Raw genomic sequence first — 71,906 nt, 5'->3', positions numbered from 1 at the left:
CTTTTGACAAATATTACTGCTATCTAAAACAAACCTTGGACTGTTAATCAATAGGCTACATATTAAAAGAACAGTCTGTCCATATGTACCACATTGATCTTTTTACTGTTTGATAACTTCTCATGTAAACATCACAGAACCATGGCTAATGCCTGACACTAAAAAAGATACTTAAACTAAATGTATAGGAATAAAAAGACATATTTTCTTGTATGAAAATACAAGACATTAAATACGCGATGTGTTTTTTTTTTTTTTTTTAAAGAATAATTGAAATTATTGTATTGCTTAGTTTTTTTGGCATATATATTAAGGGTGAAAACTGTTTTCTTGTCAGTATGATGGTAAACGATTTGCTGCTGATGAAAGTGAATGTTTAAATGGCCTTTGATCTATACATAATGCTCTTAATAATAATAGAAGGGAAGTAGGGAAGATGTTTTTCATTTATTTAAAAAAAAAAAACAATATCACCTCTAAACATCTTCTAAACATCTAATTTCACACATTTATAGCTTGAAGGTTGTTTTTAATTTTGAAAGCTGTGTCAACATTTGTCTTGAACACACACACACACACTATGCAGTACAGTGACGACACGGACACATTCATCAGTAGAATGATGGAGGGGACTGTGAGTCTTTCACCTGTCCAGCCTGTAATCAGAGCCATCACAGTGCAAAGACACGATCCTTATTTAAATCCTCAGCATTGCAGCAGAGGTTTGCTGCTTTATTCACGGTCCTATATCATGTTGCTGTTGTCAGATTTAAGCCATCACACCCCAGAGTGTTATGGCAGGCAGGCAGCCATCGTGTGTGTGTACGGAGTTATTCATGGTGTGTGTTGCTGTATCTGAAAAATAGTGGCACAAATGTTATTTGGTGAACATTGCCATATTTTTGTTAATATTCACTCGCTCAGTAGTTCATTTGAGGATGGAGAATTGATCATTTATTTACCTAAGTAATAGAGCAACAAAAACATGTAAAATACTTTGTCATACATTTTAATTTGACTAAAGTTGACATATCAAAAATATAGGTAGCGTACTTATTAAGCAGTGTGCATATAAGTTGAATATAATACATTTCACTTTGTAATGTCCATAATGTAAAAGTTTGAAGCCGCATTAAATACACCTAAAAATTTCAGGACACCACTCGTCACTTATCTTCAGGGCCCCCTAAACTGGTCGCAACACAATTTTTTTTTCATTGCATTGCTCTTCAAAATTAGCTTCATTTTTTCAGATTATTACTTTGAGTTATTAATACATTTTAACTTTACTCTTCAGACTTTACCTTGAACAGTAGAACTTTAGTTGCACTTAAAATGGCACTTACTGATAGATCTTTGTAGTTTGGCTTTCTTGAAGAAATTGTATTTTCTTGATTCCTGTTGTTCTGGGTTTTGTACCCTCATGGTTGAAATGCACTTATTGTAAGTCGCTTTGGATAAAAGCGTCAGCTAAATGAAATGTAATGTAATGAAATGTACTTTGGAGTTGTTGAAGGGTTTGTGTTTTTCTTTTGATGGAGATGGACCATTACTTTCCCCTGCCTGCCGTCTGTTAGCACAGAGACTGAAGGCAGGGGGAAAGCCAGGCTAAATGTGTCTTGGATAGTGTGTATGTATACAGTATGTGAACCCTTTCATAAGCATTTATGAATAAATGTAAAATGTAGTTATATGTTTGACTGAGTTACAATTATTAAAAAAAAATTAAACACATAACACACCAACTATTGCATCATTCTTGTGTATCATTCAAACATGCAGTGAAGGCTGGAAAACTTACGTGAACCGTGTCGAGGCTAAATAACAGATTTATCAGCACCTTTACAACCAGATTTTATGTGCTTTACACAAAGCAAACATCAAAATTGGAGAGACAAAATAATGAGATGTCACCTTCCTGAGGTGTCGTGGGCCGTCAAACACCGGTGAAGTGAGATACTGCACACTGTCACCGTTGCTGAGGCTTCGTTCTGTCTTCCTTTTGGTGGATGAGCACAGCATGCACAGTGTTGGCATAGTATCTGTGAACTAGTGCGGCGTTTGGAAAAGACAGAAAGTAATGAATCAGTTGAATCAATCATGGCACTGTGTGTACTGTAAAATAAATTAATAAATTAAAAAAACAGTGAAAATATATTTTTTTAATAGGTAGTTAAATAGAAAATAAGGATTTTGTGCATCTGAGCTGCACAGACAGATCCCACCAAAGTTCAGGTGCTACCAGCAAAACCCTGGTTGCCTCAAGACGCAGTAAGAGCCAGCAGGTTGCTGTCCGAGGACCGAACCGAAGTTTCATGGCGAGATGCTCAAAATGGCCGCCTCTTACGGACACACACATCGACGAAAACAAATTATTTTGATAACTTTTAATCCCAAACATGTTTTTCAAAATGGTGGACTTCCTGTCGAGTTGACGTAACGTTGCAATGTGACTTTTTTGTGCGTCTTGGTGTGATACACGTGATTTGGTGAATTTAGGTAAATGTGGCCTCCGGGGCATCTCTTTAGGGGGCGCTCTCGAGCCATTTGGCCACGCCCACTCGCGACTCCACTAGAATAAGACATTTTTCGCCGGGAGACAAATGTGTTTCCACTTTCATGAGTTTTTGAATATGATAAAGCCTCCAAAAAGAAAAATCACTTTACGTAAGAAGAAGAACGACGAACTACCAAGAACATTTTTACTAACTACAACAGAGCTTTCAACCGACGCTCGGTGCTCGGGCCATAAAAAGTGGGAAGTCGTGATCTCTTTTCTTGGTTTGAGCAGAAAGTCTGGCAGCGCGGTCCGACATCAGTGAGAAGATGAGCGGGGGTCAGCAGGTGGTGAAGCTTTAGCTCACAGAAAGACACAATTAGTGATATTTAACTGACTCGTATTTCAGCCTGTGGAGCAGTTATGTGACCAGTGTGCTGCGTTTGAACAACCTCCTCTCTGGCCCCTTCAAGGTGACCCTCCAGCCACCGCTGAACACCTGGCTCTTTTCCCATGATCCCCCTGTGCAGGGCCCTCCGATTAGCGCTTTAATCACGGACACATTTCCACTGTGATCGGATGTCGGACGGCCGACAGACCAGCCCGCTGCGACAGCTGATCCTGAGGTGACCACCGCATGTGATGACACGGCAACACCACAGTTAGCATGTCGGACGATACCCGCCGTTCATGTTCACGGTAATACTGCAAACTGTGAGTACAACTCAGTACTCTGGTGGAAGAAGTACTCAGAGCCTTTATTAAAGTAAAAGTACTGATGGAAATATGATGAGAAGACTTGCTGTGATAAATGGAACCATGAATTCTTCTGTCTACCAAAAAATCCTCAAGGAGAACGTCCGGCCGTCTGTTCATGACCTCAAGCTGAATATATATACATATATATATATATATATACTCATATTATACTCAGACATATATATATTTATTACTCACATATTCTCATCATGCAAATCCATTCCACTAATGTGAAATATCATGTGCAATACTCAATACACTTGTTTGACCTAGATGTAATGTTTTTTTCCTTTATTCAAAAACATATATGGTAACGTTTTCATAGTGTAGGTAAAATGTGTAATCTATGTATTAATAGCTTGTTTGTGTATTTATACATTCGTCATTATTTCTTTTTACATTTTCCAAACCTTTTTTAATTCTATTGTTTTGTTTGTATGTGCATTTGTATTTTTCCCTTGTAATTATTTTTCGTACCTGTATGCTTGAGCTGCTGTGACGACTTCATTTTAACATCGTCAACAGTAAAAGTACTGAAGTATTGGTCAATGGTAGAAGAAGCATTAGATTCTTTGTTTACGTTTAAAACATGGTAAATATATATACCTGATGCACGACATTTCAGAAACTCTTCGACAAGCACTTCTGACTCGTGTCGAAGGAAACCAGCAACTTCTCGATGATCCGAGGACAAAACAAACAGCACGGATTGGTTTTTCTCAATTTGTTTTATTGTGTTGGTCTGTTCATGTCTTTAAAGAGATTATATACACAAATTAGTACAACAAGAAGAGTTATCCAAAATATTACACTTTCAAAAAAAAAGACAGACAACCCTTGAGAAAAAGATTTTACCATAAGTGTGTGTTTTCCTGTGAGCTTTCTCTTGGAAATTTCATTCTTCTTTTTCTTTATTTTTTTTTTTTAAAGCTAAATAAGAGTCACACGTCCACACGCTTACTTTAAAATCATTTTCCAGTTAAGAAAACAGGTGCAGTGTATTAATAGCTACAGCAGACAAAATACAAAAAAACAACAAGTCTCCCTGGACTGGATGAGTGGTACAAAAGTTGCCCTTTCTCTTGAAATTTAACAACTGATCTGAAAGAAAGGTAAACAGTAAATTTACCCGTGTCTATTTCAATAAATGTCAATGCTATTTTTGCAGTTACTTTGATTAAAATAATTTACTATTAGATACTCAGCTGACTTTTTTTTTATTTTAGTAAGTTACTCTCTGAAAAGATTCCCAGAAGATCCCCGAACACAGAGTGGAAAAACACACGACGCTTCACCTTTTTATTTCTTTTACAATCGCTGAATATTTACCAAACAGCTTCACATTTCACTCCTCTCACTCACACAAAACTACCTGCAGTAAAAGGACAGAGAAAGGACAGTTGACTGAGGATTAAAAACACAATCTCACTGCACGCCAGTGACTTTAAGAGCAGTTGTGAGGCGACGAGGCGTCTTAAGGCTCACAGATCAGAGTTTCCACCACGAGCTGGCTCCCGAAGTGACGGATCTTGTGGCAGTTCAGAGCTTCACGCTTCTGCATACCTGTGAGACGGAGACACCTTCTTTTTAGATCTTACATTTTGTCTCTCATGTTGTTGTACGAATGCAGTAAAACTTGCCCTGCCTTTTACTAAGAGTGTAGCTCCTAATAGTGATCTGTGCTTCGTCTAACTGTTAAAGGATGAGGCTGGGAATATTCCAGTGGTCGTCAACAGATCCAATGCAAAGACCAAAAGCCACAATGATTCAGTCTGCAGAGAATATGTCAGGAAAGAGATCCTTTCACTCTGAATACAAACCCTTCCTGTTGTCACATCTGTTATCTGAAGAATAAAACTTGTCACACACAAGTAACGTTTCGTTTTTTTCTGTATCGTTGCTCCCTGTGGAACTTGAAGTGGATTTTTTTTAGCGATCAAAACAGCAAAAGCAAATGTTTCGTTATCTCCCCGGAGCTTGTTTGTCAATGCTATGCCGGTATAACTGCTTATAATAGTTGGGTCCAGGCCAAGCGGCGACTGACAGTGACGTAGTAAATAATGTTATGAAGCCTCGAGTTTGGATTTTGGCCGGTGCCATCTTGCTAGTTCGGAGCGGTTTGGAGCCGGAAGTGACGAGCTGGGGGCGAAGTGAGCGGGGAATCTGACTCGATCTGATCGGAATTTGCCGATACGACGTCCCGCCTACCGACAGCTGTAACCTGACTGCACAACAGGGCTGTCAATCAAACAGACGAAGTGACTTTAGATAACAACACCGAGATAACTTGTGAAAACTATTTAATGACATCAAATTTCATGAGAGAAGTTGAATAGGAGTCTACGGAGCTGGAGGATTTTTGGAGTCCACCTCTAGTGGCACTCGGTGGTATTGCAGCCTTAAAGGCACTTCTGCAACGGCCTAATTTTTCAGACCCGGAAGTTAAATCCACTTTTCCCTGCAGTCTATGATCTGTCCACACACCATGAAGGATTATTTCCGGTCATTGCATCCTAACGGGGTACATGTCAGGTTAATTTTAAAACTATTGGAGCAGCCTGTCACCAATCGGCATTGACAACGATGTTGAGCGTTGAAACTCTGCCGCCACCACCTTTGTTTAACCGATTCAACATCCTCACGCTGAGCCGGCCCCACTGGTCGCTGATTGGTCAGCCCTTGAACAGGGTTTCCAGACTGTAATCAGAGTGAAGGTTGAAGCTGTGAGCTGAGGTGATGCTGAGCTACGTTGCTGCTGCTCTTGTATCCGCCCCCGTGTGTCCATCATGTATTCGGTGTTAACAGCACTTCCGAATCGATCGTGTTCTTACCCAGAATCCTGTCTCTGCGCTGCAGCTTGAAGGTGTCTTTGCCGCGGCAGAGGTTGTAGATGAAGTGACCGAGCTGGTCGACTTGCTCCAGGCGCTCGGTCACTATCATCTCCTCGTGGATCAGGTAGGACTGAGGCAGGTAGGTGCCGGCCTGGGCGGCGGGAGGAACACAGCACAAACATGTTACAGCACAATGTCAAGACTGCTCGCTGTATGTGGTGTTTACTTGCAAAACTGTATTGTTTTTGGATCTTTGAATACTTCTGTACGTGTTCGTCTTCATTTTCTTTCACTAGTGGCAGATTCTGATAAATCCTCATCACCGCAGGAGGACGTTTACGTTAAACTGAGATCAACAGTTTTCAAAAGCAGTCCGAGACAAACCAGTTTAAACATCAGTCCAAAGCCGTTGTTGTTTTTTCTTAGTTTCATAAGAAGATTCATTAAATACGTCCAAACTAAGGTGTCAATCTTCTCATATAAGTCTGTGGAGGAAAGCAAGTAAGCATATTTAACAAAGTGTTGAACTATTCCTTTAAACTGCCCACAACAGAAGTTACGGTACAGATCAAATCTGGGTCTGTTACAGAGATCAACAGAGACTGTCGGAGATCTTTAAGGTTTACTTGTTTTTGTTTTCAGGTGAGGTCGGTCTCGTTTAAAGGTCAAACATCAGACTGACAGACAGGAAGCCGTCTGTTACCTTCACGTTGACAAGCAGCTCCAAAAGGTCTCTGGGAGGCATGACGATGGAGGTGTTGAGCGGGATGACGTAGCACTTGTTCAGACTCAGATCCAGGTAAGCGGTCAACCTCTGAGAATTAAAGAGAACATTTATAATACAGGTAAACAACAAGTCTTTAAGAAGCAGTCCTTTTATGATCTTTTCTAAAAGTATCAAACTGTTGATTAGCTAAAAACAGAAAACGTGGACGAAGAAAACGTGGTGAATTGATTGTATATGTATTCAATAAAGCATATCATTTATAAACAGCTAGAAATTGTATATTTGAAGGAGATCATGTTGACCAGATTATCCAAGGAAGGAAATGTTATCTTTCAAGGTTTAGAGAGGGAGAGCAGAGAGGGGCACACTAATGAATAAGAAGTCGGGGGGAGACCGTCCTGATCCAGACGAGCGACTCGCATAAATAGAAGTTTTCTTAGCTACCGTTATAGTGATGACTCAGCAATATTTTACAATTACACCAATCAGATGCACCTTTTGACCAATCAATAACATTGAATCCCTCTAGGAGGAACACGTAATCTGCTCTCATCTATAGTTTGCAAATTCATTTCCAACTGCTACTGATAAGTTATTTGTCACTGAGGTGAAGAGTGTGTGATGAACGCCTGGGGGCGGGGCTTCGTCATCCTGGCCTTTGAGCCGCCTCACCCTCTGGAAGTCGTGGACGATGTCCGCTGGGTCTCCGTCGTCGAACTCGGGCACGGGCACGTTGATGAGCTCCACCTGCTCCCTCTCCAGCACACGGATGTGCTCCTCCAGCTGACGCAGGTGGAACCCGTTCGGCAGCTCCACCTCCACCTACAAATCATCAGCCAGTCTGTCAGCGGTTCGGAGACTTACAGCCACCGATTACACGCTGAAGGAGCCGACTTCAGGAGGTCTGTACAAACAATATGTCTGATATGTCCATAGCTGACTGACGGACTCAGCGATGTGACGTTTCCTGAATCAATTGTTGTTATTCTAAGTAATGGAAATGAACTGGTGAACAAAATCAGTGTCTATGGAAAAATAGCACGCGCAACTTATAAATCTAGAACCATAACGTGCGAAAGGAGCCGAATACCGGCGCTCACAGATCAATAAGTAACAATTTATTGTGGGCAAAAGAAAACAACTTTTCAGCCATAACCTGCATATTATATATGAAGACGGCTCCATCGTGTCACCGGGAGCGTTTCTAAAGCCGAGCGTTCTGTCTGCCTGCTTCCTGATTTGATCATGTTTCCTGGATTTCTGTGCTTCTATCGTGGGTAAACGTTTTCAAACGGCTTCTATTTTGTCTGTTTTGTATTTTTAGTTGTCATTTCCTACTTTGTGCTGCAGCCTGCAGACAAAGTTAATACAACCTGATGTGTTTTAGTCATTAAAAACATGAATTCTCCCATTTATTGCTTTACTATTTCACATACCGTGTCTGTAGTGGGAGGAGAACACATGTCTTGTCCAAACTGATGTCGTAATTTATTGTTTTACGATCGGGATCTTACTTTAAAAAATGTACTGGATTTTCTCAGACTGACTTCCTGCCTGGCCGACCTGCTCTGTGCAGCTTGTCGCGGTGTCCGGGAAGGCTTCCGTCAAAAATGGACACGCTGCCTATCTCTCTCGCTTCTGGGACGCTGCCGACACGCACCGCGGCGCGACCGGTGTAATATGAAGTATTGACTTTAATGATGCCGCTTCACTCCGGCAGCCATGCCGCAGGCGGAACCGGTGGAAAATAGCCATGAGGCATCATCAGTGTTGCCGAGGCGTACGTTAATGACTACCTATAGGGACGACGATTGTAAAAAAAACAATTTCCCAACAAAAGTTCCTCATTAAGACCTTTGAGACTCCAGTTCAATGAATGGTCAACGAAAAAGTCAAATATATGTGGCAACACTTCGTCAGAAGGGATTCACACATTTAAATGCAGAGATTACACAGTTACACTGTCTCAGCTGATTTAACTGAGGTCAATTCGTCAATCAGTAACTGAGGTCATCAATCAATCAGTGGCTCGGTCTGTAATGATTAATTGAAAAACCACGTCACACCGAGTTCACGTCACATGTACTGATCACAAACATTTCAAGTGATAAGCAGCAGGAGGGGATGCTGATGGGTAATATTCAGAGTTTTATCTTACCTCCTCTTCCTCCCGGATCATGAAGTCCTCCTCGCGGTAGTTCACCCCGCACACGAACACCTGACCCTCCTGAGACAAGGTACGGAGGAAACAACAGGGAACGTGTGAAAGGAGACAAACAGAGATGTAACTTTACATCAAAACGACCAAAAAATGTCTCCTGAACCACATCGACTCCATGGAGAAATAAATCTGTCAGAAAGTTAACATCCTATGGTTTGTTGTTGAAGGTGTGGGAAACACCAGCAGCTCTTTGAAGTCAGTAAATATTTCACATTTTTTGTCTGCCTGAGAAACTATAAAGATCCCCCTGTCTTTGTCTGAACAAGTCGAGGACAATGTGGGGGTAGTAAACAAAATACCAACGAAGAAGTGACTTCAAATTGGTGAGGATATCACAAAATATGTCAATTCTACAATGTTTGTTTATTTCCGAGGTGGTCCAGGCTGCTCTCGACCTCGACACGTGATAACCAGGAGATATACTCAGTCAATAAATAAGTTGTTTATACTTATTTTCCTTTACAGCTGTGTATCTTTTTTAATCAAGTCATTTTATCCATCTGACTTCAAAGTCTCGTGACAGAGAGGTGAAATAGATTTTAGACAATTAAGGCCTCTTTGGAGCAAAGTATGATTAAACTTGGTGGATGTTACTTGTGTGAACATAACGTCTTCCTGATTCCTGAAACACCTCCATGTCCATGTTTACAGAAGTGATGTGACATAGTGAGAAAGGACAACTAGAGGATGTGCAGTATACCTCGAGGCCACATCGTTTTTATTATTTAAAAAAAAAAAAAGTATTAAATGCAACACAAAAAGATCCACTAAGGGAATAACACAAAGACAATAAGAAAATAAAATTAAGATAACAAGATAGATGGGATGAAGTTTGTGAGAAATGAATGAGAGATGACCAAATTCACTGAGGTTCTGTCTCTTAATCTTTGATGGAGGATGATCCATTTTCCCGAGGCCACATCACTTGTGACATTAACAGAAAAGCGAGCAGGGTGCTGCAGGTCTGAGCGTCTCTGGACTTTATTCCGCTTCAGTCGGTTCTTTCTTCGTCCTCGTGAAATGTGCTGCAGTTTTGACATTCTCCTTCTACACCTGCCCACGTTCTGGAAGTGGAGTTTAGCACCTGACGTAGAAAACAGCTCACAACGTTCACCTGCTCCTGCTATATTTAGATTTTTAATAATTGTAAAACTGTGTCTGAAGATATGGTTTTATTTTGTCACTGTTTTATATACCCAAAAATGTAGCTTTAAAAAGTATGAAATGCAATACGTAACAATCATGTGTGTCAGAACACTTTCTGAAGTGGCTGTATGTTGTCGACATGTTTCAGTGTTACTGATAACACACAACGGTCTGAGATGTGGCCACATTGATTCAGAAACTACAGTAGGTCTGATCCAAATCCTAACAAATAAATAAATGTTAAAGGTACCATATACAACCATAACAAAGTATGTAAAGTTATGAGAAGAGCCTTAACAAAAGACAAGTAAAGCTAATGTTAGCAGCTGATGCTACTTCTAACCATCCGCTACCTAATGAAGGCAAAACTGTCACTTCAGCCTGTTTTCTTTCCATCCACTAATTTCTGGGGTATTTCTGGCTCTGTGTTTTTAAATAAAATTAGATTATTGATTTGTTTTATTCAGACTGTTATTAATAACAAGAAAAACTACAATTTGTAGAGTATCATTACAAATGCCATTGTATTGTGTTGGTATTAGATCATGGACTGTGTATCAATACGTTTTGAAACACCTCAGTTGCTTTTTACAAATTTTTATCTAATAGATGTGAATTCTATAAGTGACTTCTTTGTATGCCTGGTTGTTTTGAGGCCTTTGATGTGGTGCCTCCGCAGGACTTAAAGTTTATTAATTGGCTTAGTCCTCCTGAGCTATCGACCTCTCGGGCCTGAAAAGAAACAACTGTTAAAGCTCCAAGACTTCCTGCCTCCATTTTAATATCTCTTTTCTGTTTCTACCCAGCTGCTGTCATACGTGATCGTTTTTGTTGATTTTGCCCGTCAGCTGCATGAAGTACTTTCCCAGGTTTGCCGCTCACCTCCACGATGTAGTAGCGGTACAGGTAGGCTCCTCCGACCACCACTCCGGACAGCATGAGGGCGAGACCCAGGCACATGCACCAGCACCAGGCCCGGGACTGGTGGTGCACCAGCAGAGCCGCCTCGGCATCCTGCAGGAGAGACGAGACGACGACGGCTGATTAGACGTGATCGCATTCAATTGTTTCCACCTCATTTACAGGCAGGGATCGGAGAGACGCGCCTTCAGCAGAAGATTACAATTAAATCCTCCAGCGATCAGCATCCGTCCGACTATCAGAATCACTTGAAGGGAATTTTCACTACTTCGCCTCCTGTCACTTGCTCATATATCTCTTCCTACTGAATGTATTTTCCTCAGATTTATCCCTTCACCTGAAGTATTTTAACCACTTTGACATTTAAAGTAGAGTCTCCTTCGAGGCAACATAAGATATGGGGAGAAGCCGCCTTAAGGACGAACTCAGGGAACTTGAAGAATTATCAAAGAATAAAAATAGAAATAATGAAGTAGAATACAAATACAAGAAATAAAAAATAATGTTAAGTGTTGTGCAAGAAGCAGCTGAGAGCAGCAATCTGGTGTGTTTGACTGTTGGTCATGAAGCCATAAAGTGCGGTATGCATTATTGCACGTAAAAGTGTATTGAGAAACTCTACTGTATCTCACTATTGCGTAAACTGTACATCGAACATAAATACTGAAGCTAGAATAAACAGTAAGTAGCGTAGGCGTTGGGAAGACAATGCAAAGGTGTCTGCCACAGTGGGCGCCATCAGAGCTCTGCAATATCGAAAATACTCAAATACAAGTAAAAGTTGTGCATTGAAAATGTTCACAGAATGTACTAAAATATGTTCACAAAATGTGAGTGCTATGCAACAGTATTGTGTTTTTCCCACTGATGGATTCATGCGGAGGCAGCATTTTACAGCTACAGCTGGTTAAGGCGGAGTTTATTTAACAATGAATTACACTCGCGGGGCAGAAGTGTGGTGGTGGTTGAAAATCCGATCGTCTCTAAAGTGCATGTCACTCAAGAGAGCCAATAAAAACAAATAAAATGGAAAAAGTTGCCAGATTGACAATTAGGGTGTATTGATTGATCTGTATCAACTTGAAGCCTCGTTTTGATCCGCCACCGTTCGCCCCGTTAAAGATACTGCATTACACGTTAATGCAAACGCAACACTTCCTGTATCCATTTCAAACTAAAAGCCCTTTAAGCGTTTCAGTAGACAGAAACCCTACGTTTCTTACCAAGGCGTGACTAAAATCAGGCAACCAAATTTAAGATGAGTAATCAAGAACTGTTGAAAATAGCAGGATTAGCAGCATTGTTGACTTTTTAAACACCACGTCTCCTAAATTCGGGTGACGCAACTATAAATCCTCAACTGTTGTATGTAAACTCGCCACCGCAGCGGTTACACACCCTCAGTGGTCACATGAATGCGTGTCACAAGTCTGCTTCAGTACTTCCAACAGACGCCACTACGCCGCTGCTCTTCGGCAAAGTAATCTGGAAGAGTGCATCCTGTCTTTGGTATGTCAAATCTTCATCTAAAATCAGTGTGACATCGTACACAACACACGTATAAAGTATAAAATAAGCCGAATTGGAACTTCCCAAGTGAAATATTAATAATAAGGTTGAAATTACAATTGAGAATGCGCCTTAAGTACGGCACTTAAAAAAATACATCACTGCAATATAAATATAATACAAGTTATAGAGTCGAGACAAAATATGGTACAAGAGGCAACAAAATTAAATTAAAAAACCCCAGCAGATTCTTTTTTTTAAACTAAAACGCAGTCTGCAAGTGGGACTCGGATCCAATAAACTGCCAATAAAATCGATCTCTATCCCGACTGTCAGCAGATCTCCTGATCTGAGAACAACATGAGGTCAAGACCAGTTCACAGTTCAGCAGCCAGACCTGCTGGCAGCCTGGAGACTCTCCAAAGCATGACAAGCAGGGAGCCAGAGGCCAGGGTGTGACGTGAAGCAGCAGAGTGTGTGTGTGTGTGTGTGTGTGTGTGTGTGTGTGTGTGTGTGTGTGTGTGTGTGTGTGTGTGCGTGCGTGCGTGCGTGCGTGCGTGTGTGTGCAAAATACAAAGGCTTTCTTTCGATCAGACGAAGGAGACTCCGCATCGTTTTTCGGACACACAGAGCGACAGTGTGACTCATCACGATGCAAATCACGGAGGGGAAAACGAAGACAAACTAAAGATGTGACAAGAAGAACAGGAAGGTGTGGCACTGGAAGGGCTCTGTTGGTATTTTACTTTACTCTGGAATTTAAAAACAAGAAAATGAAGTCAAATCGGACAGAAATCCGTTTGCTGGTGCGATGTTGATGTTTCAACACACAACAGACGTTTTACAGGTGACAGCTGGAAACTTTTCTTCAACAGATAGTAAAGTGTGAGATATGAACACATCTGTCAGGTGACACAACAGGTGAGACCTTTGTTGCCATGGTTGCTTTTTCTTCTTTTTTTTAACTTGTGTCATCTTTTTGTTATTTTATTTGAGTGAATTCTATCTTACTTAAAAGTTTTTCTTGAGTGTTTTCAACAAATACAGCTGCAACAATGACTTTACAAACTATGTTAATAACAACAGATAGTTTGAGTCATTTTTTTATAACAAAAAGGCCAGACATTTTAAAACTAAAGGAGCAAGTTGCTCTGTAATGTAACCCAACTTACTCCATCATTTGGAGCTGTTTGTGTTCACCTGATGAATCAAGGTCCAACAGTCGCTCTCTTACAGCTCAGTTTTTGGTCTCCACCGACTCCTGAAGGCTCTTTTCACTGCTTCGGACGCTCCGCCGTGATTACCGGCTAATCTGATGTTTTGCTGCTGAGGACGTAGCGTGGGCGCGATGCTTTTTAGTGCTTTTACTCTGAAAAACAAACTCACTGCTGCATCAGAAAAAGCAGCTACAAGAGCAGAGAGAACCAAAGTCCAGTCAGCTGGACAATGAACTGCAGATTCATTCATTCATTCCTCGGGAGGTTCATCTCTACCAGGCACCTTTTTAAAGTGTCTACCTCGTCTTCACATCATCATTTCATACACTCTCAACTGTAAAATACCGTTTGTGCTTTTGTGGCTTTGCAAATAACTTTAAGAGGAAGAAAAGGCATTTAGAAAGTTGGGAGAGCTGAAAGACACACAAACTGAAAGACACACAAACTTTTGTTGGTTAAGACTAAACGCAAACATAACGTTTGTTTGTTCACCATCAGCACTGTCATTGTGAGGATGTTAGCTTTGTTTCAATAAGGACTTGTATATATTTATATAAATATATTTGTATGTATATATATATATATATATATATATAATATGACATACTGCTGTGTTGTGTGTGTGTGTGTGTGTGTGTGTGTGTGTGTGTGTGTGTGTGTGTGTGTGTGTGTGTGTGTGTGTGCGTGCGCACCTGAACAATCTCTGGGAGAAATTTGAGATTGTGAGCGGAGCTGAGAGCAGAAAGGGGGATTATGGGTAAATATTCAACAGCTCAGAAGAACCGGGAGCTTATCAGCAGACAAAACCCAGCCAGTGGACTCTGGCCAGACGGATAAAGACCTGGCCTCTTTCGAAACAGGCCCCGACTCGTCTCCTGCTTTCATCTCCGACTGCTAAAATCCCAAACCCCCTTTCTCACACTGGAATCATTAACCTGAAGCTCTGCTGCTCTGTTGTTGGTTTCTGTTTGACAACCGTCACTTCTCTCTTAGTCTGAAAATAGATCCTGTGGTTTCAGTTACAGAAACACAGAAAAGCGTTTTCTCACTGTATTTTCAAAACAAACTTATAAACACTCCTGCAGGTTAAACTGGGCTAACAGACCAAAAACAGCTAAAAGGAATTGTCTGGCCAAACAACATGAAGTCCACAAACTATAGAGCCTGACCGTTATATCATCAGGCCCATGTTTTGGGTCGATCAGATATATTGGTATCAGTGTAGATTTTGGTTGATACCCAAAGTTTTTTCTACGGAACATGATGCAAAAAAAAAGAAGTTATTTACAATTATTCAATTCAAAGTGAAGTTCACAGATAGCAATGTAAATAAATAAAATGCAAAGTATTTTTTTTAAAGTGTCAAAAGTGTTTGAAAGAAAATGCGTTTATGTACAACGTATACTGTACCTAGCAATATAAGGAACATCGACCGATGGATCAATATTAGAATTTTTTTTGCGGAATAAAATCCTGTATTTCTCAGTTTTTACCACAAACTACTCATAATGCAACCGTCTCTGTTGAAGATTGTGTTCACTGGTACTTTCTGTCTCGTCAACAAGACAACACAAGCCTCTCGTGTTTCGGTATAAACTACAGTATATACTTCCAGGCCTGTTAGGTGTGTTGGTTGCTGATATTACACGGGTCCAGAATACCACAGAAAAACACCAGGGCACGAACACTTCCTCCTGTTGTTCCAGTGTAATCAAACAGGCGGAACAAAGCTGTAACTGCCACCACATCTGACAGGAAACTGCACAAACTGAAAATAACGTCTCTCGTTTTGTTATTATCAAAAAATATATATATTTTAAGGAATGAACAACAAATGTTCTTCATTTTGCAGTAACTGAATATAACACAAAGAATATAACAAAGACACGGTTAAAGTCATCACTAAACAATAACAGACTCCTGACATGCACAGAAAAGAATCTGCTCTCAGGACAGCTGACCTCCACTTTAACATTCAGAATTTTCCGTTTGGTCAGTAGTCCCAGTCGTATCTGACAAAATGCATTTCAGCATGTTTGCAGCCTTTCCAACTTGATAAATGTGGAGAGTGGAGGAGTCAGCACTCTCTGGTCAGAAAGAAGGAAAAACAAAAACAATAAAAAAAGAACATAAGGGGTCACGGGAGGAAACTGCAGTTGTTCTTCAGAACCAGCAACTTAAAAACAGGCAATCAGCCCTTTCTGACCTTCACCTCAATCAATATACAGAAAGCAAGACCAAAACTCCCCGAACATAAATGCTCTTCCTGGAAAGCAATAAGCTGAGCGCGAAGCGACGTTGAGAAAAGAGGAACCAAAGAACAGATGTTCGAGGCAGCACGAGAGCCAAATATGAGGACAAACAAAAGGAAGCCTTTATGAAGTGCAGAGAGCTGAGAGCAGCGAACACTCCCGGTGTTCGATGGGGTCAGTTTGACGGGCCCGCCGGCCCACAAGGACACTAAAAGGGAACATTTCCTGAGGCTTTTCTCTGTCAGCTGTAAAGCTCGGGTCACCATCATTCATGCGTCTTTGGACTCGGAGGGTAGAAAAAGAGGAACTGAAAGCAAAAAAGGGTCAAAAGCACAGGAAGATGAGTCTTCGGCAAAGAGATGAGAATATTAAACAGTTTTGTTCAGAGAATTTCTGGCTCTTAAACTGTGAAAAACAAGCCACTGAACAATTTTTATTTTCCTGCTGCCAATACAGGCTAACCACAGGTTTTTATCAAAGACAGGACAGTCCAGTGTCTGTGGTTAGTTCACTGTCTGTAATAACAGCAGGACAGTCCAGTGTCTGTGGTTAGTTCACTGTCTGTAATAACAGCAGGACAGTCCAGTGTCTGTGGTTAGTTCACTGTCTGTAATAACAGATGATATAAGAATAATAATAAACAAAGAAATGCTGAATCAGAGATTGTGCTGAGTTAAAGAAGATAGTTAAACTAAAGTGATGCAATGACTTGACACTATACAGTCCCTCAATGTTAGTAGTAGTTTGTTTATGCTCTTCAAACTTGATGAAATAAATAAATAAATAAACTACCAGTTCGAACTTTTCTGGAATCAACTCAAGTCATCTTCTGAATCCTAATGAAGTGATTTTCCTGTTTTACCACCGTCTCATAAAGCTTCACAGAAAACAAGACCCAACAGGCCTTCAGATGAACATTTCACAACTCCAACACACACACACACACACACACACACACACACACACACACACACACACACACACACACACCTTATTATCACACCCCCATGTTAACTAGGTGAAGACTGCCAGCGTCACACAGCACGAACATTATATAACATTCAGAAATGAACACACTCTGAACAAAAAGAGGAAATTTCTACATTATGTAATCAACTGAGGTGATTCGTTTTAATAAAGCTGCATCTACAGATGATTATCACTGCTCATAACTAAATAAAAAAAAAACAACAGAAAACAATATCTATACAATCGCTGTAGTTACAACCCAGTCATTTTATCCTATTGAAAAAGTTTCCCCTCGGGGATTAATAAAGTAACTACCTAACCTAACCTAACCTAACCTAACCTAACCTAACCTATTGGACATCGGTGTGAAATGTTGTGGTAGTTAAGTGTATGAATTCTGGAGGTCGGGCCAAACAGGTGTTCTGTGAGGTCACGGTGACCTTTGGCCACTAAAATCCAATCAGATCAAGTCCAGGTGAACGTTTGTGGCACATTTAAAGAAAACTTCCACGAGGCGTTCCTGAGTCTGGTGGAATCAAAAGCGTTATCTAACATTAGCTGCGATCAGCTCCCACCGGCACCTTACAGCAGCAGAGCCAGTCAACAGGCCTCAAATCTATCCTCTGCACTTGTTTTTATTAAAACAAACTGTCTGCACCTTCTGCTTTTTAGTAAACTTCCTCTTTTGTTCTCTTTGGTTCACTTCCGTCAGACTTTAATGAGAACTGCTGTCACTTTTGGTCTCATCTTGAAAGCTTTTTTTTTTTGGTTGTGGCTTGTCTCTGATTCACTCTCTGTTTGAGCGTGAAGTCACACAGACACACTACAACACGGATCAATAACCGTCTGACACCGTGTGTGGACCGCATTAAATCAACCACAACAAACAAACATTTTCCAGGCCATTAAGTTTGTGGGCTCTCGTGTGGTCAGAGGGCTGCTATTTATCTGCGTGTGAATTTAGCGTCTTTTGGGTCGAGGTCACTGAGGCCGGATAAAAGAATACATTTTATTATTTTTAGTGCTGCGCTCAATCTTTGCATTTGTGCCCTTGCTCAGTAAACATGTTTCACATCTGCGCTAAGTGTTACAGTCAGTGGCGACTTGATTGCTTGTCCACATAAGAGCCGGATGGGATCGCCATGTTGTTGTTGTTGTTTTTTTGTTTTTTAATACTGATGATGATGCTGCTGCAAGTAGTGCAATTATTGTTAAAACATTGTTTTGTCCATGTGGGCCAAAAAATACTGATGTGCCACACTGTAGTTTTTATTTTCCAGAACAAATTGAGGGAAGTGTATCTTGTGATGTTGGTATATCTTTCTAGTCTTGAATCAAAATCAAGAACTGAGTGGAATCAGGATAACAGGGTCGATATCGAGCCCCGAAGGAAAGAGACAAAAACAAACGATCAATTCATCATCAATTATCATTAAATTACAGCTGATTATCTTTCTTTCTGTCATGTAATGCATGATTTTGGTGCTTTTCTGATGGCATTTTTATTTATGAAATTCAATGAGCTGCTGCTTTACAAATTCATAATCATAATCAAACATTAAAAGCAGTTCATTGCTTAGAAAACCTGTTTGGTTCAGATGTGATTTTTGCACACAATATATCTTCCATATTGGGGAAAATTAAATCGTAGCTTTTATCATCAGTAATCAGTGGACAAATAAAATACTATTTCGGTTTCCCCTGATCTTGAACATGGCTCAGTCTACCAGTAAATGTCCTGAGCGATCAACCTTTGGTGTCCTGAGCGTCCATCCACACGAGAACGGATTGTGTTTCTGTTTCCGTGGAGACAGGTGAGTATCGGTGTCCAGGACAGGTTTCATTTCAGCCTCGCTGCTCTAACACATGAAACTCCATCCTCTGCTGTGAGCTGCATCCAACCTCCGTGAAGGCGACCAGCGGGTGAGGTGAGATTGAACGACACCCGAGGCTACGTGACAAAAGAGGGCAGCAAGCAGCTCATGTTGGGCATTTTTTGCTCTTTTTGCCGATTATCAATTTACTCCACTTCTGTTTTCCGATCATGTCCGGAGTAAAGAAATTAAAGTAAGGATGTGTTTAAGATGTCTTCCTCTAAGATAGTCACAAAGAACCAAAAAGTAGCTCTTTTTGATGCACTTACAGAAGGATTTGAGGTAAGGGCTAAAATCTATTTGCTACAAATCCTCTTAGGGGCTCCCTGAAGTGTATTAACATTTTGTTCAAGTGTATCACAGGTGGTTAAACCCTGAACCATGAACAGCACTCGGATTCAAAAAGTCAGGGAACACGCATGAAAGCCTCCAAAAGCCATAAAACACATTTATAAAGGAAGGGCCCGATTAATGCGATGATGTCACCGTGATGTTGAGAGGCAGCCGTAAGCGTGAGGTTATGAGGAGCAGCAGCTCTGCAGGTCTGTACTAGGTGAAGGGTGTCTGAGCTGCTGCTTGGTTGCTTAATCCTTCCTCTTCTTGAGTTTTAGTGGTCGGCGGCGCCCTGTGGGAGGCGGCTAAAGCTCTCAGTCTCCATCTCACTGATTACACCGTAATCCTTTCCAAGCAAGTCCGCACGCCCGAGACGGCACCGAGAGAACAACGCGGGCGGAGAGCAGGCGAGGAAAGGTTCGGTCTGTAATCCAAAATCTGTAATTAGGTATGTTGATGTACGTGAAGGCCGAAAGCTTTCTCTGCCGATCAGCGGAATGACAGCTTCTCCTCAAAACAGAGAAGAAACTTTTCATTTTATTTCTCTCTTCCTCAAAATGATCACGCTGATGCAGTTTGGTAGCATGTTGCTGCTGTGACGCTGTGGGATTTATAGGAAGTCACAGCCAGAAAAGCAAATATAGCAGTCTTCATTAACAACAACATAAATTACTAACATCACATTACTAAGTCTTTGCCTTCCAATATCCATACTGCCATACGATTTAATACGCCAGAAACAGATTTAGTACGTCCCAATACATAGTATGTTAAATGTAGAATGGCAAAAGTACCAGGATGTCCGACTACATCCGCTCGTATTTTGCCGTATGCAGTACACGCGGGGTATCTGCAGGACGTTTGCTTTCAAGTAAAAAGAAAAAGCAGGCGATGCATAACACAATAATGCCCAAAAGTCCCAAATGTCAAAAGTTATCGGTTTATTATGACGTGCGATGCAGAAAAGCAGCAAATTTCTACAACGGAGAAGCTGGAAGCAGAAAAGGTTTGGCCTTTAGGACTGATCCACTGATTATTTCAGTGCTACATCCTCCAGTGATGTTGAGTAGTACCTCACGAGTTGTCTGCAAAAACGTATCGAGCAGGAAAGAAAGTGAATTACATACTGCATACCATAAAAAACTTTGAAGGGATACTTTTTTTTAAATAGAAAATACATTTTAGTAAGGCCAATACGCAGCTCAAAGAAGCTCAGACACGAATGAGCGACCTGAAACTGAGGAATCTAAAGAAGTTCTGCCTTCACCCCCACCGCTACAAACCCGATGTCCAATTAACTAATATGCCAGTATGTTGTTACTCTTGTATTAAATATGATTTTGAGCAGCATGAGAAGGAGAATAAAGACGATATGTAAAATGAATTCTAATAACTTTGCCGTAACATTAATGGCAGTTGTCTTTATCAAAACATGCTTTTAGTTCATCAAGACACACTTTTACATCAAATGATAATACAAACAATACGAATGTCATTATACAGCGTAATACACCAGAACACACCCTCGATCCTCAACCCTGTATATGGATGAGGCAAAACTCATTAAAATAATCTGTTAAGAGGAGAGAACAAACCATCTATAAATCTAAAAATCTCTCCAACCGTCGAGCACAGGCATGTTTTGAAAAGTCTGCCAAGCTGTTGTCATGATTTAGATTTTCTAAAACATCGATGATCAAATGATCCAAATCATAAAACCTTCAGTCAGCGTTTCTTTAATTTAGCAGTAATTCACCATCGCCAGCAGGAATCTGGCGGCGGCGTTCATTTCACCAGGTCGTCTGTTTCTTCACGTAGAGTTTTGAAACGCAGCATCACCAACAACAAGTTCACACACGCAGCCCTGAAGCTGCACGTATGAATAAAAGCGACATTACACGCTAACACGCCCGCCTCGTAAGCAGAGTGACACCTGCAGAGCTTCCTTCCTTTTTGCGTCTGCATGATCAGCAGAGTGTTTCTGCTCCAGCTCAACGACTGCAGCCTCCAGAAAAGCACATTTACTGCTGTAGTGACAACAGCAAGAAGGTGATCACTCACTTGCTTCATATAGACAAGAGTTTACTTCTTAATTAATAATTAATAACTATAGTTTTGGTATACCATTCGTTAATTCTTCACAGGCTACATTTCCAATCTCTACCAAAACTCCTAAAATACCTGGAAACTAGCAATCAGATATCTCAAACAAACAATTTTTTTTTTCTCCCCAAACTGTCTATAGAAGCCTTCCTGTTTTTTGGCTCTTATCAGTTGTGCGTTACATGTCAGTAAAGAATTGATAGTTGGAGGTAAAAGTCAAGGTTTTCTTCTCCTGGCAGGATGTAATTGTTTACCGTTGACAGGTGATAACACGATGTGTGCTCACTGCTGTCAAACCTGCTCTGAGGAAGGCGAGTGCGTCAGTGGATTTGTTGGCCTCAATGGTAGATAAACACATGTACCACATTCAGGCGACTCTTTCTGTTGTTCGCCCGACTCCGAAGCTCCCTGAAGAAGCTCCCTGAAGAAGCTCCCTGAAGAAGTTCCCTGAAGAAGCTCCCTGAAGAAGCTCCCTGAAGAAGTTCCCTGAAGAAGCTCCCTGAAGAAGCTCCCTGAAGAAGGTTCCTGAAGAAAGTTCCTGAAGAAGCTCCCTGAAGAAGGTTCCTGAAGAAGGTTCCTGAAGAAGTTCCCTGAAGAAGCTCCCTGAAGAAGCTCCCTGAAGAAAGTTCCTGAAGAAGCTCCATGAAGAAGCTCCCTGAAGAAAGTTCCTGAAGAAGCTCCCTGAAGAAAGTTCCTGAAGAAGCTCCCTGAAGAAAGTTCCTGAAGAAGCTCCCTGAAGAAAGTTCCTGAAGAAGCTCCCTGAAGAAAGTTCCTGAAGAAGCTCCCTGAAGAAGGTTCCTGAAGAAGCTCCCTGAAGAAAGTTCCTGAAGAAGCTCCCTGAAGAAGGTTCCTGAAGAAGCTCCCTGAAGAAAGTTCCTGAAGAAGCTCCCTGAAGAAGTTCGGCCGGAGGAAGAAGCGCCCCGTAAATCACTTCAATTTGTTCAAGTTTGGACAACTGGTAAAGATTGTCTCCGTTTGAAGAGTCTCTTCTTCATTGACCATGAACCGCTAACAGCTGCGGCTGCTGAAGCCCTTTTGTCTGAACAAAAACATGGTCGGCTGCTCCCAGTAATTTACTGGTAAACCATCAATGCACAAAGGAACTGAGTTCACTACTAGCCTTCGTCGTGTTGAGCACCGTTTTCTAAATTACGTAAAGACCCAACTATGGCTTTTTAATATGCATCAAATTTTACATCATATTTTGATATTTGAGTCCAAACGATGCATGTTGGAAGGTCTGCTAATATGCTGGTTCTCTTTCTTTAACAACGTGACATAATGAGGTGTGAAAACATTGAACGCAACTCAACATTTAAAGACAAAAGATCTGAAGTTAAGAGAACGTCACGTTTCTAAAGTGGTCTGAAAACAAAAACTAGACATTTGAACTTGAATTAACATCTGCATTTACATTATTTTAAGATGAAATTCCTCTATGATGATTTACAGTGAACCTGCTTCCTCTCATGACGCACACCGACACTCAGCCACAGCTGTAAGTTCATTTGAGAACCCAGTTGTGAAAGCGGATCTTTAATGAGCGCCACCCGCACCTCGTTGTCCTGCAGCCGCGCAGCCGGGATGTTAAGCTGCGGCGGGTCGAGCAGGACTCCAACGCTGCAGCTGCTCCCGTCCATTAAAGCCTCGGCTCAGCCGCTGACGTGATCTCTGCTGTGACGTGTTAACGTGCCGCGAGGTGAGCTCAGGTAGCTCCTCCACGCTAACCTTCAGACTGAGGTCATTTTCAGCTGCGCTCGACAAGGTCACAGCTTTTTTTTCTTCTTCTTTTTTTTTTACTATCTTTTAAAATCATCTTTTCATATCGCATTGTGCTACTTTTAAATCCTCTGTAAAGTCCTTTGAATGTCTTTGACTTTGCCTCGGCTTGATGATTTCAGACAAAAAGCTATGGTAATAAACATTTATTTTTTGTACTGCTGAAAGATCAAGTCAATAAACAAACTGATCAGCCAATAGATAGAAAACTGATCTATAGCCAAATGATCAATTCATTGATGTAAAACAATTAAAATGTCCAAGAAGCTGCTCATATTGGAGTATTTCATGTTTTCTTCAGTCCTTGTAGTAGTTATGTTTGGTCAGACCATATATGGACTTTGAAGACGTCACTTTGAGCTCTAATTACTTTAATGACACATTTTTCAATGTTTTCGACTACACATTAAGTGATCAATGACACTCAACACATGAATCAATAATCATAAAATCGAGAGGAACATATTGTATAACAAGAAAACAGATGGATGACTTTGAATGTCTTTAACGTCTGGATCTACAAATAAGACGTCTCAGCGTGCAGATGGGAGGACAGCAGGAAACTAAATGGTAATTTACTCAAAGTCTGAGTGAGTTTAGGAAAGCAGATAAAATGCTGATTAACCCTGATGATGTTCTGATTAAAAGTAAGTGGAAAAACAGCAGAAAGACATTAGTAGAACTGCAACGAATACTCTAATTGATGAGCTAATTAATTATTTTGATTATGTTTTAAGCAAAAAACATCCCGACATTTTCTGGTTCCGGCCTATACAACTTGTTGCATCTCAATAATTTTGGTGTTCAGACCATCAAAACTGATCATTTGATCATCTTGGGTTTGGGGAAATTACAGTGATCAAAATTTCATCATTTTCAAATATTTTATAGACAAAGTGATGCGTCGCTTATTTGAGATGATCAGTAGATGAATAGATAACGAAGGAGATACACGGTTTTCACAGGACGGTGAGGAAGTGCAGCTCTTGGGCAAGAAGTATTATAGGAGGTGGAAATAATATTCACATGATTTATAAAAAGGAAACAAACGCACACTACTCAGCAGGTTGTTATTTAGGAGCACTGCTCATTCAAATGTTAATACACGCATACCTGTTCTTATTTCCTGGAATTTGAATATCATTTGCATCATGTGTCAACTTCCTGTTAGTGACCTTTCAGTACTGAAGCTCAGCGATTGTGTTGTTTCAAAGCTTTAAGCTACAGCAGCTATGTTTGCAGACTCTGAGGTTACAAGTGAACAGAGATACCACGCGGGGGTGTGTGTGTGTGTGTGGGGGGGGGGGGGGGGGGGAGGCGATGTTGAGTGGTTTGTTTTACTGTGACGTAGAGGTTTGTTAAGCGGCCAGACAAAGAGCTGCACAGGAAACATGGAGTGAGACGTGAAGCACTCTGGGAAGGAGGAAGTTAAGGAAAGACCGAGTACTCAGTTACACACATCTGACAAAGCGATTACAGCGCCAGTCTGCTTCGTGGCATCACAGCTCTTCACGGGTAAATGGTCGTGGAAACAGACCAGCGTTGTTTTGTACGAGGAACTGGATGTAAACACTGACTGCACAGAGGTAGTTCACCTATCCAGTGAAAAGACGACATGAAATAGCATTAAAGTTACGTCGATGCAACTCCAGTGCTGTGAATCTTGGTCAGCCTCTCCGGGAAATCGCAATCTTGCAATCGCAATAATTAATGCGAATCCGAAATATTGCAGCAATATTTGCGGGAGCTCGCACATTTTGCTATGACTTACGCAAAAAATTCAATTAAAATCTATTTTATTTACACAGCGCCACATCACAAAAAAACAGGTTTCAGGGCACTTAACACAGTAAAGTCCTTACAAATGAACTTTACAACATTATACAGAGGAACCCAACGATACCGACGGGAGCGGCCGGGAAGAAACAACCTCCTTTCAACAGGAAGAAACCTCCGACAGCAGCAGGCTCGGAGGAGGGCGGCCATCTGCAGGAGCTCTGCTGAAGGTATTATGGCACAGTCATACTTTCAAAGTAGTCTTTCCAAACAAAGCTCGCTTTAATAACAACTATAACGAGTCGTTTAAATCTGCAAGCCTCTGCTGCCTCTCATCAGCCAAACAAACTCCGTGCTCGCTCATCGGAAAAAACAGAAGTGACGAGATATTGAAGGAAATGCGGCGGAATGAGGAATAATGTACGTTAGATTAGTTTGATGCACGCTTTCAAGTTGTGAGAGAATGCACTTTGTTTTTGTGCATACAGTAAATGTTGAATATTAATTAAACAGCATCTAAAGCTCTTATTTTGACAGCAGATTTAGCCTTATGTATTCTAGCTGTTAGTCACAGACAGTCTGTCCCTTCTATGACGTTTTTGTAACCTCGGGCCCCCTCAAAGTACAATAAATTTTAAAAAAAAGTTAGAACTAAAATATCTTTTGCGATATTCAGCATGCTCATTATCAAAGGGAGTGAAAACTATTTTTTAATCTTCATCCTCAACTTAATTTTTTTTTCTAATTTCCACAATTTTACCATAAAAAAACTCACGTAACACTCAGCAAACTACAGCGCGATGGTTGAGAAAGTCCACGAACAAGCATTTTTGAACGCGACAATCACAAAAAAAGAAAACTGCAGTACCCCAGAGGGACTGCTTTGTGTGCGGCTCTTCATCACTCGGTACCACAGAAGGAGAGTTGGGCACACACGGCCTGAACACATGAACACGTGTATCCAGAGGTCGTCTCAATAGCTGGAACAAAACCTACGGGTATGGATGTATGGATGGACCGTCTTAGCCTCCAGGTTTGACCCCTCCGCAGGCGGTTTCTGTCCGTCTTTAATGGGTTAAGAAACCGGCTAAACCCAGAGTTTGTCTGTTACTAAATGCGGCCGCTGAGACATTCAGAGGAAAAAATAGACCACGCTAAATATTTAGGGTAAGCCTGTCTTCGCGCTTAGTTTAGCTCTTCCCCGGATGTGCCATGCTGCCTGAGTCCAAACAGCCACGGTGGAGCCAGCCAGGGCGGCAGGGTTCGGCCTGTTCAACATGCGGCTTAAGAGTGTTTCATTCATGCGTCTTTCTGGTGTCTGGTGTTGTATTTAAGTTACTGCAGGAGGCACGCGTATGTATTTCATCTACTTTTTCTCGTTTATTTACTCACAGCACATCATCAGTCCTTTAAATCATTTATATGTCCAAACTCTGGGCTGCTACGTCCGATTATTTCCATTATAGATCAACATGCTGATCATTTTCTACAGTTTTGTGTACAGAATCTCAGAAAACAGCAAGAATAAGGATTTCTCATAGCCTCGGGTAAAGGTCAGACAAAAACAAGATGTGCTTGTTTTAGTTAACCCAGATACATGAACATAAAAATCGAGAGATTGACAGAGAAAGAGGAAGAAAGACGGTATAGAGTGGCTGAGAAAGGAAGCAGAACTAAACAGAAACCGAATTAAACAGAAGAGTCTTTGTTATTGTGTAACAGCGGCTGGTAGACTCAGGTAGCAGCACGTGGAAAGGTGGCAGACACTACTGGAAGTCCATCGGTAGTCATCGAGGCATCTGACAAACATCAAGCATGTGTAGGACAGAATGGACTTCTTCCAGACGAAGTTACATGCAGGGCTGCAGGCTGTTGTTAACGCACATGTTTTTAACAACAACCTGCATTACTGCTGATGAGTTGTAGATTATACAAATGTTGACCATTAAAAATACCAAGCTAATTTACACCAGATTTAATTCAATTCAGACGTTATAAAGGACACCGCTCACGAGGGGTCCATAGAACAGGGACTCTTAGTTAGTTGACCTAGTTACAAGCTCGTTCTGCTAGTTTTCATATCGGTTGATAGGGTTGCTTTAGATCATAAGACCTCGTCAAAAATGTGTTCCTGCTTTGGTAAATTATTAGAAGGCTGCATGAAACGATCTGGACCAGGACCTCCGAGTGGAGTCTAACGGCAGACAACAGAGACCAGACGTCCAAAGACAAACAGGAAACCTAACAATAGAAAATAAGGTTTGGAGTGCGTGAGGTCAATATGAATGTCACACTACTTCCTGCCCTGACACCAAGCAGACCACTAATGATCAATAGCTGCATATGGACACAAACACTTTATTGATTCTTGAGGGGAAATGAACAAATACAATCAGAGACAGGGATGGATGAAGAGTCTGAGATAGATATCAGTAAATATCTGCTGACTCAGACGGTCTCCAGCCCGTCCCTCCACACCGGGTCATCACGCTGCGGAGTCGTCCCGTTACCGGCCTCGTCTGCCGTCAGGTAAACTCCTGTCAGTTCACTCTGCAGCTTCAAGTAGCCCAACTCTTATTTTTCTATCACATGACTCTGATCTTATGGTTACTAACCAACACATAAAGGCAAAACGCCTGCATGATGCCACATCTCTGTGTTTACAGCCTTTGCAACACAGTAACAAGAGAAGATTAGCTGTGGAAGGAGAGTTTGATCCGATGATTGAGTCCAACTGAAGGGAAGATATTACCGTTAAAAAGGAGGCGTTTGAAATTCGTCCTTTTGTCTGATACTAAACAGCTTCACAGACCCAAGAAAGAATAATATGTTGGGTTTTTTTTTTTAAATTTGTATATGTTAATTAGAGCTTACTGACAATCAAATAATAATTTGAGCCAGTCTTTTCAAGCAAAAAAATGTGAAACTTTGGTGGTTTGTAGTGGAGCTTTACAGTCTGAACCAGCAGAACAGAACTTCCTGCCTCACAGTGACAGAAGAGCTTACAGGAAGGCAAAGTGGGTGAGGGTGTGATAAGCTCCCACCGAGACGGCTGTGCAGACATCCGTGGGAACAAGCAATGATTTTTATTTCTTTCAGGATGAAATTAATCGACTGACCTTTTTCTAAGTATGCAGATTACGAACGCTGATATTGATATATGTACACACTTTTCAATTCCAGAGAACATCGAGTCTCTCATGTGGTGGACTTGATATACATTGTATTATTATGCCTTAGACTCTATTGTAGGATTCTGATCAGAAATATGAAAATATTAACCAAGCGCTGCTTTATAACAGAAGATTATTTTGCATGTCATGAGGCGATATGAAGGTGTCTGCTGATGGATTTAAGTTTGCTGAATTTTAGAGCATTTTAATGTGATAATTATATAAATATTGATACTCTCAAGCATTACAATGTTAGGTTTTATGGTACTCTATTGATTCTCAAAAATACAATATACATTTTTTTATAATTAGTCTACATGTAAAGATCCGTGGCTGTTCTTTTTGCTCAGATTGTAAACACTATAGGGGCATAAATAGATCCCACTGTTCTGACTGCATAATAAAAGGTGTTTTTTTTCTACTCAGACTTTATGCCTATTATGGTGTGTTCTTTATTGTGCTGCAGTTTCCCTTAACTTAGATTTTAAAAACTGCAACGATGCATCATGTACCCATGCATCATGATTTGTGTTGTATCCACAGATTCTTTAGGATACTAATTTTGCAGACTGTTTAAGAGCTGGAAAGGATCATATGTCCACCAGGATTAGGATCAAGCATACGTTGCCATACAGAACCTGCAGTGATGCACTGAATGTCTGTTCAACAAGACACAACTGAAACAAATCAAACTGAATCTAGACTTGGTGAATCAAACTCTGGAGGTCAGCGCTGATGTCCAGCCCTACAGAACAGAGCACTGATTTACCCAACAAACTACTTTAAAAGGTTTAGTAAGGATTTGAAAGGAATCACATTGATTAAAAATGCTATTGGTTGGTTTTCTGCTGCAGATGCAACCTCTTCCCCAAGTAGGTCTTACAGGCCTACTAAACTAAGCGGAGAATGTGCTGCGACTGCACTTCAATCCCCAGAAGGAAAGCATTAAGCTCTGATTATCAAGATAAGAGTCAGTCAGACTGAAACTTAAGAAGGGGAAGTGATAACCAAACCTCACTATTACCATCTAGTCTGCAGCCACAACAACCACACAGACAGGTTGCATGAAAACATCTGAGCGAAGATCGACTTCTCGTGAGAGTGAGAGATCAGACGGAGTGAAGAAAAGATATTCTTCTGTAGAAACAAACCTGCTCACGTAATATTACACCTTGTGTGTTTTCCCTCATCTTATATCGTGTGACTTTACAAAAGAAGCCTTTTTTGCAACCTATACTGAAGATTTAATCAAGTCCATATTTCAGCTCTAGAGTAAAATTTGATCTACAAAGAAACACGCCCGTCTGTAAGCCTGCAAACATATCTGAAACCTCCTGCAAACATATCTGAAACCTCCTGCAAACATATCTGAAACCTCCTGCAACGGCGACAGAGCAGCTCCTTTCACAACAGGGTGGAGACGAGCGAGCAGACTCGCAGGAGGAGTTTCTGCAAGACTTTAGCCTGACAGACGCAGCACGCCACAGGAGTCAGCGTTTTAAAATCAAAGCTCCAAGCCGCAGAATAATGTAACTCGTCTGCAGAGTGAAAACACTTCGCTCAAAACTGTCAGTCACACCTTCATAGCAAATGCGGTGTCAAATGTTGTCACAATTTTTAACAATCATTACAAACTTGGAATGGTTGTCCACACTCAAATGACTTTTAATAACTTTAAATAATATTTCAATACCTAAAATAACCAATTGCATAACTTCTCCAGAGCTGCCGGGAAGCGTCCTCTTTAACTGAGCCACACCGTCTGATAAACTGAGAAACTTAAACTGTATGTCAACTTTAAAGATTAAACTCCTGATTTCTAAAAGGATGGTTAGAAAAAGTTACCGGCCACAGCTGAACTGTCCCCCGACTTTGCATGTGGTGTTGGGTATTTCCCATCCTTGTCTGCTTTCTCTTTTGTGAGGGTGACGCCTTTTTAGCCCAGAAGCAATAAAACATACTAGAATATGGTTTATTAACTTCACAGTGCTAACAAAACTAGAGATGGAGTATCAGAAAATAAGAAGTCAAAAGATGTGAAAGTAAATAAACAATAAAAAGCCACTTTTACAGCCATCCAGAGAGCAATGAATGATTCATGGTTCAGTAGGATATCAACAACCTTCGGTCTTTGATTAATGGCGTATTCATGTTGCAGGTTTTTCTGTATTTTCTCATCACATATCCACTTTCATTTTAGTTTTCTGCATACACGGTGTAAAACGACACTGACAATCACGTTTACGTGAATATTAAAGCAAACTAAAAACTGACCGTGAAATCTAGCAGGTAAAAACAACATGTGACTTTGTACTTGTGAAATGGATTTTGCCTCCGTGACCCTGTTAAATGTTTTTCTGTTATGATTTCACTTCAGGTCTGAAGTTTGTGTTGCTGGTTAAAGGAGCAGTTACACATCTTTGTGTATTAACTTACAATGTGTTATCAAACCAAATTAAAAGCGGCAGTTTTTTGTCAAGGATAGAAAAAAAAAAAGTTTTTATTTAAATAAGGTATAAATTACTAAAAGGTAGGAGACAAGTAAGATTCAAACACCGCCAACTATAAACACATCATGTTCAACGGGGGGAAACAACACTGAACGTTTACAGTAAACAGTAAACGCCATGAGGAAGAAACGTTGACCAAACACGTAATTCAAATGACCTTACTACCTTACAACACACTCGGAGTCACGTAGTAAACTGCGAACAAGTTAGAGAAACGGTGAAAATACATTGGGAGCTCAGTTAAACAATGCCATTGTGTGTCTGCACGTTTCTATAAACTGCGTCTTTTTTCCAACGAGCTGCCAGCCGACTTCACGTTAGCTCAGTTAGCCATTTTCTACTCACTTTGTCCTCCTCCGGAATGAGAGTTTCGCCGTCCTTCTTCACGTCCTTCTGTGCCAGAGCCGAGTTAAAAGACACTTTAACCATCCTGGAACAACTGCTGACAAACTCCGACCGGGAAGAAAAAAAACGGCGAAAAAGAAGGAAAAAACAAAAACAAAACAAAAGAGAGAGAATTCGCTCAGGATCCGAGGGTCCGCTCTCCTCTCCGGACAAGTCGGTCTGTTGTGACAGCAGCGGCGTCAAGCTGGGCACACCTGACAAGGAACTTCCGGTATGCTTTCAAAGTAAAAGCGTGACTCTCCAATGAGGGGTGGGAGGAAAAAATACTTCGAAATTAAACCGATTTGTAGTCATACTACAATGTAAAAATGACTCTGTTACAAGTAAAAGCCATCGGTACAGAGGTTCTAGCATCAAAATAGAAATAATCATAGTCTACTTTACAAAATAAAGGTATTAATTAGGCAGATTAATCAATCAAAATTGTAGAATTTATGTTTCAAGCAAGTCCAAATCAAACTGACAAACATAGAGGATGGTCCACCAAGATACAAATAAAACATCCAAAATAAACCACAAGTAAAATAACACAACATAAACCAATAACAAATGTTGATAAAAACACAAGACGTGTTTAAACTTTAAAGGGAGATAAATAGGGAGAAAAGGAGGACACTGAGATTTTATGTGTTGATTTAAAAAGTATATTAAACCAAAAATGACCCAGAATTAAATTTACTGTTACTCTGCTAAGAATAAGCAGAACTTGAACCAAGCGTAACACAGTTGTTACAGTGTATAAATATCCTGACTGAACACTTGTGTTGAGCCCATTTGCAAATTGTGATTGTACAATAAACTCACAGAATATTTGCAAATGAGCTCAGCACCATACAGAGATCAGAGGTCTCCTCTATCGTATATAAATATCCTGAAGACAAACATGTTAAAATCTACATAACACAACACAACTTATCTGCAGTGACTTTTTCTCCATTTGGATTCAAGGTATTGTCTTATTTATTTAGTATTCGGAATTAAATACTTAACATGAGAGGATATCAAAATTAAGTTTAGAAGTTTCAAGATATGGGGAAAATGTCTAAATCATCTTCAGCATCCAAGTTAATTGGAGTCCAATCACTGCTGTTTTCTAGTTTACATCCTATTAAAAAAACAAGTCTGTCAAAACCATCTGGGTTTTGCTTCTAAAGGGCATCACCTGTTTATTCAATTGGCCTACTGTTAAGTGATTTGGAGAAGAAAAAAAAAATCAGCTTTTCTACGAACAAATGGGAAAATCTTTAAAAACCACATTCAAACAAAAATGTAGATAGTCCTCTAAGCAGTTCTGGATAAGAGAGCATGTCCCACCTGTAGGATTACTCTAGTTTTGCTAAATGTGTATTAAGCTGTATTTGCAGCGTCGTACGGCTGGCTTGGTGTGTCGCTCTCATAGCTGCTGCAGGCGAGCAACAACACAACTCAACGGACAGCTGGGGAGTGTGGCTGCTCGATGTCGGTTGTTTTCTCCCGATCAGGCCGGTGGGAACTCCGGCGCCAAATAAATTAAAAACAATCCAGCGTGAATAGATCTACATAAACTGAAACTAAAAACAGATGCATTAAAGTGAAAGTCGTTCAGTCCAGCTGTAGGGCAGGAAGTAGCGACTCAGGTCTTTGAGTGCAGCAACAAAACAATTGAAAAACACTAAATTATAAAAAAAAAATATGATGTATAAAGTCATTAAAAAGTTAAAAGCAGCTCTGTTTAATAATGTCAGACGGAATCTTACAGGCGAACTTTCAGTAGCCTACATATTAACCAGATATACATACACCGTAATCTTTCCTTTTGGATGCAGGGTGTTTGTTTGTGATGTCGCAGGCTAGTTGTTTTCCTGAAGTTATATTGTTGTGTAAAACACCAAAAACCCAGTTCCAGCTTCTGTTGTGTGAATTGTTGAAACTAAAGACTCATTCCTGTGCAGTCATCGAGCTTATCAAGACTGAGCAGTTTATACCTCTGAAGCATGTGAAGCTCCTTTTATATCTATAAGTCAAGAGCTTTAAAGCCTCAGCCTTTTATTGAATTATTTAACTAAATCTGTTGAACTCATTAGTAAAAACAAAAGTATGCAGCGGGAATGTTTTTATGTTTCTGTGCCTAATTCTTACTAATAATCTTAAATATGGATCATTATTGTTTATCTTTAGCCTCTTTTTTTAAACTTGATGTAGGCTATTTGTTGACATTACATTTGTTAGTCCAAGTTGGTATGTATTAACATAAATCTTTTTAACTGATTACCATGAGTACATGGATGGTTTTATATTGTAAACCATTTTTATTATAGTTGTCTTTTTTTATCTTTTAATTTTAAAACGTTGTTTTCCCCTCTCTTATTGCACAGTTTTGTATTTGACAGTAGCCAGAAGACTTCTGTAAGTGAATAAGGCTTCTTTAATTAAAAAGAAAACACACTGACGATAACCACAATCGTGGCTTCTGTCATTGGAATGAGTGTTTTAATGAGAGGTTGTAAATTGTTCTAGCCCTGCTGGATTAACAGTGGGGTTTTTTATGCACAGTTTACATCTGTAAATTAACTATTAACTAAATGTGATATTTACTTCTGAAGAAGAAGAAGAGGAAGAAGAAGAAGAGGAAGAAGAAGAAGAGGAAGAAGAAGAAGAGGAAGAAGAAGAAGAAGAAGAAGAAGAAGAAGAAGAAGAGGAAGAAGAAGACGAAGAAGAAGAAGAAGAAGAAGAAGAAGAAGAAGAAGAAGAGGAAGAAGAAGACGAAGAAGGGTATGACAAATGTGTAATGCATCCCCATTCCTCTAATTTGTATGATATGAAGCAGTGTGCAATTTACTTTGACTGCCCTGCGTTCTCTAAAAGTTGATGACGTTAATGTGTTGTTTATAAAGTGTGACAGTAAAAAAGTTAAACAAACAAATTTCTCCTGATTCCTGCATCTTTTATTCTTCAGAAGATGAAAGCATTTACCATTTATTTTTTAACTGTTCATTCTCTCACTTTTGGTCTGATATTCATAACTGGTTATCTTTAAAAAAGGATAGCATACTCTCATTTTCTTACAATGACATTATTTATTTTATGGTCAACTTGGATGGAAGCATTTCAGATACTGTCAATCCTGTGATTATTCTGGTTAAATCAATACTCGTTAAGGTTAATAGGTAAAATAGAAATGCAAAATTGTTTTTACTTCTCCAACTTTGTCCTTGCTATTCTAAATTTTAATTACCTTCCTTTTTGTGTGCCCTTTATTTGTTTTCCTTCACTGTTGTTTGGTGTTTGCCTTTTTAGTATTGTTCCATTGTTTTGAAATGTTCGTGTTTCCCTTTCAGTATTACCTTTATTGCTTAATGACGGTTTGCAATTGTACCGTAACATGTCCACTGTTGTTGTTCTCAGTCTATTCATAACTTTGTTCATCTAGTCCCTGTCTTGTTTGTAAATTAGCTTTTGACAATAAAGTTAAGAAGAAGAAACAAAAACAAGTGGACGCGCGTCACTTCCTGTCTTGCGCAGACGCGGCGAGAGGGAATCAAACATGGCGACGGCGGCGGAGAAGTCGACTAAAGAGCGTCTGTTGGCCGTGTTGGATGATTTGGAGGTGTTATCCCGGTAAAGTTCCGCTTCCCTTCGTTGTTCTCGTGTTGCCTGTAAAGTGTTCTTTGTGCTGTTGTCGTTTAATCTGTTGAGGGTTCTGCTCGCAGCCTGAGAAGCAGCAGTTTGTACGTCTTATTCATCAGCACACATTCCGCTCACGAAGCGGACCGCTGTCCGTCTTCCGAGAGAACAACAACGGACAGGATGAGATCAAAACAGCCCTCAGTACTCCGTGTCGTTGTTGTGGAAGTAAACTCTCAGAGCCCTGTGGTGAAGGCGGCCTGTCGGCTGGTGTTGTGCCGCTCTGTCCTCAGGAAGGACCAGCTTTGTCCTCAGGAAGGACCAGCTTTGTCCCGACGAGTCGCAGGTCTCATCAACACGGAGCTTGTGAAACGTTGTCCTCTCGAGGTGATCACCTGGTTTGTCTGCTGACCGACAGATATGGTTGCATGAGCTGATGATGTGCGTTGTGTCCAGTGCAGGAAAGTCACAACATATCCCTTAGTGTCTGGACTGATCTGTGGTGTTTACAAAGCTGTGGGTGCACTTAAAAACCAACTGGTCTTAATAGTGCACACTGTTTTAGTTTTAATGAGCTCAGAATAAAATGCATGCAGTTCATTACCAACTCGTGTCAACAGGAGGAAACGGAAAGCAAAGAAAAGCTTGTTCTATGTGTAAAAACCTGTATGCATTAATTAGCTCTTAATTGCCTTCTTATATGTATAATGGATATAAAACTAATACTAAACTGATGGCTTCATGTAAGAACAGGATTCTGGTCTGAACTTGTTCATGCTTCATTGTTCATAAACTTGGGGGCATTTTTGACCCTTCCATCAGTTTTTTGGGGCATTCTCATTTTTCTTGTTGCATTTTTCCATAATTTCCTTCACTGGTTTTCTGAAGTCGTTTTCACTCTCTGCCCTGCTGTGTGTGTGTGTGTGTGTGTGTGTGGTGTGTGTGTGTGTGTGTGTGTGTGTGTGTGGTGTGTGTGTGTGTGGTGTGTGTGTGTGTGTGTGTGTGTGTGTGTGTGTGTGTTGAGGCTCAGGTTACGAGTCATTCAGTCCATTTGGGTGTCTTGCTCCAATGTGGAGGAGGTCCATTTTCTCATAATTCATCCCGGACCAATGCAGAACATGTCAGACAGACTGTAGCACGTGGATCAGCAGCTCTAAATAACTTTCTTCTTAACTAACATTAGAACTCATTTGAACTCTTCTGTCTGTGTTTATTTTCTTTCAGGGAGCTGATAGAGATGCTGGCTCTGTCCAGGAATCAGAAACTACCTCAGCCTGGAGAGGACACTCGGGTAACAACGCAGACACACACACGCAGACACACACACGCACACACACGCAGACACACACACGCACACACACGCAGACACACACGCACACACACGCAGACACACACACGCACACACACGCAGACACACGCAGACACACGCGCAGACACATGCACATGCTGTCCACACACAGAAATAAACTAGCTCATTTAAATATATTGGTGACATCCATAACCAGGACTTGAACAGAAGCAGTTCCAGGCTCTTGTTGATTTTATAAATCTCTTTTTTTTTTTTTTTTTAACCATGTTTATATTGTCATGACTTTTTAATTTTTTTTAAAATGTATTTCTCACCTCTATAAGTTAGTATAAAATACTTTTATTAAATGATTCTCGCAGCTTGTCAGTCACCCGTGAGTCACTTTGAATGACGCTAACCTTTATGAATAGCGCTGCACACATAAAGTTTGACACTGGAACATTCCACAGGTAGTAATGGCCGATGTTATTCGGTCCTTCCCTGTTTATTGAAGTAAAATATTTAAGAGGTGTGTGTTTTCCTGTTAGATCCTGGAGCTGCTGGTGCAGAGGGACAGGGAGTTCCAGGAGCTGATGGAGGTGGCCCAGCAGCAGGGGAAGGTTCACGAGGAGATGCAGCTGCTGGAGAAGGAGGTGGAGAAGAGAGACAGCGATGTCCAGCAGCTGCAGAAACAGCTCAAGGAGGCTGAACACATCCTGGTGGGTTGGGCTAGCCTCTTGTTTGATTTGACAAGTGAAATTCCTCTTAAATGGAACTTGTGCTGACTAATTTACATTTTGCACTTCCTTGATATCAGTCTCTCACATTCTCACTCTGCTATAGGGGGAAAACACTCTGGTTTTGTTTTGTATTTCTGGCTTAAATATTCTTTACAAAAAGAAGGAGAAGCTGTCTGAAGGCCAAAAAGAACAAATTTATTTGAAAAATAAATAAAATTCAAACCAAAGCAACTGAAAAGCTTTTGAAAGCGAAAAGAGAGAGGAGAAAAATGACTGAAATAGTTGAGCAATGGCAGGATTACACCGACATTCTACCTCTGCAGAGTCAGACTTCCTTGATATTCACAATGTTGTCATATTATCGGTGTGACTGTTGGCGGTTTTATGCAACATTATACCTGAAACTGATGTGGCTGGATGAGATATAATGGCCAAGCAGCCAGAGGCATGCACAGAGTTGTAGGTACATTTAAGACTCAAAACTTAAGTTCATGATAAAGAGTATTTCATCACAGTGATAATTTAGTTGCCATTACCTTTCTGTTAAAGTTCATTTATTTTATGGTGCATTCAGGGACACATCGGAGAAGTGATTGAGTTTTCCTTCAGAAAATCAAATGCGCGAGGCAGTTGAAAATACAACAGCTCTATTCCAGAGGATTAGGAGTGAGCAACATGCAAGTCAGGTTACTTTTGATTTAAAAAATCATCACCACAACAGTCACAGAAAAAATACGTTTTTTTTCATTGAAAGAAGTGCCTGTATTTCGTCCTTCTTATCACTGCAGAACCTTTCAAACATACTGTTTGGACAGAGTATTTAACATCAGTGCCAAAAACCAGCCTAAAAGAACCGTCTGCAGTAACGTCTGTTTTCACATGATGTGAAATGACGTATGAATACAGGATTTTCACAAAGAAAAAAACAATGTAGAAAAACTACATAGACACAAAACACAAAGAAAAGAATAAAATAATCACTACAAAGAGAAAAAAACCATCAATAACAGATAAAAATGACTTTATAGTGAAACAGAATGCGTACAAAGAGACACAAAACAGCTACAAGTCACACTAAACAACTACAGAGATACAAATCAAACCTAGAAAGAAAAAAAGATTATAAAGAGAGAAAAAAATGACTAAACAAAATCAGGATGCTTACAAAGAGACGCGAAACAGCTACTAAACAAGCACAGAGACACAAAAAAGATACGAAGAGACGCTGGGAAGAAATAAAAATGACTACAGAGAGACAAATGTTGACTTACTTTTCTTTTTATCCTGACTGAATCAGTGAGGATCAGCGGTGTTGATTCTTCAGATGAAGTTTTAGTGTAACAGCATGTTACTGATCAGACAAATTTGAGAGGTTATCCTACCTCAGATGCCCTGTGTTCATAATTACTGGACAAACACTGAAACCTGAATAAGTTCCACACATGACTGCAGGTTCTTTTAATCTAAACCAGCTGCTCATATGTTTTATTTTTTTAGGCCACTGCTGTTTACCAGGCGAAAGAGAAACTCAAATCCATTGACAAAGCCAGGAAAGGTGAGCTAACACACCCGTCTGACACCTTCTGGTGAACACTGAGGTTGTGCGTCTCTCGTCGTTTCCGTGAAGTCAAGCTGTTCACTTGTTGTTTTGCAGGAAGCATCTCCTCAGAGGAAATCATCAAGTACGCTCACAGGATCAGCGCCAGTAACGCTGTGTGCGCTCCTCTAAACTGGGTGCCAGGTATGAAGTCACTGCACCTCCTGCTGGCTGTTGGCCGTCATGTTTGGCGTCACTAACGGTTGGTTCATGTTTTATGTCAGGTGATCCACGCAGACCTTACCCCACGGACCTGGAAATGCGCAGCGGGATGCTGGGTCACATGGCCAACCTGCCGACCAATGGGGTGAACGGACATCTGCCAGGTGATGCTCTGGCCGCTGGGAGGTTACCGGGTAAGTCAAAGGGTCAAGGGTCAAGGAAGGGTAACTTTTTCTTGAAGGACATGAATCGGAGGACATCGATAAATGTTAAAGGAAAGTTCCACATGAATTGAATCAGATGTCTGTATGAACACTGGCTCACTCCTCCTGATTCTACTGGACATGACTCGTGTTAAATCTACGTCTAAATATCAAAACTCACCTCCTCGCTCGGCCTGTGGGAGGACGTGCAGGCAAGCCAGCACCGAAAACCACAGAAGAAGAACAGGGCACTATTTCCATTTCTGCAGCAGCTTCCTGCCGTTCTGACTGTTTTATTTACAAGAAGCAGATGACAAACATTTCAGTGGGAGAAGAATCAGGAAAGGTCATCTGAGAGGAGGAAATCAGACGTGTTCAATCAGACGGCAGACAATGAAGTTAAACTGCTTCGAGAGTTACCAACAAGTAGAGTCGGCTGCTGTGGTTCCTCTCCTCACTCTTCTGGGTTTAGTTCAAGATAACAATATAATGCTGCACTCCTGCCGCCATCTTTTTTTGTCAGCGATATGACAGATTTTCTGTAAAGCTCAAGTTTTTATTGCTCACATTGCAACATGTTTTTAGATGTCCAAACGGCGTACTGTGGAGGCCATTCTGAGGGGAGAAAAATGCTGTTTTAGTGCACGTGTGTGGAGAGAAAAAGATTTCTCGATTTTTGCTGATTTATTGGGCTCAGATGGCCGCACAAGGTTGGCGGTTCAAACCTCGCCTCCCTGTGTCCACATGCTGAAGTGTCCTCGGGCAAGACACGGCCAAGGCATGGCAACTCGGTCGCTATTAGTGAGTGAGTTTGTGAATCAGAGGCAAAGTTATAAGGCACTCCGTAAACCTCTAAGGTTTAAAGGCAGAACATCGGTGCAGATAATTTACCATTTATTGTGGCTCTGGTCAAAGAGATCCCGTCCTCACACGGGGTACAAAATCCTCGTTGGATGCAAATCTAGATTCCTGCTGATTGGAGACTTCACTTGGTTTAAGCAGCTAAATTTCAAATGTGCAGGTTTTTCTCGTGTAGAATTCCCTCTTTGTGTCACTACTCCTCCATTGCAACTCAACACAGAAGGATTGTGTGTAGAAACTCAGTGAATATTGTACTATAGCAGGGGTGTCAAATATACGGCCCGCGGGCCAGATCCGGCCCGCCAGGGGGTCCAGCTCGGCCCGCCGGATGACTTTGCTAAGTGAAAATTACAGAAAGACATAAATTGCATTTCTATGAGAATATGGAGGTTTATGAGTACAAACGTTTTGTTATTTTTTTTTAATCGATCCAGTAATTGCTTCAAAAACAGCGTAAATGCGACGTCTGCTCCGGAGGCAGCAGCGCTCGCTGCTCGCTTTGTGACGCGTTTGACGTCAAACGCGTCACAAAGCGAGGGAATCTGCAGAGGAGAGCCCAGGCAGATAAACAGTGGGCTGATGTCTGAGTTTTTGGTCTTTATGTTTCTAGTTTATTGTAGAAAGACCTTAAAACAGGGTTTATCATCCAAAAACCTTCACCAATGATTTAAACAGAGAGAAATATTGTTGTTATGTATGTATTATTATGCTATGATTTTACTGGTCTGGCCCACTTGAGATCAAAGTGGGCAGTATGTGGCCCCTTAACTAAAATGAGTTTGACACCCCTGTACTATAGTAATGTAACTCTGGAGGACACTTTTTTTTTTTTTGCCTGAGTCTGAAGCCTGATTTTTAACATCTACTGAACTGCAGAACAAGTTTTCACACAGAATGAGATCATTTTATGTAGAAGGTAAAACTCTGTGATGGTGTTTCTCTCCTTTCATCTGTTTTTGCTTGTCTGTTTCCCAAATTCCCCCAAAAAGAATCAAATTGCCTCCCCTGTACACCGATAATGATCACCTTCTCTCCTGTCTCCTCAGACGTCCTGACGCCTCACTACCCCTGGCATTCCTCGGACGTCTCCGTGGGGATGCTGCCTCCTCACCACGGCAACGACTTCGGCCTGGAGCCCCCAGGTCACAACAAGGAGAACGAGGACGACGTGGAGGCCATGTCGACCGATTCGTCCAGCAGCAGCAGCGACTCCGACTAAGAGACTGTGTGTGTGTGTGTGTGTGTGTGTGTGTGTGTGGTATAGACATACTTTCATTTTTCCTCATTGAAAGCCTAATGTAAGACTAATTTAAAGGACCGTTCTGTAGTTTTTTGCATGATGTGCCTTTGATGCGACATATACATGCAACAGTGTCCTAATGTCTTTCACACACCTCCTGCTAGCATCGTCAGGTTTTCCTAAACTAGAATTAGGACTGATCCAGGATCCTAAAATTCAGGACCGATGCTTCAAAAACCTGATCATAACCAGAACACTCAAGTCCATGTACTCGCACTCAAATATTAGAACGTGACAAGTGGCCGCCGTCCGTTTCCTGAAGATGAAGCTCAGTTGACGACACCGTCAGGATGTGAAAATGTGGAATTCTTTTTACACTTGTGAAGCTGGAACCAGCAAATGTTAGGAATGTTTGATCCTTGAGTGCTACAAACAGCGAGCCTGATGCAACACAGTCCAACTATCAGCACATCACAAGCTCATGTTATGTCTTGCTTGTTCAAAGACAAGACTGTTCAAAGACAGAACAGTTTGTGATTTTACGGGGCTTAATGTCATAGAGTTATTTGCAGTGACAACTTTGAGTCATTTTTAAGTTGCACCATAGAACCACAAATTATTATTTTATACATGAAGGCAAAAGAATATCGGCCTTCAGAAAATCTCCCCCGAGTGAGAGCAGACTTGTTCTGCTCTTCGATGACCCCTGTTTGAAGCTGTGCGGCTTTATGTCTCATTTTTGTCCGTCTTTGCGGGGATGTTTGTGTGATAGTGTGAGTGCTTCCACGACAATATTGATAAATGCTGTGTAAATAAACTTGTACATTCTCAGTCTTGTAAATAAATATGTTTTGAATAGCAATTATGTTTGTCTCTGGTTGTGTTGTTTGCTTTTGACATGGACAACTACAGGCGTTGGTCAAAGTACCAGTACCTCAGTATAAAAATACACTATTATTACTAAAAGGGTTGTATTCAATGTTTAATAGTAAAAAAAAAAAAAAAAAATAGTTTAAGTACATATGGTATATTGTTGGATTTTCATTAGATGCATTTATGTAAGCAGGTGGAACTAAATTTGAACAGTTGTGCATGCTGTGAAATAGTTTATAGCTGAGTTTAATTAAATTTGGTAAGGTTATATGTTTTATATGTAAATCTTAATTTGAAAATGAATGTAAATGTGGCGTATCAATACAGTATAACTGAAAACGGAAGTATAACATCAATTAAAATAAGAAACCTTTGAAAATATACTTATTCATATCCAGTTATTTTGCCAGATGGACCTGTATTTTAGACTCATTGACTTGGTAAAATGCAAAAGTAGCTTTCATGCTCAACAAAAAACAAAGTGTGGCTCAGACAGGATTCTTAAAACCTCCCCACCAACTTGTTTCAGCTATTCACCAAGCTCAGACAGGTTCAGACATCTTGGCCTGCTTTCAGAACCCATTTCAAGGACAAGTGCCTACAAGATTTTTATTAAAGTATCTGTAATTCTCTCTCACCCTCCTTACATTGATTTTTTTTTTTGCTCCACTATAGTGTGCAGTAAAAAAAAGAAATGCCTAAATGTTGTTCAAAAGCCTTTAAAAACGTTCAATTGGGGTGTCGTTTTCTTTCTGAATCTACAAATGTGACTCCAGTTCACAGGTTTTTATGAACTTATAATTGTATTTATTTAGGTGAAAGGTCACAATAGGCACTGTTTACTCTGTCAAGGCCTGGTAGTGCTGCCTTCACAAGCTCTTGTAAAGGATGATTGTCATAAAACGTTATTGTGTATTCCGGTGAAAAATAAACAGTTTAACGGAAGGTCTTATTTTTGTTTTGTTATTTAAAAAAATGTACAGATAATTTGAGTTGCTGCAATGTTATGAAGACAGAAAGACATGCGTATCAGGTATGTTACAGATATTTTAAGTTATTCCTTTGCCACGGATGGTTGTTTAGGTTTAAACTAACCATCCGGTAAGGGTTTTTAAAGTTTTTTCTCGGTGAACTTCACATAACCGAAACATTTCTCAACCGTGTGCAGCGGGCCCCTTTGAGCGGTCATTTTACAACCATTTTATAATATCCGACAGCCACTGAAGGCAGCACCGGGGGATCAGCCTTTGAGGCTCTCTGCGCATGCGCGCTCATTCCGACTCCGCTGTAGAGGGAGACATGGCGACGTCCCTGATCTGCGGCCGTTTGACAGCGAGCCTGAGAAATTCAGGGGCCAGAAACACAATCGGCTCCGCTTCCAAGGTCAGTGTGTGGTCACGTTAAAGCAAAGGACTCCGACTGTTGGAATCAGTGTCCATTATGGCTCCACGTCTTCCCTCACGACTGTAGTTCCTCTGAAGCTGACAGGGTCAAGTTTGACTTTAGCACATCTCCATTGAGTTTCCGTTGTTTTGGCTAGCATGCTAACTAGCGCCGAGCTAGCGTTAGCGTGGCTGTCACCGATCACAAACATCAGCGCACATACACGGGACCGACCGGACCGGACCGGACCGGACCGACCGGGCTGGTCCGGTCCGGTCGGTCTCGGTCTGTTTCACGTCGTTTTCAGTGTTTTGTGAAGGGATGTGCGCAGTGAAGCTCGGTGACCTCCGCCGCCATCACATCTGTCCCGCTGAGTCCAGCTGAAGCTGTTGGACAAGTCCGCATCTGTCCCAGTGACCACAGACAGCAGCTGACACGGGGGGGACACGGGGGGGGGGGAAGGCTGTCGGGACACTGGGGGGACACTGGGGGGACACGGCGCGAAACAACCAGAAAACACATTCATTGTGTTGTCAAACAGAAAACTTGTGTCATGTTTATTTTTGAATGGTTATCAATCCAGTTGGTCCATTTACAGTTGCTCTTATTTCTGCACACGATAGCAGCTTCAGGACCCCCTCCCTCCCCCCGACCCCCCTTTATCTCAACATTAGGGCTGCACGGTGGTGCAGTGGTTAGCACTGTCACCTCACAGCAAAAAGGTTCCGGGTTCGAATCCGGTCCTGGGCCTTTCTGTGCGGAGTTTGCATGTTCTCCCTGTGCTTGCGTGGGTTCTCTCCGGGTTCTCCGGCTTCCTCCCATCATCCAAAAACATGCACCTCAGGTCAGGTTACCTGGCGCCGCGCTAGTGGCAGCCTGCTGCAGCAGCTCCCCCCTGAGAGCCCCCCTGCTGTAGTGAAGACATTTACCCTCGGGGATTAATAAAGTGTATAAAATCAAATTAAACATTATATTGTGCTATAAATTGATTTAAGGACTGAGACTGTATGAAGCCAGCTACATGTTGAAATGCAGCTTTCACGTAAGACAACGTGAATCATCATCAGACACCTGAGCTTGTTTCTACAATCACCTGCTCCACATAAAGAGACCTGAGGGTACCTCTGGTCCTGCAGGGTGAGTGAGGAGGAACATCAAGTCTCCTCGGCTTCATGAACTCATCCTTGAATAACTATTTCTTTAAGACAAAGTTGTAGCTTTGCCACAGAGGATGAAGAAGTTGGAAGTCCTTTAAAGATTTACCAACAGGAGCTGTTTCCAGCAGCACAAAGCTTCGACACGAGTCTCAGCCCCCCCCCCCCTCTCCAAATTGCATGAAAATTGAAGATTCATACCAAAGTGTGGAATGGGATTTTTTTTTTTTTTGGTTAAAATACACGTTTTTAAGATTACTATAGTACAAAATATTGACCAGGAACTGGGATCCATTTCAAGGTATTGTTACTCGTTCAGGTATCGGTACTTTTGAAGTGGAAAACATACCACGGATGTAGGTGACCGATCCCAAGGTGCCCCAGTGCTCTTTATCCAGTTTAGTGCAGATAACGACGTCTGAACGTGAGAAAACAGATGTGTGTTCGAGCTAAAAATGGGAGCCATACGTGTCTTTTTGAATCCGACACCACCTTGGAAGACATGTCCTTTGGATGTCACATTTTGTTGTGCAAATACTGATTTAAAAAAAAAAAAAATCATTATTTTCATTGATTATTTGTTTTGATTGTTTGGACTATGATTTGCCCAAAAATTCTGAAAACTAAGATTTCATCAAATTCTACACGACCTTGTTTCTGATTATTTTGATTCTGATCAATTCATTGTTTCAGATTTAATTGTTACCACACCATCTTCATGACCACGAGGTCGGAGATCACCCTCACCGCTGTCTGTGGATTTTCCCAGATTGCAATACGAGTCTGTTGAGGAAATCTGATGGACAGCGGACTCAAATAGAGAAACACTTGGTTTCACATCCTGAATTAAATTCCTGTTGTTGCCTGTGTTAACCTGCTGAAAGCAACACTTCTCCTCTGTGAGCAGAAACTCTGTCAGGATTGTTTTGTTTCTGGGATAAAAGAGGTCTTTCTTTTTGTTTGTTTTTTTAAACTGTGTTTAGTGTGAGGAACCTCCACCTGTTGTTCTCAGTTCTTTAGCTGTGGTTTATATATATTTGGTAGATGATGTGGAACTCAAGGAAATCAGTTTTTTTGGTGTGTGTGAATGTTTCAACAAGATGTGAGTAAGTATTCCAAGTTACATTAATTGACCAAAATTAGCACCAAACGTGGGAGATCACTGACGGCGACCCTTGAACATCTATGGCCATGACGCACTGAGCCAGGCGAGGTGTTTTCAGTGGCGTTTTGTGTTTCAAAAGGGGCAGAATGTCAATGTCCAAGATACACAAAAAAAAAAGGGGCGTCATCAGGATGGGTGGTCTTCAATATTCATGTGGTTGGACATCATAAAATTCCTCATTTGATGTATGCTCTTTGGTCAAGTTTCAGGTTTATGGTAAAATCCTAAAGACTCACACAATTGCATGTAATTCAGGCAGCATAACTTGGAATACCTACTCACCGGGGTAATAGCTTCTCCTTGCTCCATGCATGTCACGGTGCTGCGACCAGGAGTGGATTTAGGGTTCTCATCATTTAATTTTTTTTTTTTTTTTTTATCGGCTCTACTGCAGCATGGTTATTACATGGCTTGAAGTTGAGTGGCCTTCTCTGCTCCTGTTCCCTCCAGGTTCTCTGCGGGTCTTCGGGTCTGTTCGGTGGCCATGTGCCCCAGCTGCAGCCCCCCCACCTGCAGCAGCAGCAGAGGAACCTCTCCCTACACGAGTACATGAGCATCGACCTGCTCAAAGAGGCCGGCATCTCCGTGCCGGCCGGGATGGTGGCCAGCTCCTCGGACGAGGCCTACGCTGTGGCCAAGCAGATCGGTGAGCATCGCTGAGCTGTGTGGAGCTGCTTATTTACACGGAGTGGAAACAAGCAGGTTCAGATAGATGTACAATGTGGTGTTGAAAGAGTTAGTGGAGTAATTTTGAAATTCATTTAAGTTTGACAGCCAATTAAACATGAATGCTGTTGTCCAAGCAAAGTCTTTCCAATTATAGCTTCTCCACTGTGAGGACTTCTGCTTTTCTGTGCTTGTTGTAAATACAAGCTGGTTTGTTGGATGTCATGTTCAGTTCATGGACAGTGTTTAGATTAATTTAGAGCCTTTTTTCTTTTTTTCTTTTTTCTTCTCTCTCTTAACAAATCATGCACTGACACCCTGTAAGTGCTGCTTGTCAGTTCTGGTTGCTCCAGATGTTTTTCTCATCGATGTTTACAATATGTTAAAAGATAATAGTACTTTTGTTTGGTTGGTTTTACACACTGTGTACAACTGTAGAACGGCATGTTACTTATTATAGAATGCTATTTTTGTAATAAATTTTTTGTCTTAAATTTATGTACAGAGAAAAAAAACTCAATTGTGAATTGTTCATGAACGAAAGATGCAATGTCACATTTTAGTAAAAGTAACGAGGTTCACCACACCAGTCGTCTTCAAGGGCAGTGTGTGTGTGTGTGTGTGTGTGTGTGTGTGTGTGTGTGTGTGTGTGTGTGTGGAGGGGGGGGTATAAACACTCACTCACATACTGTCTAAACATAGCCTCCTCCTGCTTCCTTGGTATCAGTTGACACTCAACTTGCACTATTCCAGGACAGTAACAAGTTGCACCAACTATTGAAACCAACACACGCTCTTATTTTATTGTTCATTTTAATGCTTTACTAATTCTCCAATATCATACAACACTAATATATAACCAGTGTAGGGAAGCAAGTGGACTGTTGATTAAATGTACGGAGACGAGCAGAAAATTGCCTCATCTTAGATGACGCAATTTTCTGCAAGTTTTCTGCAAGTTTCAAACTTGTGCAGTCAAACATTCACACAGAACCAGTTGTTTGACAGTTTTCCTTAAAAAATGACTTGAATAATAAAGATTATCACAATCAGAGAGTTAATTTTCTGTCTGATTGATTTTAATATTAGTAAATTTGTAAAAACAATAATGGCTCGGCATGATCAACATCAGCCATCTCCATCGTCTCCTCTGATTGGTCACTATCACAGTTAGTATCACAGTGTTGTATTGATGGACTGACGCTCGTGTGTGTGTGTGTGTGTGTGTGTGTGTGTGTGCGCGTGCGTGCGTGTGTGTGTGTGCGCGTGCGTGTGTGTGTGTGTGTGTGTGTGTGTGTGTGTGTGTGTGTGTGTGTGTGTGCGCGCGTGCGTGTGTGTGCGTGCGCGTTAGGTTCGAAGGACCTGGTGGTGAAAGCTCAGGTGCTGGCTGGAGGCAGAGGGAAGGGGACGTTTGAGGGCGGCCTGAAGGGCGGCGTGAAGATCGTCTACTCGTAAGTAATCCAGCCTCCGTTGGCGCGACCCATCCTGATTTTAGCGTGCGTACATTAATACCACGGCAAACAGTTTCTCATGTACGGGCAGCTGGTGTTTGTGTTTACAGTGCAAACAATCGTTGAAAAAATGTCATTCTGTATTTGTGTAGCTGCTGGTGGCAGCAGTGAAGTGTTTTATTAGTTTAAACTAATTAGTTTTAACTAATGAAGCAGCTGAATGGTGGCTGTCTAAAATTGTAAAATGCCACCCACTTGGCAGAACGTCACCAGCGTCGCAGGAACAAGCTGCAGAGAAGCTGCAAGAATATGGAGGAAGAGATGAAAATGAACTTCAGGCCCTTCGATAATTTTGCGAATTCTGTTGCTCTTGTTTTTTAAATGTTTTTGTGTGTTTTCAAGAGACATCTGCTCATAAAGAGCAAAGGAAGATTTCATCAACTTCAACACATTAATCACTTTTAATCTATTGGGATTATTTTCTGCTGCTTATCCAGGTCGTGTCAATTAATTATTCTGAGTTATTGTTACATGCTGGCAGAAAGTACTGAAAACATTGAGATAGAATTTAAATACTAGATTGGAAAAATCTTAACAATATCTTTGTTTCCTCAAAAAACACCCTAATGATTAACACATTGAAATATGTTACATTTTTATTTACAATTGTCTGTGTTTTCCTTCTTATGTAAAACCCATATATTGGCCTTAAATTAATTGCTTATTTTGTAACTGGTAAATGCTCCATCTACTTTTTGATGCATGATGTTTGTTGCTGGGAAGGACTGACAGTCATTTTATATAAATGTCAGTAAATTCATGCGCTTAGAAAAATTTTACAAGTATCGTCCTTATTAGTTTTTATAGATATCTCTCTTACTGTGGCCTGTATGATGGTGAAACGGTATAAATCACTTACATGGTGTTTAAAAGTCTTTACCTGGGTGAACCTTGTAGAGACGGAACTGTTAATAAATGTTTTAGACATTTTCTTGAGCCAGAAATATAGAAATTATGCTTCTCAATGTGGTGATTTGATGCTTTCTTTTTCAATTATGGTAGCAAAATTTATATTTTTTGGATTTGGTAAACAAAGCAAGACATTTTAAAACATCACCTTGAACTGGTGGAAATTATCAGGGATTTTCCTGATGTTTCATAAACAAAAAAAACAACAAAAAAGACAAGCCAAGATACGTGTTGATTAATCAGTACTGAAAATAAAAGGCCTAATTTCCACTGACACTTATTCAATAAACTTCTGTATTGTATTAAGTTGTAAAAAGTCTTAAATTTAGCTCTGTAGTGACCCTGCCTAAGTTCCTCCCTCCTTCTTCGCCTCCAGGCCAGAGGAAGCCCGAGACATTTCCTCCCAGATGATTGGTCGAAAGCTGTACACCAAGCAGACTGGGGAGTCGGGTCGTATCTGCAACCAGGTGTTCATCTGCGAGCGCAGGTACCCGCGCAGAGAGTACTACTTCGCCATCACCATGGAGAGGTCCTTTCAGGTGAGGGAGCACGCAGACATAAAACATTTGCAAGCGTACCACGTGGGGGAGTCGGGGCGCGTTTAGACAATTTAGTCAGGTGACGAATGTGCTGTCCCGCTGGCCTGATTATAAGACGACTCCTGTTCCACCAGTTGTTGATTTATTTTCTGGAAACGCTCTGACGCTCACTGTTGAGTGCGAGTGCTCGTCAGTGGAAGCCTTTTGTTGTAGAAGTGAGACATAAATAATAATAAAGACTAAGTACTAAAGCAGTAAAGACTCAGTACTTGAATGCATCATGGCTCATCTAGAGTCACATGAAAAGTCCTCATCCAGATTTATGCTGGTCTGAGCTGAATGACACCACTAGATGGCAGCAGTGTTACAGGTAAAGATGATATTTTACACTGGTCTGAAGTCAGTGATCACTGGTTAACTGGTTCAGTTAGTGTCCAGATGTTTAATTCCCTCAAGATCCAATGAGTCTCGCTCAATTGTCCTCGATTGGATCAGTTGAACACAGTATGGGCATCATGATGTAAATTTACGAGATATTAAATCTATATTTTAATTAGATAGTCTGACTGAGATTTCCTTTTCAAGAGACTTGAAAACAGGAAAGCTATTATTTATAAAAACAAAACAATCAGCAAATGCAGTTAACACAACCTCTCAAAAACAACAATTACAAGAACCAATAAAAAAACATCCTATAATATTAATCAATAATACAGTTTTAAAATCTTCAGGTCTCCAGATTGTGGGAGGTTTGCAGTTCATTCCATTTATCAGGTGCATAACACCTAAAAACCAGTTCTTCCAAGGTTTGTGTAAGAAACATCCAAGATTAAGTACCAGCTTTGTTCTTTACTTCCAAGATTTAAGAGTTAAAAAAAAAAAAAAGATGTGAGGGAGTTTTTAAGCTGTAACAGCAGAGCTTTCTGAGGACAAGGACCTCGTGTGATAGAAAACGTTGAGCCTTCTGCCTCCAGCGGTCTGTATTTCATAGTCAAACTATTTTGGACAGGGAGCTGTCTAGCTACAAACTCTTTTCAACATGTTTTTCATAATGCTCCACTTAGAATCACACGCTGAGCTTCATGTTACTAGATTTTCCATCGAACCGCTGGGTCTCTCTGCTGCCACAGTTCGTTTCAGAAACCACACATCTACTCCAAAAATCTTCTTTGGCAAGAAAAAGAACCAGTTTAGTTTCCCTGATAACTTTATAGAGGAGAGGTTGCCACAGAAAGTTACAGAACAACGCACAAGGTTTAGGCACTAATAGCCACGTATGTTTTTTTTAAATTTTTATTTACCAATGAATTTTATACAAAGAGCTGAAAAACAGAACAAACTAAATCAATATTTGATGTGGGGATCAGCTCCGTTGTCCTCGGGTTCACTTGCACACAGTTTTTCATGGCACTCGGCAGGCGGGTTGTTCCGGCATCTTTGAGAAGCGGCCACAGTTGTTCTGTGGTTTCTGTCCGTCTCCGGACTGAAGATAGCTGCGTACGACTTAGGCCGGATATTTGCGCTCGTTCACAGTCTGCAGAATGAATTTGTGGCAGATCACACGCCTCCCTGAAGGCACCTGCACAAGAGATAAAAACCGAAACATGTAAGGTGCTTTGCAATCGATGTACTTCAGTGCTGAAGTCAATAGTTTATTGCCAGTTGTTAAATTCCACAAAGGTAGTTAACTGCTTTCAGTCCCTCCAGGATTTCTCATTTTGTGATTATTGCCATCAAAAATGCTAAATTTTTCCGGTGGTTTTCCTCAAAAATTGCAATGTAATTTGCAGAATTTTAAGTTAGTTTTTTGTGTAAATTTGCAGGAATTATATAAAATTGCAAGTCAAGAAAGAAAAATATGTTGTTTTTCTCAAGCAGTAATAAATGAATAAATATGTAATCACTTCCTTTGATGATAATCATGCTGCACATCACAGAAATATTTTTATTCTAATCTTTTTTAATTTATTTATTGAACTTGAAGAACCATGGTGCTCAAAGTTACAAAAACAATCATAAAAGTGCCACAGCTTTACAGAACAGACAGTCTGTGACTAATATAGAAACAACGACTACATCAGCTGTCTAAATAAGAGCTTTAGATGCTGTTTAATTCATGTTCATTCAACACTGGCCTACTGCAGTCACAAAAGCAAAGTGCAGTCTCTTATAACTTAATGTGTGTATAAAATTGTTTTAGCATACAGTAATATGTAATCACTTTCTTTTGATAATAAGCATTTTTATGTGAAGACCACATTTCCGCAAATCCCGTCACTTCCGGGTTTTCTGCTCGTTCCGGTTTCCTCCGGTGGACACAGTTTTATTTGGTGATAAGAAAACGGGAGCGGATCCTTTCTGATTTGTAAATGAGGAGTTATTTTTGTTAATAAAGAGTTTTGTTTGAAAAGACGTACTTTATGCTGTAATAGTTTCAGCGCAGGTTCTGCTGACGAGATTTGTTTGTGGTAAAAATGGCAGGCATTTAAAAAAATTGAAAGCTTCCGTAAATATTGTGGAGTTTTCTTGAATCTGCATTAATTCAATAATTAATGCAGACAATCGCAAGATTCATGTTCTGTAATGAGAATTTGCAGTTTTATGTCACTGTAAACTAAATCTTTTTGGGTTTTGGACTGTTGGTCAGATAAAATACAACATTTGGAGAGGCCAGCTCTGGCTCTGGGAGTGTACGAGACACTTTTTTAAATTCATAATTTCTTAAGAGACAAAAATTCTCAACGGGTTAGTTGAGAGAAGAGTCCCGAGAGGAATGTTGAGATCTTTTGCATTTTTTCGTGAGGGGCAATGGTGATGAAACATTTTATTTTCCATTTTCAACCAAAAAAAGAATTTTACTCAGTCGATAAAATGTAGAAGGAAAGAAAGTCAAAAGTTCAAAATGTGGCCTCAGATGTAATTTAAATTACCGGAGGAGGAGCCAGTTTGCTGAAAAATGGGAGTGGATATCAGCTCTAATGGTTATCGTGAAATATGACTCCCTAAAATCCCCGACCAGAGCACTTATTAGAATAAGCCTCCGCCCATAGAGAAATAAATCCTATCTAAGTGGATCGTAAGTTTCCCAGATTATGAAATGCTGCACTAACTGAGTTTTTAACTCCCGTTTGTGTCCCACAGGGCCCCGTGCTGATTGGCAGCTCGCAGGGGGGCGTGAACATCGAAGATGTTGCGGCGGAAAATCCAGACGCGATTGTGAAGGAGCCCATCGACATCGTGGAGGGAATTAAGATGGAGCAGGCTGTCAAGGTACAATCAATAGTAGATGTGAGAAGTCACACAACAGAAGAGACATGTTCCAACTCTGGGCTGAGCTGTAGGACAAATCGAAGAGGAGAGAGAGAGAGTCTGTGTGTGTGTGTGTGTGTGTGTGTGTGTGTGTGTGCGTGTGTGTGTGTGTGTGTGTGTGTGTGTTTCTACTGCATTGAGTGGTACGATGTCTGAATCACAAGGGGATGTTTTTTATTTTCTCAGAAGAAAAAAGATTTTCTAAGAAAGATGCAGGTCCAGTCGCCGCTTTACAAATCAAGTCTCAGGTTGGAGAAGCTTGTTGAAATCCTCTCTGCAGACTTTATTCAGTATTAGACTGGAGAAAAAGTTTGATTGATTTCTAAACATCAGCTTGTGAAAGCCATCAACAGACCAAATGAAGTCGGAAGTGACACATTTGAATTTTGTAGAAATAGGATCCACCTTTAGGGTTGAGTCCAGATAAGTGTGCGGTAGGGGTGGTGGGCAATATGGCCCTAAAATGATGTACATCTGACTAAATACTGAAAAATACATATTCATGTTTTGAATATACAATGTCAACAAAATACATAAAAAAAGTATTTGTATTAGCATAAACATAATTATATCTTATTATAAATTATAAAATATATAAATTATATCATGGCTGTTAACATATGTTTTTTCATCATTGTTATGAATAGAGTTTCAACAAAGTGTGAAGTATTTTTGTCCACGGAGCCTTTCTGCCCGTCCGCACTTGTGATCTTGGGAAAGTGTGTCGTTTGTGCGCTGAAATATGTCGTGCTGCTGCAGGTTGCTAAGAAGATGGGCTTCCCGCCGGCGCTGGTGAACGAGGCGGCGGAGAACATGATCAAACTGTACAACGTGTTCATGAAGTACGACGCCTCCATGCTCGAGATCAACCCCATGGTGGAGGACGCCTCTGGCATCGGTACACGCACACGCACACGTACACGCACACACACACACGGACACGCAAACGCAAACACGTCTGCGCTTCTATTGTAGGGGCACGCTAAGTGATATAATGCATTCCCTTCACCATTAACACTGTTGTTTAATTTTATTCTGTTATTTGTATATACTGTGCATTTTTACATTTTTTTTACCTTATACTTTCACTACCTCTATTTTTATTCTTTAATTTTGATTGCTTTTGCTGCATCTTTACATGCTGCTGTAATGGAAAAATATCCCCTTGTGTGATCAATAAAGTATATCCATCCCCTCCCTCCCCCCTCCTCCCCCCCTCCCTACCTCCTCCCCTCCCCACTTCCCTCCCTCCCTCTATGATTATGCCAGAAATAGCAACGTGTGTTTACAGTTGTTTTAAAAGCCACAGTTTTAGTTGGAGTAAAAAGCCGGCCATGGTAGACAAAGAGGGGGATGTAATGTTGTATAAAAACGTGGATAACGGTGCATGTTCTCAGTCTCTTTCAGATTTCAACAACAAAACCGATTTTGAAATCCATCAGTGGTGCAGCCTGAGAGGGAGAACAGAAAACGGTGTTCACAATATAATCGACGCCTGTTTTTCACACAAAACTGCGTGCAGAAATATAAAGGGAAAAGATCCGTGATCACAAATATCGTGTGTAATCATAGCAAAAACCCTGTGTAGGCTCTTTTTTTGCCCAACATATTAACTGCTGATGGGTAACTAGCAGAACAGTATCGTCTAGGAAGTGAGACTTCATTGAGTAAGTCTGAAAATAGGGAATGTGTCTGATTTATTCCTGTATCAGAATCAGAATCACTTTATTGGCCCTGTATGTTGACACATACAAGGAATTTGACTCCAGTCCAAAAAAACCTCAGAAACAGACAGACATAAATAGACATATAAAACATAAATAGACATATTTACACTTTAGGAATGAATGAATATATACACCTAAAACAATGGTGCACTTGCGCCAAGTGCAAATGATGCTGTTGGGTGTAGTGCAAAGGGTCCAGTGATGTAGAACATGTGAAGTGTTTGGCAGAGTGACGGCCTGCGGGTAGAAACTGTTCTTGCTTCTGGTGGTCTTGGCACACAGACCTGCTCCACTGCAGTCTAACAGACACACTGCCCTCTCCAGCTCCTTTGCTCCACGTTAAGCCACGCCCACTGTTAAAACGATTCAATCACGACATTTAATTTACATCCCTCTTGTAATAAAACCCGGCCCACATTTGATGTTGTGGCACGTGAAACGTCTGCTTCCCTGTGACTTTAAACTCAGCAGTGTGCCACCTGTTTTAGTATCTTTATATCCTTGACAAGGTGAAACCCTTTGCCGGTCTAAAACGGCCTCCTAAAGGCATTTCAAAAAGGGACTTTTAAATCCCTCGTCATTTGAGTTATTCTTACCTTCTCTGCTGTTAAAAGAATGAAATGGAAATCTTGACTTCTTCTTCTGCTGTGTCTGCTTATCAACAGTGATGTGCATGGACGCCAAGATCAACTTTGACTCCAACGCGGCGTACCGCCAGAAGAAGGTGTTCGACCTGCAGGACTGGACTCAGGAGGACCCCCGGGACCGGCAGGCAGCCAAGGCTGACCTCAACTACATCGGCCTGGATGGATCCATCGGCTGTCTGGGTCAGTGCTCGCTACATGTCACTTAAAGCACTTCAGTAGTGCAAGTATATTTAATATGATGACAGGGCTCCACAGTACGACTATTTCACTTCCATTTGCACCTAAAACGAGATATGAGAGAGCTGAAGAAATAGTTTAGGAGCACGGTGGGTGAGTAAAGACTAAAACCGGCAATGATCTTCTGTTACAAATGTGATGAATTGGCTGAATTCCAGACAACTGAGAGTCTTAAACGTGATCCCATAACCTCACACCTACAGCCACGTACTGCTGGTTGCAGATACACTGACCACCAGTCCACTTTAAAACTACACGTTTTTATATGCAACTGAACATTTCGCATTTCCAGTAGCTGCTTCACAATAAAAGCCTCCCAGTGGTTTGCCAACGAAAAGCTTTTTGGCTGACTGAATGCTGCCACCTCATTATCTTTTTCAAACTAAAAGCCCTTGTTTCAAATTACAAACCCTCTGGTGTTTCGTACACGGTCCAGTCGTATAGACGTGGTCACGTAGTGTGAAAAAAAAAAAACTGCACTGTAGAAACCAATCCATCTATTCAGAGTCAATATTAATAATAAAAAAACAGTTTTAAAAAGTTGTTTCAGTGCTTCACTGTTTAATGTGAATATATGATAGATAGACAATTATAATTTCCATGTTTTATAAGATGATCCCGTGTCAAATTTTCAAAAACAAATCCATTTCACTGTCAGTATTTTAAGACTCCTCCACTTCCATAGTCCACCACAAGGTTTTACATATTCGCACAAACACGCACGCCTTATAAATAGGCAGGTAATAACTTTTTTGTTAATAAACAATTGCTCCTAAAGCATTTGTATTTAGCAGCACATGTCCTCATTGGGTAAAAGGTTACTGTAGAGTTCTGCTAACTATAAACATAATTAAACACATTTTATTCCGACCCACCATGTTTTCACTTTAATGCCAGCTCGTGTGCCACTCGGTGTTTTTTCAAGTTCAGTAATTTATACAGGGATTAAAAAGAAGAACATACTGTACTTAAATCTTTTTAAAGCGGCTGTCTGAACTGACCAATGGGCTTCGCCCTTTCCAGTAAACGGAGCAGGTCTGGCCATGGCCACCATGGACATCATCAAGCTCCACGGCGGCACGCCGGCCAACTTCCTGGACGTTGGAGGAGGAGCCACAGCTCATCAGGTGACCGAGGCCTTCAAACTCATCACCTCGGACAGGAAGGTAAGAACGTACCTGCTGCTGCCTCTGCAGACTGTTGCAGTTTGATGCTATAGAAAACAATAATTATATGCTTTCCTGCAGAAAGTTAGATGTTTAGATAAATAGCTTCAGCCACACCTTTTCTGAGACACAGAATTATTTCGTATTGTGTTTATTATAATAAAAATAATCATGTTTTTCTAAGTGCTATATTCAGAGCTGCAAACAGAATTCATTGGCCACATTTCACAAGTTGTTTTTGTCCTTTTCCAGCTGAAGTTCCAAACATATGCTTGTTCCAACCTCTTTAAGTTGAGCATTAGCTGCTTTTCTTATTCTTATATGATACCACACTAATTATTTTGGGGTTTTATATTGTTGAAAGGTCTGAAGTAGCAAACTGAAGGTGCCAGTTTGCTTTCTGGGAAATTATGAGGAACTTCTTTTCACTATTTAGCTGAATCAGCTTTGTTATTGATAGCAGACCAAAATATACTTAAATTCTGTAATTCAATTCCACCCTCTGTGTCCTCAATATGAAGCAGCAGGTGGTTAGCTTAGTTTAGCACAGAGAGCCCAGGTCAGTTTAAAGACAACAAAACCCACCAACTGGGCCGTTTCTTGGCTGAGCTCAATGTCTCGATGTCTGTGTTGTGGAAAGGCAAGTTTTGTGTTTTTTGTTTCCTTTTCTTGTTTCATAAAGCAAAAATTCTCAAAACGTCTCTCTTGAATGTTGGCATTTGTTGTCATCAATTTTTTTTAATATAGCATCGCCTCATATTAGTTGATGTTAATCAGCAATGACTGAAACTGTTTGATGAGCTCAGTCAAATACTGTGTCTGTGTTTAGTGGTTTTTTTGGTATTGTTTATTTTTTAATGTTGCGTGTTGTTGTGGTGTTTCTCAGGTTCAGGCCATCCTGGTCAACATCTTCGGAGGCATCATGAGGTGTGACGTCATCGCCCAGGGCATCATCATGGCTGTGAGAGACCTGAACCTCAAGATCCCCATCGTAGTGCGGTTACAAGGTACGACACACACAACCATGTGACACCTATACAATACACACAAAAGTCAAATGTCGAGTTACATGATTTGACGTTTATTTGGACTCTCGTTGAGTAACTCTAGTGTGAGACTGACCGGTGGATCGGTGCAGCGTCAGCAGTAATTTGCGTGTGTTAGCAGACTGGTATGGGGGAAGAGGGAGCTCAGCCTGAAGGCGAAGCTTCCGGCTGGTTATGTTTTAATCCTCAGCTATAGCTGTCGTCCTGATTCCTGAGGTCACGAATACATGCAGGAAAAATGAGTTTCCTCTTTAGGGGGTTTGGGCTCGCTCTAAAGGCACGTTTTATGGTTTTCACATCTCCACGTGCCTGAAAAGTAAACTGGACGCCCGTCTCTTGCAGCGTGTCTGTCATTATGTTTGGACTGTTATTCACATCCTCGGTCCTATTTGATTTGATTTTTTTTCCCGATTTTATACACTTTACTGATCCCCGAGAGGAAATTTCTTCACTACAGCAGGGGGGCTCTCAGGGGGGAGATGCTGCAGCAGGCTGCCACTAGCGCGGCGCCAGGTAACCTGACCTGAGGTGCATGTTTTTGGATGATGGGAGGAAGCCGGAGAACCCGGAGAGAACCCACGCAAGCACAGGGAGAACATGCAAACTCCGCACAGAAAGGCCCAGGACCGGATTCGAACCCGGAACCTTTTTGCTGTGAGGTGACAGTGCTAACCACTGCACCACCGTGCAGCCCTATTCCTGTCGGCTCTGTTTGACTCTTTGGTGTTTTTGAGCCAAACACAATAACAATCCATAAATGTTTCACACACATTGAGTATTTACTTGCTGTGTGACAGATGTTCATGCAGAGGCTTGTGCATTTATAGGGGGAGAGTGTATCCTGAGTTTAATTTCTGTAGCTACTATTTACAGATGTTCCCTGAACGCCTCACACGCAGTAGACCCTCGCTTGATGACTGGGCACAGAAAAGCCTCGAGTCCCACCTCTGTTACTGCAGCACAACTCAGACATGTGACAGGAGTTTGAAAAGAGACAAATAAGGTGTTCTAATGTGAGATTTACCAAAGCCGCAGAAGTAGAGATTACTGTATATTTTGGAAACACACAGAGTTCTTCTCTATGCTTCCACTGGAGGTTTTCTGGGTACTTCCAACCAGCAGAAGACCGCTGGGCGGACCCAGAACGACAAAGAGAGGTTGTATATCTCATCTGGTCTGGAAACACTTCGGAATCCCTCTGATGGAGCTGGAAAACTTGCTGTCAGTAGAATATCTGGGCTAACTGTGACCTGACTCTCACAAGTACAAGAAAATGAATGGTAGGATAGTATGTATAATTTATATACAGTAACATATTATTCCGAATTTGTGCTTTGGAAACTAGCTTAAATTAGACTTTATATTTATTTTGTATTCATTTTTTTCATAATTGTGCCTAATGTTATCCCTCACGATGGTTTCTGCTGCACTGCTAACGGTCACAATAAGCCCAGGAACAGTATTTGTCTGTAGAGATGTTCGGTTTTGGATGAATGAATCTCTTTCAAGGAATGTTTCGAAGCGAATCACCCACAGAAACCATCCTGAACTGATCATGAGGAAAATAAAAACGTTTGTAACAAAGGTTTGTTCAATACAACAATGAACAAACCACCTAAAATGAATTTAGATAAGAAAGCTTCGTATTCAGACCCAAACCTTTTATGTATCTGTACAAACACAGCCATCAGCCTTTCCACTCCACTCCAGTAAAACAAACAAACAAACAAACAAACAAACAAACAAACAAACAGCCTGTGCACCTCCAGTCAGACGTGCTAACAGGCTGGCAGGGCTGAGTGGAGAGTCACGTCTCTCTCGTTTGATACTTCTACTTCAAAGTGTGGCTCCTGGAAACATGCAGAAAACACTGAACCTTAAGTGAGCTGTGGATTATTGTGATGTATGAATGTGTGCATGTAAACTCTATTTTATCAAGGGAGGCCAACTGGTGTACAGAAAGGCGTTCCAGAGAGCTGAATCCCTAGCTGACGGAAATTCCCTTGCCAATTTCATTATCTCATCTTTATCCATTCAACGGCGTGAGGCAGTGAAATTTGCACGCATTTGGAGCCTAAACAGAGTTGACATTTCTCAGTTTTCCTCAGGGCGACATTTTCTGCTCCCGTTTCCTGTTTTGGAATCCAAGACGATGTCACCTCAGACTGCTCCTGCTGAGGTTTCTGCTGCGATGCCACGATTTTAACTGCAAACTGCAGTTGTCGAGAGATTACCTGAGGTGTATGTGAGAATACAAATGTCTTAATCAGTCAGACTGAACACTAAACAGACTTCACTACTTGGTATGAAGTCAGTGTAATGGGTCAACGTTTGAGCCCAGAGTTAACAGAGCAGCTGAATGTGGGCAGTGATGATATTTTTATGATGCCTCCTGCACTCTGCCCAGGCGCCAACCCTCACCGTAACCAAACAGAGCAGTTCCATTCGGTAAAAAAACATCTGACACTAGGTGGCAACACACCCATTGGTTTGTAAATGGCTCTTTTTGAAGCGTCGGGTCTGGCATTTTAGCCAGAAGCGACCATATTTGGACGAGCTGAGGAGAAGCGAGGGGTAGGAACACTATACCCCGCCCACATACCAGAAACCTGACTGCACCACAGGGCTGTCAATCAAATCAGGGGATATCAATGATGGAATCATTTTCCAAAAGACAAATTAGCTATTGTTACCATAATGATTGAATTAGTATTTCATTCGAGATGTTGCCACTCTTTGCATGTATGCCTATTGCAGCCAGAGATTTTTTTTTTTTTTTTTTTGGGGGGGGGGGAAATGCAGCCCCTAGTGGGCGCCGGTGGTATTACACTTTAAGCCACGTCCGCATTCCCCATTTTTATATACCAGCTATATCTGACATGGACATTCCTCTGCTGTGTGCTACATGTGTGAACTTTGTCCAGATAATGTTCATGTTAAAAAAAACGCCTTCAGTCACCACTGAATGCATTTTCACTTGTGGTAGGAGCTGTCCAAATGTCTCGGTCTTTTGTTTTTCTTGAGTATGAAGAGAAAACTGAAGTTTTAAAAACAAAAGTGCATCATGGATTGGCTGTGATACCACCAGTGGCTGTTTCTGAGTCTCAGACGGGCATCTATGGAAGGCTGCATTTCTTGTATGCTGCACTCAAATCTTGATGAAGGACAGTTCCAACGTCAAGGACAGAGTCTGTCATTCAGACAATTTCTCAAGGTTGCTTCAGGTGTAGCCTTGGTGTCCTTAAAGCACCCACAATCCTCTATGCAGGAACCAGTGCAGGACATTGAAGCACACCTACAGTATAAGGACTTCACACCGGCGTGTCTGCTTTGTTCCTTAATTCTGTTTCGATGTCACGCTGTTTTCAAAATATCTAATTTCATCAAATCTGCGTTCTCGTTTGCTTGTTTTTAGGAACAAGAGTGGACGACGCCAAAGCTCTGATCGCTGCTAGTCCTCTGAAAATCCTGGCCTGTGACGACCTGGACGAAGCTGCTAAAATGGTACACACACACACACACACACACACACACACACACACACACACACTTAACCCTTCGCAACCACCTAGCAACAGAGGAATTCTAGTCGGTTTTAATACCTTCTAGAGATCGAGGGATTTCTCAAATTGAATAAATACCTCACATAGAAACACACAACTGATTTCGGAGCTCAGTATCGTTGTAACTAAGATATCTGCTGAAAAAAGAACTCCATGACGCATGTATTGTTAAGATAGTAGCGCCGTGTGACCGACTCACCGGCATAGCTGATATGATCCAAACCCAACAAGCTCACGGTTCTCCGGACGGTTGTACACGCACATCAAAATTCATAAAAAAATAAAAATAAAAAAAAGATGGATTCAGTCATTTCCAAAATTCACAACATTTCTATCTAAAGAAATATTCTGCTTTAATCTGAGTTTATTGAAGTTTTGCCTTTCGGAAACATTTTTAGTTCCAGCGTTGCCATGGAGATGTTGGACTGATATTTCTAGAGATGTGCCATCATGGTGATTTGAGCACGTTCCAAATGTTTAGTTGACCAATCAGATCTCTGGGTCGGGTCTACCTGTATAATGTACCGTTCTGGGACGGCCGTCAGAGAATCGGGTTCAGATGAAACAATTAAAACTGCTTCTCTCATCAGTGTACAGTTCACTGAATGACCAGAGTAAAATCTGCCTCATGTTGTTGCAGCCTATATCGTGTTTGAACGAATGAGAACAAGGTTTTTAAATTCAGGTCTTCCAGGTTCAATGTTGAAGCTTCAACGTGACTTGATTCTAACTTTGTTCACAGGTTGTAAAGCTTTCTGAAATCGTCTCTCTGGCAAAGGAAGCTCAAGTGGACATCACCTTCCAGCTGCCCATCTAAGTAACTGCAGACCCCCCCCCCCAACCCAACCCCCCCGACACACCACTCCACTCCCCAGACAGACAAGCAAGACGAGCCTCTCGAGAAGACACGTTTAGTTATCTCTTCTCATCTGATTTCTGGCGGTGTGGTGCGATGGCACATCTGAACAGGTTTCAATCAGAGACAGCAGCCCAGTTGTTTTTTTTTCTTTTCTGTAGCCTCTCCCTCCCTCCAAGTCTCAAACCTACACACTTGTGTTGCACTTGAGTCGATACGCACAATCCTCCACCTTTTAAATCCTTCGCTCTGTTACACTCTGAGAGGAAGACTCTCGGCGAGCCGGTCTGTTCACTTTCGGGACTTGTTGGGAACTCTTCCTTCGAACCTACTTAAAGAAACGACAAACAATCAGCTAAATCATTTTTCTGTTTGATTTCAGATTCAGTTGGCAGAAGAGGCCGTTTTCATTCACATCCTTTTGTGTTTCCGGTTGAACAATAGTGAAGCAGAATCCTGGCTGCAGAGAAGGACAGTAATCCCGCGAGTTTCATAAACTCACATAGTTTTGCTTTAGTGCCTTTTCAGTGGGTTGTTTTTGAACAGAATGACGATGAACTCGTTCCTTCTTTCTTTGAAGTTTTTCAGTGAAAACACATAAACAACACGCTGTAAAACGCGACTGAGCTGCAGCATCTACTTCAGTAAACAGCTCTGCAGCTTTGATTTAATAGTGGTGTTCAGACACGGAAATAACCTCAGAAAATGTTGCGTTTATTTTCCCTCCTGCAGGCCTGAGTGTTATTTCTGTACCTCCTATAGGCAGAAGTGTTTATCAGCCAATTTATTACTCTTCATATGGCAGATATGGACTTTCTCCAAAGTTGGAGAAACACGGCAGTCAACATGGACCGTGTTCAGGTACATCGTTGAGTGTCTGAACTTGTCTTTCATTACAGTACATGAAGATCTTTGAAATATAAAGCGTCAATGAAGTCACCTTGGGCGGAAAGAAACTGACAGACATTTATGTTTTATACACCGAATGATTATTCAAACAAATGATTGAAAGATTAATCACTAAATACAAAATAATCCTCAGTTGCAGTTGTAGATTTTTATCAGTATGCCACGTTTTGTAGAAAACCTCATTTTGATATTTTCTTTTCACCTCTGTTTTTTTTGTTTTTAAAACAAATTAAAACCACATAAAAGAGTTGGAGGGAAAGGCGCCTACTGTCATCCTGAAGTTCAAAGAAGTCTGACGCGTTCTTTTAAATGTTAACTAAAGGGATCTTCCAGGAAGTCTGAAGTGCAGGCTGTTGCTCACACCTCTGTTTTCTCACTAATAATCCGTTTTTCCAGCCTGTTCAGATTGTAGAAATGTTTAAATGAACTACTGCAGTGATTTTTTTTTCTTCCCTTGGATGTTGAACGTTACAAGAAATGGACTGTTGGCTGCTCGAGACACTGAAACCTGCCTATTTATTTGGTTGTTATATCATCTTTATGGAAAGTTTGGCTGCTGACGTTTGCAAGTTGGCAAACGTCAGCTGCGGCTGCTCTTCTGTTCAATCTGCCATCGTGCCACATTACAGAAACCATTTAGTTCTAGCTCTTTTTTTTGGTGTGTTTCTATACTGTATGTATCATCAGAGTCGTGGTGGGTGCGTCCTGTCAGCTCAACGGTAAAATGGCTGCAGTTGTCCCCCCCTCCCCTCCTTCCTCTCCAGCACTCCGAACACAAGCCGACATTTGTGAGTTGTACGACATTTATTTTATCTTGTAAATAACCAAACTGATGTTCTCGCTCTGTAAAATATTTATGCTCCTTGCAAAGAGTACAACAAAGGAAGAAAAAAATAAATACAGAGAACAGCAACATTTCTGTGGTTTGTTTTTGTCTCGGACGAGGAGTGGGCACGAGGACGAGGTGTAGCATAAATACTGAGACCATAGCTCATCAAAAAAACACTGGGTTTAATTCCCTAAAAAAAGGCTTCACTTACATTTACTTGCCTGTCATAAATAAAAGTCCCATATTTTTCCAGTGTTTTATTTACAGTCGTAATATCAATAAGAAGATTATTTTTTGTGTGGTTTCAAATACCAAAAACGTTCACGATAGCCTTACATCTGGAGCTCTACCAAGAACAGGCTGTTATTGTGTCTATGTCCTCAAGATATTGATATCAGTGACCACCTTTTCTGATTGGCTGATTCCTCACTGAGCCACTCAAGAACCGGCCAATCACAGCCTCTTTTCGATGCTTTAGCTTGCTTTCTCCGTGACGGAATGACTTCGATGTTTTCTTCCACAGAAAAGATTGGGCAGCTGGTGGGTGGACATATCACACCTGCGAGAGTTTGTGACATCACAAACTTGCGTTAGTCCAAAAAGCACAATTGCTGAATACAGGCTGGATGCATTTCTCTGTAGACTGAGCGTTTTGACACGTTCACTGTATTTATTTAACACCTAGATCTGGTATGTAATGAAAAAAAAACAGAAAAATCTAAATTTTGATATAGGACTTTAAATATATTCACTGTACCATTGCAGGCTGTTGGGAGCCATCACATTTCTAAACTGAGACTTGAATGCGATGGATCGTGCTGCAAGAGTTTTCTGTTTGAGGCGTTATGCTTTATTCGTGTTTATTATTATCATTCTTGCTCTCAGTAGTTTTGCAGCTCATTGAATAAAAAATATAACTGAATCATTTTTGAGTCTACCCATTACATTTATGTTCCCTGTCTGGATCCTTGTCATTTGATTTGAATGATGCACATCATACAATCTTTCAGAGTCCTAGAAAAAGACGAACAGGCATTAACCAACATAACAGCTGACGTGAACGTTCATTTCTATTACAGACTATTTCCTGTAATTTTGCGAAGGTTAAAATCTTATCCAAAACAATGTGTTGAAATTGTATCCACTGCCTCTGTAATGTTGACTCCTGTATGAATGAGGCTTTATACTGTCATAAGGATCGTTGTTTGCTGCTGTTTTATAACAATTATACCCCCACTGAGCTTACAGCAGGGTACAGACGTTATTTAGTTGTTTTGATAAAGTGTTGTTAACATATTTCCATCCGTGCGGTGCCTCTGCTCGCTCTGATTACAGGTTGTGTTGGAGTCACTCAAGCCGGCTGTAATGGCTGGTTGATTACTGGAGTGGGTGTTTACTGGCAGCAGGTTAAAACGCTGTTGACTCTGTTTATAGAAATCAACATGATGATTCAAGCTCTGCTCCAGGAAATACAAAATAAAATAAAAAAAAGGCAATGGAGGAGTTTTCGTCCATCTCTGTTTAACATTTTATGATTGCATTATTATTTCATTCTCCTTTATTTAGGGAGGTCAAATAAAATAATATTATAAAATAATATAGCAGTCAGCAGTAGTGCAACGAAGCTGATTGAACATGGTAATGTTGTGGTGATGCCTGTAAAGTCAGTCTATTCATTCTGTTGTCCATGATGGAGAGCAGATTTGGCCAAAGGCGAGCTTATTGTCCTGATGTCCGATTGCAGTGGGCAGGAATGATCTCCTGAATCTGTCCTTGTGACAGCGGAGCTGGATGACAAATAGTCTGCTGGCACTTTGCTTCTGCGTTGGAAAGCCGCGGCCCCCAGTGTAGCTTCGCATGCGTCGTTACCGCAGCAACCCATACAGATAGGTTGGTGATGTCTGGATACACCAAATCTGATCCGCTCACTTGCAAATAACAATGTGGACAGTCTGTCCTAAACATCTGATCTGATTTGCCTGAAGTCTGAAATCAGCCATAGAGAAGCAGTTGGCAGATAAAGAGTCGGATTTTCCTCAGGAGTTGGTGGAGACCAAAAAGGAGCAAAAAGAGAGTGAATATAGGACACAAACAAAACTCAAAATCGTGACACTTCTTGTGATCACGAGCAGAAGTCCACACAACAACACACACTTCCACTTCCAGTGTAGGCAGCTGCAGTTGGAGGTTGGAGCACTGCTGAATCTTGATGTGGTCTTTAAGCACTGGATGGTGGTGTCACAGCAGAAAAGATGAAAAGCTGGGTTAAGTCATCAGAGGACTCCCTGCTGGGTTCAGATCTTCAGTCGTATTAAGTCTTGCCAATAACACGCGCACACACACACACACAGCTTTGAAGTGTTTGCTCTTCGTTCCACGAGTTCCACCGCTGCGGTACGAAGCTCGACGTTTGATCCCACGGCTGGAAGAGATGGTTTTATTTCTACGCCAGACATCTCATTACATCATTGGCTGCCATGTTTCTTCAGAGGTGAAAAGGCCACTGAGGCAGAGAATGTTCTGCCAAATGAACCTTTTCTTTTTTTGGGGTTTAACAAGGGTTGCAGCTAAAGCCGGTTCAACAGGACAACAGGAGGAAGTCAGGCGCTGCTTTTTCAAGGCTGCAACGATGAATTTGGAATTAAGATCTGAAACTTGATGACACAGTCTTTATTTTTGAACGCATATTTGTGAACAGCTGGCACATGCTGAGGCTGATGGGGAGGGAAGGCAGGTCGGTATAGAAAGTAGCAAGAAAAGTTGTAAATAGGAACATAAATATTGAGGAGGCTACATAGCTCGCGTGCCAACAACAGCAGAACATCCTGACACTATACTCTGTCTTATAAACCACGCAGCATCCCTCCTGATCTGCTGCTTCTATTGTTTCACTGTTTAAATAGAAAACAAGAAAATGAATAGTCAATGTTTTCAGTTCTAACTTTCGCTAACTATCTGGACATTAAATAACCTCACGGTCTCGCAGGTCAAACTTCAGTCAAGTTAAAATCAGAATACAGGTACATTAATGGCTGAAAACTAATGTTTCATTCTCTCCACTTATTTTCAGAGGGACAAATTCTGACTCTTCTAAATTTAATGGACAGCTGGAGTCTCCGGTTTCTTTGCAGATTGTGTTTTTTCCTTGTAGCTTCACCTGATCTGACTGATGATACAATATCATCACACATCCGTCTCAAACATGGAAATACAGGCTGGAAGGGTCTTACTGAACCTACTGGACAAACTGCACCTGCTGGTGGGCTTAAAAGCGCCCTGCGCCCTCTAGTGGCTGTTGTGATTATGGCAGGAGCTAAAGAAAGTCTGGTAATGATGTACAAACAATTATTGGACGGATCAAACACAGGAAGAGTGCTGTGTGGAAAAAAAGAAGTCTTCACAGACTGTATTTAAAATACATAATTTACCTAATCTACCTAATTTTGTTGCCTAAACATAACCAAATATTATGGTTACCGTGACAATCAAGGTCCAGTACGCCTGTCGCTGATACTGTCCCACTGTCATATACCTCCCACCAGTACCAACCAGTAGGTTTAGTAGGCTACTTCTAGTCCATATATTGGGACACGCGTGATGACAACCACCTGTTCAATAGTCTGACAAGAGCCAAACCAGGTGGGAACCAGCACTCTGGCAATTATTAATGACTTCCTTTCTGACAGAATGAATGCAGAGGTATACACGAGGAATCTGTGTGCTCATATTCAGTCAAATGCACCAAAAATCAGTGGATGAAATTTTATCATTCAGCTGGTCAACAATTCAAAACATACGACCAAAACCAATAGTTAATATCCTTGATTGTTCTTCAGCAGTTCAATAGCAGCGATTGATTTTGCCAGACTAAAGACATAGAGTCCCAACAAAAGGTCAAAGCTGTCTGCCGTCACTGTTTGGAGAGCGTCACTGAAAATATACAAAGTGTATAAAGATGTCATTGACTCCATTCTGTCTGATTCCTTTTCAACATCGAAACTGTTTTAATAGGACTTTATCTCCAACTGTCAAAATACTTCTCGTCTGGGTGTCTGTTTTTCATAGAAGTGGGACTTAGTAAAATGATGCTGCGACTTATTCAGTCACTGATTAACACGACACTGAAAATGTAATACAGTAGTTTTACATGGTGATGTCACTAGTTAACACGTGTTTCCTCTGCCACTGACGTTTGAAACCTTTTTTAAAGTGTCAACATGGATCACATTCAGACTCCCACTTCTTCTCTCAGCAGCAGCAGCTGATGATGACTCTGCTCTCGCTCACAACCTGATATAATGCCGCTGGCTGGTTGGTACTCGCTTTGTTGCAGTAACTTGGGAAGAACAGGGAGACATCTTTTTTAATCTATCCTTAACTGTGCTAGGATGTATCTTTGTGCTCAAGTGTCATGTCTCATTTTGTCAATTTTAAAAAGGCAATTTTAAAAAGCTGTCATGAACTAAAAGTTTAAGAACAATTACAAAACCTTCAAGTTATAATCCCTGAAATTATTTTTATTTAACAGTTCTGGCCTGTTAAAAAATGATAATAAGAAAACAGTCCATGCATCTGTTACTTCTGGTCTGGATCATTTTGATTCCTGATTACTGAAATGTGTTGGTAACTCTCTGAAAACTCTCCAAGTGATCCAAAACGCTGCACCGAGAATACTGACAAGAAGAGAGATCATATTTCTATTTTCACCAGGTCCTTTTAAAATCAAGACTAGAGTTTAAAATCCTCATCCTTACATAAAAAGTCCTTCATGACGAGGCTCCCTCATATCTTAAAGACTTCATAGTAACCTGCTATCTCAGTCGAGCACTTCATTTTTAAAGTTCAGGCTTACCTGTGATTCCTACAGTTTCCAAAAGTAGAATGGGAGGCGGAGCTTTCAGCTTTTAGGCCCCTTAAAAAAAAAACAACTTGTGATGACGTGACCATATGACACACGTGATTGTGAACATGTAAGACGTGTATTTTGCACATGTGAAACATGTGGTTTTAGAACATTTTATTGGTGTGATGTGTGAAGCCAATGTAGATTCCCCTGTGAAAACTTCTCCACATATAATGTATGTCCTGTGTCATCATATGTTGCAACATGTGTAAACATGTATCATACATGTGATCACGTCTCCAATGTGGAAAACATGGGAAAACATTTTTTTTTCCCTCCGTAGAAGCAGCTCCTCTCTACTTCTAAGATGAGGATTAAAAACTCTCGGGCCGTCTCAGGTGACACTGAACCATCCTTTAGTTATACTGCTGTAGGCCTCAGCTGCTGGAGGACCTCCCATGATGCACCTCTCTTCTAGTTTCTCTTTCTCTCTCCGTGAATTTATATGCAACTATTGTATGCCATTAACTATGTGTTTTCTCTCTCCCTGTACCTTTCTGCTTATCTCTGGCTCCGCAGCTGCATGTTTCAAAACTGGTCCCACCAATCTGCTCAGTGTTTAGTGTTTGTTAGTCTGTCTATGCTGTTCTTTTCTCTCTCTGCTCCCCCTTCACCAGCTGGTTGAGGCAGATGGCCGCCCACCTCTAAGTTTTATCTGTTAAAAGGGAGTTTTTCCTTCCCACTGTTTCTCTGAGGTCGTGACCTTATGATGCAAAGCGCCCTGAGATGACTTGTGTTGTAATTTGGTGGTATATAAATGAAATTGAATGGAAAAATGTAAAGATTTTATACAGCAGGACGGCATTGCTTCTTAGTCTTTTCACTTATTTTTGTCCTTTTCATTGAAAGTCTAGGTCTGCCTGTAAATCCCCGAGCTCAGCTTATATCTCCATGATAAATAAATAAAACTATGTTGTTGTAAATAAAACAGGCTGAGTTCTCTGATGAGCAGACAGACTCCAGAGGGGTTTACAGCTGCTCGTCTTACTGAAGTTAAAATGTAAAAACATTCTTCTAGTCGACTCAGGAAAACCGGTGTGTACAGAGATACTGTTTTTATTAACATGTCTCAGTCCTGTGTTGTCACAGAGATCCACATGAGACAAGAGTTTGGCGATTTTTATTTAAAGTATACACACTAACCAATACAGGAATTTATTTGTAATCATAGAGTGTGTATAAAGACAGACGAAAATATTGCAGACGTGTGTGTGCAGTAGTGACCGTGGCCGACAGACATGGTATCCAAGTCCTGCCTCCTCTTCGGCCCCAACATTAGCACATTCTCCTTGAATTTAACTGTATGCTAATAATTAGGCACCAGTGGTGGAGGAAATCAGGTCCTGTACTTTACTACCAATACAGCAAAGTTAAACTGCGTGACAAGTAAAAGTCCTGAATGAACGGTAAAAGTGCAGAAGCAGCAGAGTGTAGTTCAAATATTAAATTAAAAGTCCTGGTTTGCTCCCTCTCACTGATATATACATCATTAGATTATTAATAGTGAAGGATCAGTGTGTTGGCAGCATGTTACTGTTGTAGCTGCTGTAGTTGGAGCTGGTTTGAACGACTTTATGTCCAGTTTTATAACAGCAGATTCATGAGTTTTTGGGACTTTTTCCTCGAATCTTTGATTTTTTCCGAGATGATGGATCATTTGGACATTTCTTGAAATGAGATAAGTTTAGAGGGAAAACTCGGCATTTGCTTGAACTGTAAAAAAACCCTTACAAACATATGAAAGTGTGACTACACACTGCTGTTTGTATCAGAAGACAAAAAAGGTTGGAAAGCACTCATTTCATCTGTAACAATGTGTTGTAGTTTAAAAGCAGGTTTGATGTTCTCTGGAGACCGTTTGAATCCAAAGGTGAGCGTGGGAGATTCGGGCAAGTTTCTAACTTGAGGGAATCAGAGTGAATGTGGGTTATTGATGACGTGTCCGAGCTGGAGAGAAAGGTGAGTGAGCTGGTGGTCTGGAAACCGAAGCTTTGCCGAGATACTGACTTCCGCTGACTCCAAAGATCAACGCAGGATAGGACCCGGTGAATCATCAGAGTCAAGACCAGGTTACATTCAGGAAATATAGAGCGGATGACTGACGGCCGGCTGGCTGGCACAAACACCGACTACATCGGAGCAGAGAGAACCAGAGATCAGACTTGACGGAGGAAGTGCAAACAAAACATACAAGAGAAGCAGTCTAAGGGCTGAGGACGTGCACAACCGACACTCCAAACAGACGCAGGATGGGCAACCACTTCAAAGCAAATACACGTCTATCTTAAGTCGTTGTAACAAGGTAACTGACAGAATGAGATAAAGTAGAAGACCAGGTTCATGTGCTGCCAGGAGATGATTAGTGGGATGCAGAGAACCTGTGGCAGCTGCCTGGAGGAGTGGATCAGGGAGGAGCCTGGAGAAGGGAAGAGCAGAGCCCAGACCCACAACACACAAACCAAAACACAAGCACACGGCTCACCAAACCAGACACAGGGAATGACAGACACAAAAAGAAAAAAAACACTAGAAAAGATGATTTTTCTCTTTGCAGCCTTTAAAAAAACCCTCTTTAAATTAGAGTGAAGTTCCTTTTATGAGAAACGGGTTACTTTTCAGTCCATTCGGCCAAACCCGACGCCGGCTCTAATGACAGCTGTAAAATATGCAGCTCAGGTTGCAGGAGTAAGCTATGTCTTGGAAAGTACCCCAAACAAACTTCCGTTCACATTTTCTTGTTGTTGTTTGTGTATATAATCCCATATCTTCTGCATAGGTGTAAACTAAATCTAAGTAAGGAGGGTGTATATGTCTTCTTCAGATAAGCCTGTGAACTAATTTGAACAGTGTTCTTCGTCAGCAGCAAACTTCTGACGTGAGCCAGTTCTAATTTCAACATCTGAACTGATTTGGCCTGAAAATAATGAGCCTCACACCAAATTGATAGTTTTATTAGCTCCCATTAACACTATAAAGAGTTTCTTTCCATCTCTGCTTCATCTCTGTTGTCCAGACTCACTCCCCTCCTCCTCCTCAGTATCTCCACCTGACAGCAGACAGTGATGGAGGTCCTGCAGTGTGAATACGGACAGTCTGTTTGCGCACAGCTGACTCACTCTGATAAGGTTCAGAGTTTACAGGAGCTGTGCTGCCGCAGCTGCCAGTTCATTTCCTTAACTGATGATAAGGCCGGTCAGCCTCAGTGAGCAGGGTGGGCAGAGGTGGCGGCAGGTTGTTGGTCAATTTAATCCATTCAGAAAAAGTAAACATCCTTTCTGTGTTGGAAATGAGAATCTTTCTCCAAGTTTCAAGACTGAGTGCAGAAGAAAAAAGTTTGAAGTCCTCTTTAGACAATGACTACATAACATAACCACAGACTGTATATAAAAGTGGACGTAGACTTCCATTCAATTTCTCATTAAATTCAAAGTCAATAACATTTCTCCACGACTTATTTTGGTTTTGCTAGCTAAAGTCACTCCGTATTAGTTTTATGACAGTCCATCTGAAAATAAATCCCTTCATTAATTAGAAAATAAGCTTCAAAATGCTGTGTTTTGGGGGGCGTGTCTGTTTGATTGACAGGCCTGTGGTGCAGTCAGGTTACGGCTGTCGGTGGGCGGGACGTAGTATCGTCGGGTTTCAAATCAGATCGAGTCAGATCCCCCGCTTGCTCCCCTCCAGCTTGTCCAAATATGGTCACTAAGGGCTGATATCTGAACTTGAGGCTTCATCACAGCGTTCACAAACCAACGGGTGACATCACTGATGGTTGCTGCTTGAACATGACGTATGGCTGACAGGCAGTGCTGTACATG

The 71,906-nt window shown here is 41.1% G+C and overlaps 3 protein-coding genes across 3 annotated transcripts; 2 read left to right on the top strand and 1 right to left on the bottom strand.

The window, feature by feature from the left end:
- Window positions 1-3,965: 3,965 nt before the first annotated feature.
- itm2bb (integral membrane protein 2Bb) lies at window positions 3,966-31,176 on the bottom strand. The gene is made up of 7 exons (XM_069155160.1): window positions 30,943-31,176; window positions 11,064-11,195; window positions 8,973-9,041; window positions 7,487-7,636; window positions 6,791-6,901; window positions 6,088-6,238; window positions 3,966-4,819 (listed from the first exon to the last, which is right to left on the bottom strand). Exons 1-7 carry the CDS (start codon window positions 31,024-31,026, stop codon window positions 4,731-4,733), a joined length of 786 nt encoding a protein of 261 aa, XP_069011261.1. The 5' UTR covers window positions 31,027-31,176; the 3' UTR covers window positions 3,966-4,730.
- A 3,319-nt stretch (window positions 31,177-34,495) lies between these two features.
- On the top strand, window positions 34,496-41,558 carry med4 (mediator complex subunit 4). The gene is made up of 7 exons (XM_069155159.1): window positions 34,496-34,599; window positions 35,830-35,896; window positions 36,442-36,612; window positions 38,131-38,188; window positions 38,288-38,374; window positions 38,455-38,586; window positions 40,503-41,558. The coding sequence occupies exons 1-7, from the start codon at window positions 34,526-34,528 to the stop codon at window positions 40,673-40,675; spliced, it is 762 nt and encodes a 253-aa protein (XP_069011260.1). The 5' UTR covers window positions 34,496-34,525; the 3' UTR covers window positions 40,676-41,558.
- A 1,303-nt stretch (window positions 41,559-42,861) lies between these two features.
- Window positions 42,862-63,271, top strand: sucla2 (succinate-CoA ligase ADP-forming subunit beta). Its single transcript, XM_069155158.1, has 11 exons — window positions 42,862-42,952; window positions 45,722-45,917; window positions 47,289-47,388; window positions 48,734-48,896; window positions 52,038-52,166; window positions 52,965-53,103; window positions 54,598-54,759; window positions 55,840-55,982; window positions 56,869-56,989; window positions 60,444-60,532; window positions 61,334-63,271. Exons 1-11 carry the CDS (start codon window positions 42,869-42,871, stop codon window positions 61,406-61,408), a joined length of 1,401 nt encoding a protein of 466 aa, XP_069011259.1. The 5' UTR covers window positions 42,862-42,868; the 3' UTR covers window positions 61,409-63,271.
- Window positions 63,272-71,906: the final 8,635 nt, after the last annotated feature.

The sequence above is a fragment of the Embiotoca jacksoni genome, unplaced genomic scaffold, assembly GCF_022577435.1.
Source record: "Embiotoca jacksoni isolate LCO1_2020_lvr unplaced genomic scaffold, fEmbJac1.0.p SCAF_2, whole genome shotgun sequence".
Classification (NCBI taxonomy): Eukaryota; Metazoa; Chordata; class Actinopteri; family Embiotocidae; genus Embiotoca; species Embiotoca jacksoni.
The sequence above is the reverse complement of the archived record's forward strand: the minus strand, read 5'-3'. Positions and strand labels throughout refer to the sequence as shown.

Coding starts and splice junctions, on each gene's coding strand:
- itm2bb (XM_069155160.1), bottom strand. CDS start 31,026: ATGGTTAAAGTGTCTTTTAACTCGGCTCTGGCACAGAAGGACGTGAAG. Junction 11,196..30,942: donor TCATTCCGGAGGAGGACAAA/GTGAGTAGAAAA, acceptor TCTCTCCTGCAG/GATGCCGAGGCGGCTCTGCT. Junction 4,820..6,087: donor GCGCAGAGACAGGATTCTGG/GTAAGAACACGA, acceptor TCCGTCTCACAG/GTATGCAGAAGCGTGAAGCT.
- med4 (XM_069155159.1), top strand. CDS start 34,526: ATGGCGACGGCGGCGGAGAAGTCGACTAAAGAGCGTCTGTTGGCCGTG. Junction 34,600..35,829: donor GATTTGGAGGTGTTATCCCG/GTAAAGTTCCGC, acceptor ATTTTCTTTCAG/GGAGCTGATAGAGATGCTGG. Junction 38,189..38,287: donor CATTGACAAAGCCAGGAAAG/GTGAGCTAACAC, acceptor GTTGTTTTGCAG/GAAGCATCTCCTCAGAGGAA.
- sucla2 (XM_069155158.1), top strand. CDS start 42,869: ATGGCGACGTCCCTGATCTGCGGCCGTTTGACAGCGAGCCTGAGAAAT. Junction 52,167..52,964: donor AGATGGAGCAGGCTGTCAAG/GTACAATCAATA, acceptor GTGCTGCTGCAG/GTTGCTAAGAAGATGGGCTT. Junction 55,983..56,868: donor TCATCACCTCGGACAGGAAG/GTAAGAACGTAC, acceptor GGTGTTTCTCAG/GTTCAGGCCATCCTGGTCAA.